The 60,948-nt window shown below is 39.8% G+C and overlaps 2 protein-coding genes across 5 annotated transcripts in view; one reads left to right on the forward strand and one right to left on the reverse strand.

Moving 5' to 3' along the window:
- Positions 1 to 14,503, reverse strand: part of pcnt (pericentrin) — a 68,453-nt gene extending 53,950 nt beyond the window's left edge. For 3 of the 4 annotated variants that reach the window (XM_034159469.1, XM_034159470.1, XM_034159472.1), the window contains exons 1-11: positions 14,314 to 14,503; positions 9,087 to 9,263; positions 8,391 to 8,520; positions 6,400 to 6,551; positions 5,192 to 6,099; positions 4,734 to 5,084; positions 3,652 to 4,045; positions 1,801 to 2,217; positions 1,501 to 1,719; positions 635 to 730; positions 152 to 295 (exon numbers count right to left, since the gene is read on the reverse strand). In XM_034159469.1, the coding sequence (XP_034015360.1) occupies positions 152 to 295; positions 635 to 730; positions 1,501 to 1,719; positions 1,801 to 2,217; positions 3,652 to 4,045; positions 4,734 to 5,084; positions 5,192 to 6,099; positions 6,400 to 6,551; positions 8,391 to 8,520; positions 9,087 to 9,263; positions 14,314 to 14,361 (3,036 nt within the window). In that variant the 5' untranslated portion in view covers positions 14,362 to 14,503. Of the gene's footprint in view, positions 1 to 151; positions 296 to 634; positions 731 to 1,500; positions 1,720 to 1,800; positions 2,218 to 3,651; positions 4,046 to 4,733; positions 5,085 to 5,191; positions 6,100 to 6,399; positions 6,552 to 8,388; positions 8,521 to 9,086; positions 9,264 to 14,313 lie in introns of all 4 variants that reach the window. The other variant, XM_034159471.1, reaches the window with a different exon arrangement.
- A 4,437-nt stretch (positions 14,504 to 18,940) lies between these two features.
- On the forward strand, positions 18,941 to 59,338 carry atg9a (ATG9 autophagy related 9 homolog A (S. cerevisiae)). The gene is given in 21 exon segments (XM_034195318.1): positions 18,941 to 19,089; positions 19,338 to 19,381; positions 22,192 to 22,343; positions 22,417 to 22,460; positions 22,653 to 22,717; positions 25,084 to 25,233; positions 29,504 to 29,645; positions 29,778 to 29,918; positions 30,015 to 30,135; positions 30,556 to 30,731; positions 30,809 to 30,931; positions 48,969 to 49,156; positions 52,135 to 52,288; positions 53,965 to 54,144; positions 55,654 to 55,686; positions 55,688 to 55,864; positions 56,000 to 56,232; positions 57,351 to 57,468; positions 57,557 to 57,824; positions 58,942 to 59,078; positions 59,169 to 59,338. Coding segments are annotated over 19 exon segments (2,562 nt in total). The 5' UTR covers positions 18,941 to 19,089; positions 19,338 to 19,381; positions 22,192 to 22,240; the 3' UTR covers positions 59,178 to 59,338.
- The last annotated feature ends 1,610 nt before the right edge of the window (positions 59,339 to 60,948 follow it).

Below are 60,948 nucleotides of genomic sequence, written 5' to 3' on the forward strand. Positions count from 1 at the left end.
ATAAGAGGGTATAAGCCAATATCTAAATCTCCAGGATTACTACACTAAGTAACAAATTAGAGTAATTGTGACAAATTTACAGTGACCACAAAACTGTTAGGTGGAAAAAATAAGAGACAATTAACTATTAGTGTGTACATCTACAGCATACTTGTATCTGCTGCAGTTCAGCCTGGTGGGCAACCTCCAAGCTCTCAATCAACTCGGAGGAGATCTTACTCCTCATTTGATTAATCTCCTCACTGTGTTTGGCAGTCAGCTCCAGCATCATTCTTTCATGCTCTCGTTCAGTGACCTGGAGAAGATCACAGAAAATGGCAGCCATGAGAAAATCAGGTCAGGTGTGGGAACATATGCCAGTGTTGTGTCTCCCAAAAGTGACAAACGAGCATGTCCTTGTCATTTTCCAGCAGCTGGGGTTCTCATGCTGATCATGCACAGGGAAGTACTTGGCTATCATGTCACAGCTGACATTCCTTCACACTACGAATAGTTTCACAAAAGATCCCAAAAATGTCAAATGTATACAAAACAGAATTCAACTTAAAAAAAAAAAAGATACAGGAAATAGAAAGGTCTAAACACCTTTGAGCATAAGGAGAAAAAAATAAATAAATCGCAATTTCTGGGATACCTGCTTGATTAAGAGAATCTGTTTCGTCTGCTGTTCTTCTGTACTATTTTTCTGATCCAACAGCTCCTTCTCCTGCTGAGTTTTCAACTCAGAAATCTATAAATCAGAAATTAAGAGTATTTACAACACTAGAAAGTACAGCGAAAGTGCATACTGGAACTGGAGCAGCTTAGAGAAGCAGACTTGTAACAGAGGGCCATAGGTTCAATTCCCTGATGAGACAGGGGGAAAAAAATCACTAAGGGGTACATTGAGCAAGATGCTCAATGTGCAGTTGAGCATCTTGCCAAACATGACTGACATCAGTGTACAAGTGAATGGGTGAATGTGAGGAATCATTGTAAAGTGTTTCAAGAGATGGAAAACCACTATATAAGTAACATTCAATTCACAAGGAAAAATGTTGTATTGTTTTGTTTTCGATTGCAATCACCAAAGCAGTCGCGAAAAGTGCAGTTTTTCAGTTCCCAGTGGAGAAGGGAAGACAAGGCAAATGTGAGAGGACGTGTCGGTAAGTGTTAGCTGACACAGCTAACCAGAGTAGCTCCATTCTCTCGTCTGCACAGTCGCCTCGACACGTTTGAGCTCTGGGTCATAAACAAACCGCAACGCATGTCCACTTTCCACCGCCTCGTCACTTTTAATTTGCATTTTCACTTTGTTTGCATGTAATTTGCCCAAAAACTGTGCAGTGTTTCTGTCTCCGGAAATAGAGAAATTACATCATATGCATCACATTTCACCTCTTTAGCGCCCACCCTCAAATGAGACTGTACTTACCCTACACTGTTACTCCAATCACTTACATGCATTATTTCAAGTTACTGAGGTTTCTGCATGTACTGTAAGTTTCTATGTAAACCCACCTCCTGTCGATGTTTCTCCAAAAGATCTTTTATCTCCTGCTGGTGAGAATCCCTGAGCCTGTCTGTAACCTCTGCGATAGCCAAGGCTTGCCTCTCCATGACAGCCTTCACCTCCACCTCCCTCTCCCTCTTCTCTGCCTCCAGAAGATGCCTGATATCAAGGAGCTCTTTCTGCTTTTCCTGCCGCTCCTCTTCCCATTTCTCCCTCTCTTCAGTCAACTGTAATTATTTTACGTATCACGGTAAGCAAACTCAAGTTTACATTTACACAAAATGAGTCAACAGTTGAGTGTGCCTGACCTCAACATCCTTGGCTTTTAGCAGTTCTTCAAACTGTTCAAGTTCCTCCTCAAGTACCTGTTCCATTTTTTTAATCCGTCCATCCATTTCTTCTTCCTTTTTTCTATGTTCTTCCCTCTCTTCTATTACCCGGGCCTGTGACTCTTCCAGGTTTGCCAGGTTTTGCTGCAGACAGAGAATCTGGAACTCTAGATTATGCTTCTCTTCCTCGGCCCTGGTGAGACTGCTCTGACTCTTCTCCAGTTTATCCAGAAGTCTGTCTACTTCCATTTGGACATCTAGGACCTTTGCATGTGATGTTTCAAGCTCCTTTATTGTTGAAATCAGCTCCACAGACTTCTGAGTTAGCAGATCTTCTGCACTTTTATGCCTCGCTTTAGTCTCCTCAAGTTCTGACATGACTCGGTCACAATGGTCCTTAAGCAAGGAGAAAGAGAAAACTCTTAGCTTTAAATGCAATCATTTTATCATCAGCCTTTTTTTTTTTTTTTTTTTTACTTCTGACTTCTCTTTGACACCTTTAAGTAAAACCTGTACAAATGCAACAAAACTTTAAAGCACCAAATCAGTTATATTTTATCTCAATGGCATTCTCCATATATTACATTCTTTTGATTAAGGTAGTTTACAGTACAGTGAGTAGATTCGATGTCTTTGGAAAACACAAAAAAATGGCTTCCAGACAGATTTCAGTTTTTAAACAAAATGAAATTGAGTTGTTGGCTTGTAATAGCTATCAGGAGAGGTGAATCTTGCAGGATAAGACAACCATTTTTAAAACTGTAATGCACCTGTGATGAGAGACTGGAAGAAACTTAAAGTGTGTGTCACTAGTAAATAAAATGTCAAATGAGCTGACTTTTCTAAATAACTAAAGAATTATGAAAATATTGTTGTGTTGCCTTTTATTTTTGGTGCCATATGCCCTGACAAATTAAGTCATAAACATGGGGAATTTAGTCTGATTTCACCTGCTGCTGATAAACGCCCAGAAACATGAAGCTGTGAGGAAAGTGGAGTTTGATGACATCATGTAGGGTAACGCACCATGAGGCCCTTTATTGAAATGAATGTGGATAAAGTGAATATTCTACAGTGTTTTTTGTGGACTCTGACAGAGATAACATTAAAATGATTAAAATGTGTGTTTTAGGAGGATGCAGTCACTTGACAAAAGCAACAGCAATAGTTTTTTTTTTTTTTTTTTTTTTTTTTTTTTTGAGTGCCTCTGGGACAGACTGCCGAAGTGAAGCCCAGCACAGCGTGAGAATGGTCTTCAAAACATGGATCTAACCACAGATTCTATTCTTTCCGTTCATGGACACAGGTAATAGTCAGTGCCTGATGTTACATCATGATTATCAAACAAAATGGCCGTCAATCTGTTGTGCATTTTTCAGACGCACTCTGTCTTATTAGACTTTTATCAGCTTTATCAGGACTCAAACAAGTTAAAGAGTTGGAAGCAATGATTTATAATCTGGTATATCCTTTTTTAAAAGATAGTGTTGACTAGAGTGAGACATGCCCTTTAATGCCTCTTGAGACAATATAAAAAAGTCAAAATTAGGCTGCTGAAGCAGCAACATTAGCAAATTTACTTAATACAGTATTTCCAACTTCTGCATACTATTTGCTTCATATTTGTTTTATAGGTTTCGCTTTCCAGCACTATCTAAAACAGTTTTCCTGAATACTGCAGCTAAATCTAATTTAAGACGCTAAACTATTATTTTCAACTTACAGTCTGTGGGGAAAGGGGAAAAACAAAATTAAATAAAGACAGGACCACACAGAGGCAAGAATTTCTACCATTTTAGCAAACAGCTAACACAACCAAACTGAACATACCTTTAGTTCTTGTAGCTGGTTATCATCAGTGAGTTCTGGGGTCATTTTATTATATTCTCCACCCTGCTTTATATCCAGTAGAGAGGAAGCCACCAGCTCCTGATGATTCTGAGGAGGTGGGTGCACAGTCTCCTCTGCATTTTGCTCCCCTACAAGTTTGTCTTCATCTCCTGAATTTGTAGCAAGGAAAAGCTGTGATGTTTCATCTTCCTTTCCCAACAAAAACACTGCTTTCACTGTTTGTCCTTCTTCGGATAAGGCATTGGATTTGTTCTTAAGGCTGTCTTGTTCGTGTGCTTTCATGTTCATCTCCCCCTCAATAAGTCTCCTCTTCTCTTTTTCCTCTTCGAGTTCCCACAGAGCCTGTCGGAGCTCTTCTGTTACTTGGGCCCACCTGACCAAACATATTTTTTTAAGTTGTTTATATATATATATATATATATATATATATATATATATATATATATGTTCTCCACTCAGACTGCAACGGCCAATCACAGATTAGCCTTTCTGTCCATCATTTACCTGTATTTTGGCATGCTTGGCACCATAAAGTTATGTTGGATCCAAAAAGGCCAGGAACAAAAGTTATATTGGATCGGTTCCCACTGACCAATAGCGTTAGAGCTTACTGCCAACAGCTAGCCAATCAGAGCGCGGCATACGAAGGTCAGGAACTAGCTGACAGACGCTGGTTAAAAAAATGGCAACAAACATGTCAACAACAGCAGAAAATTGTCTGCCAGCGAGGTTTGCTGAGTTCACAGAGGAGGAACGTGGAAATATTGAACTCCAAGGATGCCAAAAACACTAAGAAGGTAGACAAGCACGCTACTGACATTTTACAAGCATTCATATGCTGTTCACAACAAAATGAATTGATCTAATTTACTTGACTCCTTGTTGTTTGCTTAATTTGGGAGGGGGGTGGAGAACATAACAATTGATGGATGGCAAGTTGTCCAACATAGAGAAATATAGCTTTCTTCATCCAATATTTCTCTATGTTGTACACACACACACACACACACACACTTTTTAAATTCTAAAATGCGTACACACACCATAATAACTTCTATTACCTGTTTCTGGCCTCCTCCAGCTCTTCAGCACTCTTGACAACTTCTTCCTGTAACACATTCAAGTCCCTGTCTTTGAAAGCCAGCTCCTCATGGAGCTCCTTAAACTGCTGACTCAACAGTTCTTTCGCCAGGTCTACATCCTCACGCTGCTGCTCCGAATCCCTACTTTTCTCCAACTCATCCACATCTCCAACGCTATTAAGCCACTGAGACAGAGACTGAGGACTGGAACCACTGGCCAGAGGGGCGTCAGGGGAGTGCTGTAGGATATCGATGTTGTGCTCCTCGTTGAGACAGTGTGAAATTGATAACACAGGCCCATCACCTAGCACTTCACTATTCAGCTCAAAACTGTGAATACAGTTGAAAAGACAAATTAAATCATTTTGCTGAGACAGAGCAGAGAAGAGTGAACTATGTAAAACTGATTTAATAAGAGAAATTAGCAGTCCTCTCACCTGTAGTTTTCAGAGTTATCCAGCATGCTGCTTTGTTCCAAGCTTTCACTGATGGCTGAGGTCTCTGAATGTGCCGGATGAACCGAAGACAAGTAGCGCTCCATCAGAATGTATCCAGGCATCGATGCAGTTGTACTCTCTTGATCAGGCCAATTTTCTAGATTGGCCTCTTCTAAAATGATCTCTTCATCCAGATTAAGATCAGCTTTTACTTGATTCTGCATATTTTTAGAAGCTTTAAGTCCTGTTATCTCTTCCTCTCTTAACTTAAGTTCTTCTTCTCTTTCCTGCAACAGCTGCTTGACTGTCTCCACTTCCTCACCAAGCATCCTCATCTCCTCTTCTTGCCTCAGTTTTTCCTCCTGGAGCCTCTGCAGTCGACTGGCAGAGTTGGATACTTCTTGCCCAAATTTCTCTGCATTCTGCACCTCCTCCTGTAGCCTTTTCCGTAGCTCAAGCACTTCTTTGTTAAGTTTCTCCTTCTCATCTTTGTACTGTTGCACCTCAAGGCACAGAGTTTGGAGTTGTCCGAGTTCAGTCTGGAGGGACTTTAGCTGGACCTCTCTTTCTTCTCTCTCCACTTCCCAACTTCTCTTCTCATCCTCCAGTAAAGAAAGTGATTCTCTAGCATCTGCTAGTTTGGCACATATGTACTGGCTATTTTTCCTTTCCTCTTCGAGCTCACGCTTCAGCTTTTGCAGAACATCATCTGTGTCAGTATCACCGTCAGTACTGAAGTTTTCCACCATCGATGACTGTGAAATGGAATCTACACTTAAAGATTCCACTGATAGCAGCTCCTTATGACTGACATCTGTTGAGTCCTGCCCTGGCAGATTCTGCTGTCGGTGAGCATTAAAAACTTCAACACCTGAGTGAGATTTAATGCGCAGGAACCCCATGGTAGTCTGTGTGAAAGATAATTTGTCAGATATGAGTACATTTGCTTTGCATATATGATTGCTTGATTCTGGATATCTGTGTGATTATTCTACTAAAAAATATATATAATTCAGTGACTGGAAATTCTAATTAAAAAGGTAAAAAAAAAAAATTCAAAGTCTGGTTTTAAATAAAAATGCACTAGTAGGGAAGAAACTAACAAAGACATGTGGTTAGATCCTTATAGTTGATAGACATAGCCAAAAGCAGTGAGTATGCTAAAGGGAAGAAGGATGTGGCGTCATTTATCTGGCAGTCACAAATACCTGCTGGAGCTGTTTCTGCATGGCCTGAATCTGACCAGTCAGCGAATGGGCCTCTAGCTGTACCAGGTCTCTACTGGCCTTGGCCTCCTGCAGGTTGGCACTGAGCTTGGCAATGATCTCATCACGCTTCTCCACAGCCTGTTGCAACTGCTGCAAAGAGAACCAAGTGTGGGTCACTTGGTCCGTCTTACGTACTTTATTGTCTGGATTACAAGTCAAACTTTTTTTTTTTTTTTTACTCATTTGGCTGGTCCTGCAACTTAGATTTCAAAGTACCTTATATACAAAAAAAATATAGTGTATTATCTATGGCTAGAAGCTGGCACCCTCTACACACATGACAACCTAGTGAACTCATCCCATCTGCTCAAAATGATGTTAAACAGTGAAATCACCTGCTGGAATCATTGACTGCAAAGAACACCTGTACCCTCTTGTCCCTTTCTGGAATACTTTGGACATCACTGAGCTAGGAGACTAAAAGCCTTGCCCAATGGCATTTTGTGATTGTTTCAGTCTGGTGGGGGTTTGAAATGACGATCCACTAGACCATCACCTCTCCCATATGCATGCACACATTTAAGCCCTTTTCGCACTGGGCCAACATAGAGTTGCATCATGTGGCGTCATGACGACATCAGGTTTTGCAGCCTAACGCCACAATATGCTGAGGGATGCAACGGGCGACGTGAAACGGACGCAAAAAAATTTAACGTTTATTAATTTTTTTTGCAGCTTTTCGGCATAGAGCACTGGATGCAGAAAGGAAGTAGTTTTCACGCAAGTTGAGGCAAAGTAACAATACTTACACCGACTGGATGCCACACCCACACAAGATAACACTACCCGATGCCAACTTATGATTCCTGCTATGCTCCATTGTTGGCGAGCTATAAGTCACGCAGCCTGGCTGCAGCTCCTCAGCACTCTCACCTCCGTATGAATTCTCTCACGACTGTGTTAAATAAACTACATCAACTCTTGCTCACAGACCGATCACCACGTACAGGACATCTCCACGTCCCCTCACGGACAGATAGCATGCGCAAGCATTTATTGGTTGCAGCTCCACGGTCACATGAAGAAACTAGAAGAGAAATCAGAGCGTACACCTGCAGCGCTGCACAAGAAGAAAGATAAACAAGAAAAGAAATCAGAGCGCACACCTGCTCATTACAGTCTGGTTGCAGCTCTTTGGCGTTCTCACCTCCTCAAGCTTCTCCCCCCTGCTGCGCGAAACTGATGCAGACATTCCTGCGTTATTAGATACGCAGCATATAAAACTGTATGCAGGCCCGGTGTGAAAGGGACTTTAGCTCAGTGTTGTAATTTTTGTCAATTCAGTGGCGACAACAAGCAGTTTACTTTCGAGTTCTTTGTGCCTCATATAATAACATTAATTAGCCTGTTAACTTCTGCTTGCTCGTGCTACATTTGCATTATAAATAAATAATGTGCCAATTAAATTCATTTCGCTTCTTGTTGCATGAAGAAGTAGCACCACATTCGAACAGATGAGACCAACACCCTAGTGTGACATATACTGGTACATTACTCTCATAAAGTATACTATTGCACTTTTACTGAGTAATTTTGAAATTATAGCATGCATTTTTACCATAAGCAGTCCAAAGACAAATCAATTAATATAAATGGAAAATAAAAATGGAAAGATGGGAGTACGCAACCTTGTGTGACCAGTCTACCACACATGCAACATAGGACAAGAATATAATGTATATAACAATGGCATTAAGCCTATTTTGGCAGTATAGATAAGTCATACCCACAATTTAAATAACAAGAAATCACTCATTCCTCACTTTCAAATGCAATAGCAATACAACATGAAGTACATTTAAAACAAATGACTTGAAAGGAAAATTGTATTTTAGTTGGATGCATTGAAGTGCATGAGAGTATGTGGCATTTTCAATTCTCAAAGGAAAAAATATTTTCTAGGCAAATTGCAGGATTTATTGTGCATACTGTGAGCTGCTCTTTGCCGGTTAGTGCAGTCAGCTCCTCCTCTTGCAACTCTTCCACAGGGGACGGGCTTTGCTCCGCAGCAGGGGGTTGATCCTCTTGTTGGTCCTGCTGAATCCTTTGATTTTGGAGCTCCTACAGGATGAAGTCCAGATGTATTTACTTATTTTTACTTAGCTCGTTTTTTTTTGTTTGTTTTTTTTTGGGGGGGGGGGGGTTGCCTCCTTATACACAAGACATGTTTAGTGGGAATCCCCCCCCCCCCCCCCACAAAAAAAAATAAAATTACAATCCAGTTGTTAGAGGTGTACATCTGCCAATGTAGATAAAATTCTCCTTATAAAGGAAGTAAACACTAGCACAGTTAATCCTGTCCAGGTTGCTATGACAACATGCCCTCCAGGCAAGCTGATGGTTAGTGACCCATTTCTTTAACAAATGTCTACCGTGAGGAGACACAGACCACTTGTGCAAACATTCACTGAAATATCTAAATTAGACACACAGTGAGGGTCAGGAAGTGAGAAGCCCGGAACCATAATGTAACAATATAATTTGTAGTAAAAATGGCAAACTATTTATTAAAATCATTAGTTTTACAGCCAATACAAACCTAATCTCTGCAGCCTCCTCTGACCCCATTATTAATGAATGACTAATAGGCATTTCAGTATGAATAGTTGCGTCAGTATCTGATGTACCTCATAGCTGGGCTTGTTATTCAGCTTTATGACATTGGCTGATGAAAGGGCTGGTGCTACGTGGCAGTCTTGCGTCGAGCGGTTATTCTGTGCGACATTCTGGCCCTTCCTCTTCTGCGTCTTTTTCGCCGCCCCCGCACTGTCGCTTTTTGCCCGCTTCTGTCGGAAGCTAGCAAGCTACGCAGGAAAGACAGCGACAGATAGATAGACACATAAGTCAGGATTACTGAGCACCACACAATCAGCATGGTGAAGTGCACAGGAAAAGGTGAAGAGAGGAAAAGTATCGAGACATCATTTTCTCCGTGGAAAAAATGGGGAAAGTTAGAAGAATATATGTGTAAAAATATAAAAGAATCACAAAATACTGTATTTCTAAGTGTATGATTGGTCCACCAGAAGAAAAAAAGAACACGTGAAAATGCTTAGTGGAGTCAGAGTTGTAGAATAAAATATAGGAACCACTGCAGCAAAAATTAAACCTCTATATTTTATTTGATGACACAAATTTAAGAAGAGAACAATAAATATTCTCAAATCTCCACATAGCATTTCAAGCCTATGAGAAATTACGAATCGCACACAGTGGAACAAATCTCAGGAGTAAAGGAGACGAAAGAAAAAAGTTCAAATCCATCTCAGTTCCTTCGCATTTCACACCATGTGTGAAACTCAGCGAGAGCCAATGTGGGTGAGCCATTTTGTCCTGCTCTAATTATTATAAAAAATTGTAACATGACAAGCTCTGTCAAAACAAGCAGCATCCTTTTTCTTTGAATCCCACTGGGTACCAAACAGAAGTCCACCTGAAGACATCTCTCTTTTTCAGTAAGCTCACCCTCCCTCCACACCCATTTCTTTCTACTTAAAATCAGATCACTGCAATTCACACTGTTGTAGAAACCCTCTTGAAGCACGGCATCATCAATTTCTGACAGTCATCGACTTCTTGCTGATGGTCGAGCCGGTTAAATCCTCCTCATCAGTGCAGTTGCTGTACAGTACTATCCAAATTGTGATTGTCCTTTGGGTGTTGTGCTGTAGGGGACAGTACAACACACATAAATATCCCTGCTGTGTCCGGAGGACCTGGCAAAGAAATCCACAAATGCCAGATAGGAGGCAGCATGAGTCTGGAGTATAGAAAGAGGGGTGGAGACTAGGAGATGTATTCGCATGAAGAGGAAGAGGCAGAGATGTGTGTGCGTGTGTGTGGCATGCATTATCAGCGTGTCCATGCTCGATTGAATTAGAGATTACATGAGCCCAGGAGAGCAACTTGTTGCTCTGTGCGATGAGTCATACATGCATCTTATCATGTGTACCGTACATGTGGTCTTGTGTTTATTCTGACAACACATTATGTCTGGTCTTAAAAGCATGACAGCTGCTGCTTTGAACCACGCTATGCCTCAATGCTCCCCAGATATCCACTACCAGATTTAAAATATCCAGATCATTATCGGCCCACCCCAACTTCACCCTAACAGTTCCTCTTCCATTTCAGTCTGTTCCGTTATTCACTGCCCAGTGAAACCCCGCCTTTCCCATCTGTCCATCACCATGTTCACCACCTCCACTTGCCAAAAGACACACCGTGCCTCTAGGAGACACGTGAACCAGATAAGATGCGCTTAGCTCAAAACTGTTCGACACAACTGTGATTCTTAGTTTGCATACATTATATATACCACTGAAAAGGTTGATGCTGCTTTTGTACAACACATAAAGGGAGCTAGAGCCTGCTGCTGTATCAAACAGTGGTTTGTTTATGTGTTTATATGTGCTGTGCTTTCAGTGTAAAAGAGAATAGGGTTCTTTGACGAGCCAAACACAGCAAAAGCCACTGACAGCACTGGATTACCATAGCAACACCATCCATGTGAAATGCAAGTGCACATTTGTCACTCAACCTTGTGAGTCTCATGAGCTCACTGCACCACCTGATGGCCTCCAATCAGCATGACAGTGTTGGTAAAGTGTGCAGCCACACTATAATGAAATTACTACTGGCATAGTTTTAATTTCATCGCCATAGTTCTGACAGTCTCCACTGCAATCATGATTTTATGAATAGGTATACATAAAGGTAGCGGCAATCACAATGAAGAATAGCAGATGAATTTAAAGATTTAACACCCAACTGTAAAAACATAGAAAATGCAGAAATGTCCAAAAGCCCACAATGCGATGAGGACAGATTTTTATGCCAGTCACCAATTTCCATACTTACCAACTGGCTTTGTGGCTCATTGGAAGTTTTCTGTTATAAGGAACATTAGTGGTTATTTCAGTGTCAATCATCATATTAAACATTACTTTATTATGAGGTGGGGTTGAAATGAAAATAACCCCCTGCCATTTGAAAGAGTGAATATAGGTCACAAAATTTCACACTTTACTTTATTGGGGCATTTTCACTTTTCAGCAAAAACCATTAAAAGTTCTAAAGAATTTTTTTTTTTTTTTAATTATTACACAATGAGCATGCAACGTGGACTCATACCAGCTCTCATAAGGTTGTGGTATACTTCACTGGACAGCCTGTCTGTGATGTAGTGGGGCAGAAACGTCTCTCTGCGTACCATTTTAAACCAGGGCTGGGACAAAAGGATGTGTCCTCACGACTCGTGAGCATATCATATGGAGACAGAACCAGACAGTTTTGGCACTGTAGTCTCATTGCTATAACACCAATTTTTTTTTTTATTACTGCTGATAGCCTGTGTCTATCTGCAGAAGAAATAGTGTGATTAAAGCTCATCACAGGCCTACGTGCATTTTTTTAAAGGCTCTGACATACTGTCACCTCATACATATCAAAAGAATGGTGCAGCTATGAAGTAGAAGAATAGGCTTTAGGCCTCCTGACACGAGCATGACTGATTCACGCACTCCAGTACGACCTGCGTCGTGCTGGAGAGTAAACTTGTCTTTAACAGGTGCAGACCTGACGTGAGAGGGGCATTGGTGTGTGCTACTGCGCACAGAGAATTTTGAAATGTTCAAAAAAAAATCTTTCACGCATAAATGTCGTGCCACGTGGGACAATCTAATTGCCAACAGGACGTGCAGCTCGTCAAGTGGAGTAAAGAAGTGAACAGAGCGAGTAGTGATGTCAGCGGATGACATCAGAGCGCAGCTTGTCTGAACAATTATAACAAGAAGTTAAATCTCTCATAAACATATTTTAACAGCTGCACAGAAGGAGGAAAGAACACACAACTGTTTTACCAAGCCATGACAATGTAAGCATGACAAATAATTACCTTTTAAATGGCTCAAAATGCTTTCTGCAGCTTGTTAGGCATGCACGCTCGCAAACGGCTGAAGCGGTCCTCTGTGATTCAGGAAATGATTACAGCCATTTTTAACGGCCAATTTGCAGTGGAAATGATTAATCCGACACAAAATAATAACACAGCGTCCATCGCAGAGCGCGTGGCAGGTGGTAGAACAAAGAACGGCATCCAGCTGGGAACACAGCAGGTGGGATCATCACGACGACAGGCATGCAAGTGTGTGAATCAAAGTCATGCTCATGTCAGGGGGCCTTCATGGTTGTGGCATTTTGACAGTCTAAGATAGGACGTCTAGTAAGATATGCAACAGTGTTTAGTGCAACATAACCACCATGCAGAACTTAAAAAAATAGTTAATCAGCATAATGAGCTCACAAAATGACACAAGCCCCTCTGTTATTCTAATTACTTACATGTATGAGAGAGGCAGTCAATCTTTTGCAATGAAATTCCTGAATTAAAGTGATCAACCTCTCTACTGAAGAGCCCAACAAGTAACATGTAACTAACAAATATGATGTGTAATAACAGCCAAATAATGGCAATCAATCAATCATATATTCATATTACTGGAAATCAAACCTTTTTTTCCATTTAGACACACAAAAAAGTCATTCAAAGGTCATTCAAACTTTTGTTTAGTTATCTCTACCTAATTGGCTGGTTCTCTGTAGTTGCAAATTCCAATCTTCCATAGTAAGCATATTGGTGTTAGATTTACTGGTGAGGATGAGGGTGAACAAATTGGCTGGGACCTCAGTCTTTTCCTTATTGGACTATACAAGTTTGGATTCTCGAATTGACTTTCTTGGATTTACATTCTCCATGCACACCTAAAGACAATTTAAAGTTTCCAGTTCACCTAACCTGCATGCCTTTGGATGTGGGAGAAAGCCCGAGCACCCGGAGGGAACCCACACAAACACAGGAAGAACATGCAAACTCCACACTGAAAGGCCACAGTTGGGAATCAATCCTATAACCTTTCTGTTGTGAGGCAACATCGCTCACCACTAAGTCGCTGCCCACTTTAGAGATATTAAGCAGAAAAAAAAAAAACACTTGATAGTGGCACAAAATTTCAACACAAAAGCATCCAATGCGGAAGGCCATGATAATAATCCATTCCTTGACAGAGTTTGGCAGTGATTGGACGTGTTTCAACGGAGCTGATGGCAAATAACGCCAGGTGGCAACAAACACCTGTACCAACAATACAAATTATATGTAGGATATCAATGAATTTGTCCATTTTCTTTACTCAATGTTATTTAAAATATTTAGTTGGTAGTTGGTCAGCATTTGTCATGATACATGTTCAGTTTTCAATGGTAATAGGCCTTTTCCCCCCCCTGTTTTTTACTTGATTCCTTGCTTGTGATTCCTCCTTATTATTGATCTCTCATTGTCTGGTGTCTATAAACCGCCTTGCATTTTTTTCATGCTTTAATAATAATGATATTAATTGCATTTTTTCATGCTTTAATAATAATGATATTAATAATTTAACTGATCTTTTTCCTAAGTCTCTCCATCTCATATCACAGTAAAAAGAACAAGTCCCAAGTCAACAAGCTAAACGACACATTACACATACATACATATATATATATACATACATATATATATATATATATATATATATATTACTGTCGGTTTCAATGTGGAGAGTTTTTCCAAACCCAGCACAAAACGGCATAAAACGAAATGAATTAATCCAACCATGACATACAATTTACGAAAATAAACTCAAGATCGCATGTCCCCGCGCACGTCACGACAATGCAACTTAACTGCTAATTGGAAATTAAATACCAACAAATGACAGTTACTAATTTTGGAGTTGGGTGAAGTTTGTAATAGTCAAAATTATAACAAAGGAGTGTAGCTAAGTGCTAAGCTAGCTGCTGCTGTTAGCAACTAACCTTAGCTCTCCCAGCTTCTAGTTTTCTCTGCCGTTCATCTTCATCCATGTTTTGGTTAAAACAAAACTATTAAGAGTTGTGGACAAAGGGCCCAAATCAGACTAAAAATGAAGTACGTCTTCAGTTTTCGTATAAATTAGATAAAACAAAAATCCATAACTATTATCAACACATTCAATATGGCCGCCAAGTAACTTCAACTCCGCCCTTCTCGAGTTTCACGAAAGAATTCACCAATAAGAGACTAGATTTTGCAAGAATTGACGTCATGCGTAACTAACAAGCTCATCCTATCGCATGAGACGCTGACAACATAAACTCTAGTTGACCAATTATATCCCTGTATCAAGACCCAAACTTACATTGACAGATGTTGTCGCCAATCAGAAGGCCCTTAATACGATATAAACTTCCGCTTGACGTCTATGTTTTGAAATGATCTTTTTTTTTTTTGGTTGAAATATTCTATTTATTGTAATATTTATTTATTTTACAAAGTTGCTATATTTTATAATGCCGTTTTAGTGAAAATAATAATAATTATGTTTAAATCAACCACTGGTTGGCATGGTGTCTTTGCAGATCTATTAAGAATTCTTCTGTTTGATTGTATATGATAATAATAATATTAATAATAATAATAATAATAATAATAATAATAATAATAATAATAATAATAACAGTTACATAGCAATTTTTTTTATTCTTGTAATCTGTTCTTTACATTATAATTTTCTGCACTTGGAGAAAGTGTAAATCCAGAACATTCGAAAAAAAAATTTTTTAAGCAATCCATTTTACTAACACTAAGACTTCAAAACATTAAGGACAACATGGATGCTTAGTTGTCACGTTACAGGGTAACGTGTCACATGCCAGAGCATCCAATGTACGTCAACATTGTTTGGCATTTACTTTGCAAACCAAGCATTCAACACAGTCAAAACTATTCCATTTATTAATCCTATAAGTTGAACCAATAATTTGCACCACTTTTTGCCAAAATTGGAGCAACTTTAATTTTTGACCCCTGTACAAACTGAAACTGACCTTTGTCACCATTTTTGCTGTTTTTAACCCCATAACTCCATTCAGTCCATTCAACATTCAGTCATAGATAGTCCAAACTATGCCTTTTTGGAATATATATGATCAGAAAAATAATGTGTTATACTTTTCAATATGACTGAATCATTTTTAAATTTTGAACCCTGTGTAATTCTTCATTGACCCCTACCTGGCTGCCATATTGGATTTTCAAATGGGAAGCACTTTTTTCCTCAAACACTGATTTATGAAGAACATTCATGTTAAATCTGATGCTTGTATCACCAAGTGAAGATAGATAAGATAGACAGATAAATACTTTATTCATCCCCTGTAAAGGGAAATTCATCTGCCCGAGAGCATACATACATACACAATTCATCCATACAATAAAATACCAATAAATAAGACAAATATAAAAACACATGGAAGTAAAACTACATTAACAAGAAGCGTTAATCTCATGGTGGCCAGGACAAATGATCTGTGAAGGATTGTTTTAGTTATCTGCTGCACTAAAAAGCCTTCACAACACCCGAAGGCCATGTTTGATGGCCTCAGGTAAGAACAGTCTAATTCAACAGCTCTGTTTGTAATCAACTTGTGTAATGTAAATGTTTTACATTTTATAGATGCTTTAAATTAAATTTGTTGCTCTATGAGTTATGGGTTGAGAACCAATGTGAAGTTTCAAGCTTGAGAAAACACCTTCTGAATCTTTCTCAATGTAGTAGCAAGATACATTGAGCACCACACTTCGAGATGAGCACAGGTCAAGTCATCAATAACATCACCTGCAGAGGTGATCAGTTAGAACAGGAAAGATGTTGGCCCTTTATAGCCCCAGAGGGAGAAAATGGCCAAACACTCATTGCGCTTTTATAATAAAGATTTAGTGTTTTTACTTTAATCAATTCTAAATTATATCCTGTATTTCTCTTAAAGAGTGCTGTTGCTGTTTTAAAAACAGCTGAAATCTCTTAATTCAGTGCAAAAATAAAAATGACTAAAGTTACTCTTTAAGCGTTCCAACCTAATAACTTCATCACGTTTAGGAATTCACATATTACTTTTATCATCCACCGATTATATCTTTATGTTCTTTTTTTCAAATAAATTGCCGTCGTGTTTTCCTACAATTTCATGCTGTAGCGATTGGGGGCGAAAAAAATACGCCCAAACAGAGAATTGAACCCTGGGCCCTCAGAGTGAAAGTCTTGATGCTCTACCAACTGAGTTATTGGGGCTCTAAATAATTTGTGGCGGAATGTCATATTTGAAAATTACCGACAATCACAGCGATCGGCTTTTCACCACAAAAGTATCTATTGATTGGCTGATGATCCTGTCAATCCTTGACGACGTCTCGCTCGTGTTGTTTTGTTGGGTGCTGATGCTCACTTGTCTTACATTGTTTTGTCCGAATTTTGTTTCTAAATAAACTTTCTTAAATGAAGAAAAGATGTATCTCGCTACAAAGCTCTTCACTGGCTTCGTTTGTCTTTGTGCCAGGCGGAAACACTGCACCGCCCAATGCAATGACGCTATTCCGCCTGTAGGGGGAGTCATTTTACAACGTGATTTGCCTTTCCATTCACAGTACTGACAGGGTTGGGAGAAAATTAAAACGTGTAAAACCCCAAGGATTCACAAACCTTTGCATGCCACTGTATCTTTATTTATGGTAAAGAAATTAAGCTTCTTCCTATATGATTTCAGCTTCTTTAATTTTTTGCGTCGCAGGTGTGTGTGTTTTTAACTATGTCAGATAATTGAAGAGCAACACATTTTAAATTCCACAAATTTGTTTTATTAATTCTGATGAGATTTTATTTTATTTTATTTTACAAATATAGGCCATTTTAATCTTTCTTACAAACATCAAAAAGTAAAAAAAAAAAAAAAAAAAAATCACTTTTCGTAGTCCACCTGTTGTACTTTTTGTCCCACTCGGAGGCCATGATCCACTTGCAGCAACTTCCAGTAAGTCCAGGGGTCAGAATAGCAGACCACTGATCAGAGGATTCCTTGTCACGAGTCCCTTATATGCAGCAGATAGGTGAAATGATTGTGCATTTTGTGACTAAAGCATGAAATTTGGCACACATATTCTAAATTAACTAATACTTATTTTTAGATTTGGAGGTATACTGGAGCTGACCTTTTTATGACCTACAGGGGTCAATGAAGAATTACACAGGGGTCAAAATTTTAAAATGTTCCAATCATATTGAAAGGAACATCATATTATTTGTCTGATCATAACAATTCCAAAAAGGTATAGTTTAGATTATCCTTGACTAAATGTTGTGGAGTTACAGGGTAAAAACAGCAATAACAATGACAAAGGTCAATTTCAGTTTCTACAGGGGTCAAAAGTTAAAGCTGCACCAATTTTGGCAATAAAGTGATGCAAATTATTGGTTGAACTAATAGGATTAATAAATGGAATTGTTTTGTCTGTGTTGAATGACAAGGTTGATGTCCATTGGATTCTATGACATGTGACATATGCTACCCTGTGATAAGTAAGCATGACAAATGGTGCAGAGTATTCCTTTTTAAAACCCTATGAACTCAACCAATAATTTCCATCACTTTTTACCAAAATTGGAACAACTTTATCTTTTGACACCTGTACAAACTGAAATTGACCTTTGTCATATCATCTGAGGGAGTTTTTCCCTTATCATTGTCACCTGTGTGCTTGCTCTAGGGCAGAGGTCTGCAACTCATTCCAGAAAGGGCAGAGAGGGTGCAGGTTTTCTTTGCAACCAGCCACTCTACCAGGTGACTGTGGTAAAGAGAGGTAGATAAACTGGACAGAGGGAGGTGTTAAAGGTATCTGCCAGCTGATCTATGAACACTATTATCACCAAGCACATTTAATGAAACAGTTCAGAAATTACTCAAAATAACCAAAGCGAACGAGGACAAGCCTGCCATCCCACATTTGATCTCAAATCTCAAATATTTCATATAAGAGAAATTAAAATATTTATGTCATTACATAGCATATAGTATGCAACTTAATAAGTAGTCACCCAAAACCAAAATGTCATGTTTTTAATGTAAATGAGTGTAAATACTTAATAACAGACATTAAGTGGCGTACTGGTCTAATTACAATAATTAAAAAAAATAGGAAACAAGCAGCATCGGTATAGCCACGCCCACTTCTACCATTGACCTTTTATTTTTTAATTAATTATGTAAAATATACATTTACAACAAATATGGCGTAAATAACAGTTAGTTCTCAAGTTTAACATAGTGCCAAAACAGGCTATTTCAAAACAAAGAAGTAAAAATGAGGGAAAATAAGACAAAAAAAATAGAGAAAAAAGAAACTATCAACGAGGGGTGTTCATAAAGGTTCAGTTCGTTAATCATTAATTCATTTGATATAGTTCTACAGCTTGTTTTTTATCCATACATTTCATGCGTTTGTATTTTGCAAGTAATTACTTTGTTTGCAAATAAAGTTATTTAATAGCAATTAAAAAAAGAAACTCCGCTTCAATTGGCTCTTCGCTCCAGAGGTGTCCACTGATTGGCTGATGTTCCTGTCAAGCAGTCAGTCAGTCACCGCCCCCATACTGCTAGCTGTTTTGAAAATGAAACTAGTGCGTTTTATTTTGGAAAGCTGCGTGAAAACGAAACATACGTTTACTGAATAAAAGCTTGGTTGATATGAAACACCGCGCAAAGGAATGAACCAGCCAAATGGTAAAAGCTTCATGCGACAGAAATGAGAGTTATCTTGTATTTTTTGTGAGAGCGAGAGAGAGAGAGGCAGGCCTGTGCTGCCAAACCACGACAACAACAACAACCCATCACTTCCACCCTGTTGGTTGTGGTGCTGCTGCTTAAATTTACAATTATCCAACAGCTATTTATGAACTTTATATTGTACTTTGCCTGGAAATTCGGGACTCTTTTTAATCCTACATGAGGCAACAATCTCGTTATTTCAGATGGGAATGCTGTACTGGACGGGACGTGCTGAGATTATATTGAGGTAAGTTTGATTCTGTAGCTTACCAGTCTGTGATACAGTGACAAATAAAATAAATCTGTTTGCAGATAACCTAAAATAATAACTTGGAAACTGGTGTTGTGTGTTTCAAGAGTGTTAAACTCACGGCCCGTGGGCCACATATGTCATATGCAGCCTGAACTTCAGATTGGACCCCAAATTAACTGAGAGATTTAATAGAGTTTGTAGATATCATGACTGTAACTATGTGCTGGTAGGTTGTTATTATTACGGCATTGATGTGACATTCTCAATATGTGGCTTGGGAATATTCTAACGTCCTGTCCAGGGTGTACCCCACCTCATGCCCTATGACTGCTGTGGCGTCCTCCCCCGACCCTTAATTGGAGTAAGGGTATAGAAAATGGATGGATGATGCGACACCCTAACATTAGCCTTAATGGCCCAAATAACCCAAATCTTGCAGATATACATAAACCCAAAGAATAAATGTAACAAGAAATGTTGGTTGATATAAAGGGAGTTAAATAAACAAAAAAAAATCTTCCATTAAAGAATCGAGCCCCTGTCTCTCACATGGCAGGTGAAGATACTTGCTACTATTAGTTCCGTTGATTTGGCGAATCCGAAGGTGAGAACTTGTACTTCTGCAACTGGCTGCTCGGTGAAAATTGGCTTGGGCTGTATGGTTTGGTTTTGTCTCTAGCTTGCTTCAGTCAGCCAGCTGATGGCTGCCATTGCCTGGAATGATGATGTTTATACACCAATCTGACCTCAAATGAATCATTGTACATTCCATTGACTTTAGTGATGAGTCGAACCCCTTTGAAAAGTAACCAAATTACATGTATTTGTGCCGAGTTCGGCAACGTTTTCACCGACCAAAAATGGGTAACAGAGGGTACTGAGTCACAGACCATCAATTACAGTGGCTGTTTGAGAATAGCCCCAAGATTTAGAGTTACGGCTGTCAAAACTAACCACTTTGAGTAATATAACCTTTATTATTGTTGCCCGTGGGAATGCTCTAGATGGGCTCTAGATTGGACAGCGTTTATAAAATAGGTAGCTCTCATTTTTCAAGGGTGGTAATAAAATAAACAAATCTTGTATAATAAGTTGGAATGGCATGTGAGTACAGAATGTTTTAGAACAGTTTTTACAAGAATTCAACCCCCCTTTTCCCCCGTTAATTATGTAATTTTTAAAAATGTATTTAGGTTCTTATCACATACAGACTATTGTAGTCATTATTAATATTGTTATTTTTACTTCTATTTTGTCATTTGATTTTTAAATGGACCACAGTGGAAATAAGGGTTTTCATTTTCTTGTCGTCCATGTATTTTTAACATATTTAGAATTATATTATGCACTTACATTGAACGTACTAAATAAAATCACGTACGCATGTACTCATGCTTTTAATATGAAGATGATTTATTGCCCCCTGTTGGAAGTGGTGTGTTAGTCCAGAATGTAATAGCAACGCTAGCTAATATCTGTAGTTTCTCCAGAAATATTAGTCATATCAATGTTCTATTTTGGCAGCATTCATCCTTGACCCAAAATAAATAAGCATACCAAACAGCAATTGTCAGCTCTCCCTGGTTTCTCTGTGATCAAAGGGATACACACGCACACAGAGGCCACATGGCTGTTATAATATAGATAATTTGCCAAGCATGGCTTGCTTTGGTTGTAGGGGTTGATTGTGGCCATTCTAGACCACTGTTATTGTGGTTGGTGTATGTTCCTCACAGTTTGTGAACTGGGTCAAAGTCAGCACGGTGGCTTAGTGGCTAGAACTGTTGCCTTACAGCAAGAAGGTCATGGGATCGATTCCCACCTGTGGCCTTTCTGTGTGAAGTTTGCATGTTCTTCCCATGTTTGTGTGGGTTTCCTCCCGGTGCTCTGGGTTTCCTCCCACATTTAAAGATGTGCAGGTTAGGTGGAATTGCCCAGGTCTCCCTTGCAAAAGAGATCTTGATCTCAAAAGGGCTAATGTGCTTAAATTAAAAATCAAAGTTTTTTTTTTTGTGACCCCCAAATTTGACCATCAAGCACATTTGGTGTCAGTTTGATACTCTAAACCTGTCTCAGCTGCCTAGCAACTTTGTGAATTATTTTGTCTTAATTGGGTGAGAGTTTGTGAGTTCACCAGTTGCACCTTTCAGGCATGTGCCAGAACCGGCTTTACACATTGCAGACAATATGTGCTGTTATTTCTAATGGAGCATATGCATCTGTTCTGTGCATATATCTGCACAGAACAGATGAACCAGACAGGAAATTAACACTCAAAATAAGACATCCCATTTAGACTCCAATTCCCATTATTAATTCAACTTTTCATTATACTCAGTGGGAATAAGAATATTAAAAATGAATAAAATATCTAAAAATAGAAACAATGTAACTACAGAGACTACTTGTCTGTGGTTGAAGCACAACAGTCGGGGGTCCTGTTCAACAAGTACAAAAATGCTCCTCTCCTGAAAAGCTGGAGGGGGATGTTAGGCCATTTTTTTTGACAGAACAAAACGATTGCACAGCTGTGCCTGGTTAAATAAAGTGTAATACCAGGCTGTATCATGTACAAGCTTTTCTGGTACTGCAGATTCAAGATCTTTGTTGTCATTGTGCAAGTACAGCAAATTAGAGCTGTGGTATTCTCAAATGTTTTGGACACACATGCACAATGCAGTGCCTAAAAGGAATAGAATGAGAGTAATAATACCCAAACTTTGACCTGCTGCTGACCCTACTCTGTGCCATAAAGATGTGCTTCCAGTTTTGATCATCTCTCCCTGAAACCCTGTGTTTTTCAGCATGTAGCAGTAGGCTTGTCGACTTAGTGAGCTCAAAGCTTCCATCAGTATGGCACAATTCAGCACAGAATACCAGCGTCTGGAGGCGTCCTACAGCGATTCTCCCCCTGGAGAGGAGAATCTGCTCATGCATGTACCTGAAGGAGCCAAATGTATGGCATGTACACACATTTGCTTTTCCATGTAGTTGTCTAATTTTACTAAATTGTAATGCCTCTTTTGCAGCCCAGTGGCACCACATAGAAAACCTGGACCTGTTTTTCCAGAGAATATCCTTTTGTGTATTTTTGGTTTATAAATGCAATATTGTCAATGACCTTGTGAATTGTGTTTTTGACTTTTGAATGTTGGAAGTTTCATTTAAAAAATACAATTTTAAAATAAAAGAATGAATGTTGAAGTTAACTTCCATAAAGTGAATAATTTCAACTACATTCATAATAATCCTGAACATGTTTTACGTGTATAATCTGCATCAGAAGAATGGATTCACTTGTATGCTGCTGGGCAAGATGTTTGAACTAGTGTAAGTGTCCCACCCATCATAAATGTTTGTTTATCAAGGAATATGATCTAGTGGCATGCTATGGTTTGAGAAACCTGGGGGTTTACCACACATAATTTTTTTATGACATTAAAAAAAAAGTCAGGCTCTCTATGTTAAACTTTGTAAAATTACACCATTTAAAATCACAGGGTAATCAAATCTCTATAACATATTTCCTAAAGGAAACTATCAAAGGCAAAATAATGGGATGCGTAAGTATGGACACCCGATAGTGAAATAACTACTCACTAATCACTTTTATAGCCATTTGTTTTTAAACAAGTTAAGGGGATCGATGCATGAACTTCCAAGTCTTGGAATTAATTTATGTCACTTGTTATTAACTGGGGAACTGTGTTGATTTCTATGATAAACTTGTTTTGAGGAGGGAGTTGTCAAAAATGGAGTGATTATTCAAGGATATTTGTGAGGGAAGCGCCCCATGACATGGTCTTTTGTGGCTGTGTTTGGAAAGATTTTGCATAGTGTAATAGTCAGATGTCTCACCAGTAATAGCTTCATGGTTTATTGAAACTGAGAAGGATTTTCTTGAAAAAAAAAAAGACATACAATTTCAACTACAGAAGGCCAAGAGGCACATGGAAAACTCAAGCTGAGATTTGATCTGTTACTTTTTATCAAATCTTCTCTGTTCCACTCTTACCATGAAATGGTATAACAGAAGTTGGATCATGCACACTTTCTTCAGTCACAGGTGTCTTGGTGTCTTCTCCTCACTGGCTTGCTCAACAGTCACATTTGGCATCTTGAAAATAGATAGATAGAACTTGATTGATCCCTTGGGCAAAGTCCTTCAGGGAAATTAAGGTTCCACTGCAGCACAGCACTAATAAGAACAATAACAGTAAAAAATAATTAAAAATTACAATGCTTATGCATCAGTCTTTTCACTTGTCCAAAGAAAAGCGACAAGGGTAGTGACGCTTTTTTTATATTAAAACAAAGTGCCCATAATTGTGCATTCCATGATTTTGACACATTTATTTAACCTCTAAAACAGGGCAAGTCCCCAAATTTGGGGACTTGCCCTGTTTTGGAACATTTGAACACTCATAACTAACCAATGCTGACACCAACATGCACCTATTATACATCAAAATGTCAAGCGAAGTCTCCTCTACGAAAGTATCCACTTCAATCACATATCAACTAACCACAGCTGAAACACCAAGCAAATAAATACATAAATTGGAATTCAGTTTTTGGGAAAAAACCTCATTTACTCCTACCAGGTATTATTTTACTTTCAATTTTTTGCATCCACAACATCCCCTAGGACCTGTCTTTTAGCTGATCCAAACTTTTGCATTTTTGACCTTGTACAAGCTGAGAAATAAATCATAATGTATGGGTATGTGATTTTGGTGAAATAGGCTTAAGAGGTTAATTTGCACTAGTATGTTGCCTGTGGGAATCCACAGGCTCTAGATTGGGTAATGTTTATGAAATGGGTAGCTGACATTTTTCAAGGGTGGTAATAAATTATGCAAAGTTTCCATAATGAGTTGGGATGGCATGTGAGTCCAGAAGGTTTTTCAAACCTTAGACCTCAACAGTTTTTAGAAGAAGAACTCAGCCCTTTTATTTCCTGTTAATTACATAATTATTGAATGTTAATTTACAGTCTTAATGTGTTTATAAATTGTTTAGGTTCTTATTATCATATACACACTATTATTATCATTATTATTTTATTATATTATTGTTTGTGTTATGGCAATTGCTTTTTAAATGGACCACAATGGAAATAAGTGTTTTCACTTTCTTGTATCATCCTTGTGTTTTTAATATATTAATAATTATATTATGTACTTACATTGAACTTACTGAATAAAATCACGCGCGCACGTACACAGACGGCACTTCGCTTTTAATATATAGATGATTTACCACCCCCTGCTGCAATGGTGTGTGACTCCAGAATGTAATTATCAACGTCCATTGTTCAGTGTTGTTAGCTAATATCTGTAGTTTCTCCAAATCTTTAGTCCTATCAACGTTCCGTTTTGCGTTTACGCACGCACGCACACAGAGGCCACTTGGCTATTAATATGTAGAATATGCCATGTTGTAGAGATTTGTTTTCACTGTGACTTTAAAAGAATAATTTTAGGAAATGTCACATGAAAAAGCCTGAATAATGTTTCATAAATTTGATGTGACTGAAATGAAAGGAAAACCCCAAATGTTTCTAAATATTTGCATCCCACTGTATCTGATTGCATACATTTGATTTCCGTATGTTGTTGCACTGGTGTACTTTAAATATTTTTTCTTTTTTACTTCTTTCTTCCTTGGCTGTCCCGCTTTCTCTCTCTGTGCAGTCAGTTGCTGTTTGTGGTTGGCTTTACAGTGTTCCTCGCTAACTGTGTGGACTATGACATCCTCTTTGCCAATAAGTTTGTCAACCACACCGACTCCTCCAAAGTCACATTACCTGACGCCTTCCTCCCCATCAATGTCTGCAGTGCCCGGTCAGTGTGACGCTTTATTTACTCTGTCATATTTCTTTGTTTGTTTGTAGAGATGCTTAATGTTTAATTTTTGCAGTATGGATTAGCGTGTGTGTAGAGGAGACAGTTAAACGTGTGGTTGTGGGCTGCAACAAAAACACATTGACTTGTATGTCTTAGAAAAAATATTGAAAATCTTGTAGAGTTCCCAATCATATATTGTTGTACAAGAGTGTTCAGAAAGATGTTTTTAATCATCACTGCATTTTTTTCCTTTTTTTTTCTTTGAATAAAATTTTAATTCATGTTATGGTTTGCTGAGCTCAAAGTATATCTTCTTTATGAGACTCGGGAGAAATGGTCAGTTCACAGAAATACCAAAACAGGTAACACAAGAAAAAAAGTCACAGTAGAGAGAACTTTTGTAAGGCTTAGCTTAATATTGTAGATGTGATATCTCAATTATGTCATCAAACAACATTGAATCTGACTTTTTTTTCTTTACATTGTGGAGCATCCTTCTGGCACCTCTAGATTCAGATTCAGAAATGTGTTTTTTGGATCCGATACTGTCACATGAAGTACAGTCAGCACGATGCTGCGTACAAATCAGCATCTGACAAACTGCTGATTGATATACGGGTGATTCTTTAACTACGGGCACTATTGGCCTTGTAAATGTAATTTCCACCACACCATTGCCTTACAATATAAAGCGCCTTGTGGCAACTGTTTGTTGTGATTTGGCACTATATACATGTGCTCTGATGTCACTGTTTATCTCCATAGAAACTACCCAAACAATCTTTCATACAAACTGTTTAAAGGGACATTACAGTGTTGTGGTGGAAATTACGGCAATAGTGTGGGACAACTACATTTTGTTTAAAAAAAATCACAGCAGTTGTATGACATTGAATACCCCAATTATGTTTTGATTATTTTACTGATATTTTATTCAGAGATATTTTAAAACATTAGAAAAAATGTTTCTTTACCATTCATTTTTATCATTGAAGATCAAGTCTGGGTGTGGGACAAGCACAAAACGGCAATATTTGCATATAATGATGCTGAGAAAAGGTGAAAAAGTCAACATAGACTACTAGAACAACTTTCTTAACACACTTTCATTGTAAAGATAACTATAAAAGTGTGAAATTTCCCTTTTTTTTTGTTTTTCATACAATATGATCAAAGGGCATAAAGTGCCCGTAGTCTAAGAATCACCCATACATTTGAAATCATTTTGAAATCTCTCAAGCTCCGTTAGGTTTGTTCAGATCTCTCCAGAGATATTCAAGTCTGGGCTCTGGCTGGGCCACTCGAGGACATTCACAAAGTTGTTCTGAAGGCACTCTTTTGATATCTTGGCTGTGTGCTTAGGGTCATTGTCCTGCTGACAGATGAACCATCACCCCAGTCTGAGGTCAAGAGCGCTCTCGAGCAGGTTTTCCTCCAGTATGTCTCTGTGCATTGCTATAAACCATTTTTCCATCATTCCTGACTTGTCTCCCAGTTCCTGCTGCTGAAAAACATCCCTACAGCATGATGCTGCCACCACCATGCTTCACTGTAGGAATGGTGCCGGGTTTCCTTCAAACATGACACTTGGCGTTAACACCAAAGAGTTCAAACTTTCTCTCATCAGACCAGAGAGAGTTGGGCAGCACGGTGGATTAGTGGTTAGCACTGTTGCCTCACAGCGAGAAGGTCGTGGGTTCAATTCCCGTGGCCTTTCTGTGTGGAGTTTGCATGTTCTCCCCGTGTTTGCGTGGGTTTCCTCCGGGTGCTCCGGTTTCGTCCCACATCTAAAGACATGCGGGTTAGGTGGATTGGACTCTTTAAAATTGTCCGTAGGTGTGTGTGTGGGTGTTTGTCTATTTGTGGCCCTGCGACAGACTGGCGTCCTGTCCTGGGTGTACCCCGCCTCGCGCTCTATGACTGCTGGGATAGGTTCCAGCCCCCCGCGACCCTTAATTGGACTAAGCGGTAGAAGATGAATGAATGAATAGTCTGAGAGTCCTTCAGGTGCTTTTTGGCAAACTCCAGGCAGGCTGCCATGTGCCTTTTACTAAGGAGTGGCTTCCGACTGGCCACTCTACCGTACAGGCCTGATTGGTGGATTGCTGCAGAGATGGTTCTCCTTCTGAAAAGTTTTCCTCTTTCCACAGAGGAATGCTGGACCTGTGACAGAGTGACCATCAGGTTATTGGTCACTTCCGTGACTAAGGCCGTTCTTCCTCAGTCATTCAGTTTAGACGGCCGACCAGCTCTAGGAGGAGTCCTGGTGGATCTGAACTTCCATTTACAGATGATGGAGGCCACTGTGTTCATTGGGAGAAATGTTTCTGTACCCTTCCTCAAATTTGTACCTTGAGACAATCCTATCTCAGAGGTTTACAGACAGGTTTAATTCCTTTGACTTCTGGGATCTTACACTCAACAAAAATATAAACGCAACACTTTTGGTTTTGCTCCCATTTTGTATGAGATGAACTCAAAGATCTAAAACTTTTTCCACATACACAATATCACCATTTCCCTCAAATATTGTTCACAAACCAGTCCAAATCTGTGATAGTGAGCACTTCTCCTTTGCTGAGATAATCCATCCCACCTCACAGGTGTGCCATATCAAGATGCTGATTAGACACCATGATTAGTGCACAGGTGTGCCTTAGACTGCCCACAATAAAAGGCCACTCTGAAAGGTGCAGTTTTGTTTTATTGGGGGGGGGGGATACCAGTCAGTATCTGGTGTGACCACCATTTGCCTCATGCAGTGCAACACATCTCCTTCGCATAGAGTTGATCAGGTTGTCAATAGTGGCCTGTGGAATGTTGGTCCACTCCTCTTCAATGGCTGTGCAAAGTTGCTGGATATTGGCAGGAACTGGTACACGCTGTCGTATATGCCGGTCCAGAGCATCCCAAACATGCTCAATGGGTGACATGTCCGGTGAGTATGCCGGCCGTGCAAGAACTGGGACATTTTCAGCTTCCAAGAATTGTGTACAGATCCTTGCAACATGGGGCCGTGCATTATCCTGCTGCAACATGAGGTGATGTTCTTGGATGTATGGCACAACGATGGGCCTCAAGATCTCGTCACGGTATCTCTGTGCATTCAAAATGCCATCAGTAAAATGCACCTGTGTTCTTTGTCCATAACAGACGCCTGCCCATACCATAACCCCACCGCCACCATGGGCCACTCGATCCACAACATTGACATCAGAAAACCGCTCACCCACACGACGCCACACACGCTGTCTGCCATCTGCCCTGGACAGTGTGAACCGGGATTCATCCGTGAAGAGAACACCTCTCCAACGTGCCAAACGCCAGCGAATGTGAGCATTTGCCCACTCAAGTCGGTTACGACGACGAACTGGAGTCAGGTCGAGACCCCGATGAGGACGACGAGCATGCAGATGAGCTTCCCTGAGACGGTTTTTGACATTTTGTGCAGAAATTCTTTGGTTATGCAAACCGATTGTTTCAGCAGCTGTCCGAGTGGCTGGTCTCAGACGATCTTGGAGGTGAACATGCTGGATGTGGAGGTCCTGGGCCGGTGTGGTTACACGTGGTCTACGGTTGTGAGGCTGGTTGGATGTACTGCCAAATTCTCTGAAACGCCTTTGGAGATGGCTTATGGTAGAGAAATGAACATTCAATACACGAGCAACAGCTCTGGTTGACATTCCTACTGTCAGCATGCCAATTGCACGCTCCCTCAAATCTTGCGACATCTGTGGCATTGTGCTGTGTGATAAAACTGCACCATTCAGAGTGGTCTTTTATTGTGGGCAGTCTAAGGCACACCTGTGCACTAATCATGGTGTCTAATCAGCATCTTGATATGGCACACCTGTGAGGTGGGATGGATTTTTTATTTTTTAATAAATTTTCAAAAATCTCAGCCATAAAAAATCTCCAGTTTTTCCACATTGTCATTATGCCGTATTGTGTGTAGAAGTTTGAGGGGGAAAATAAATAATTTCATCCATTTTTGAATAAGGCTGTAACATAAAAAAATGTTAAAGTGCAGTGCTGTGAATACTTTGTGGATGCAGAGTATATTGCCAGATTTTACTCATTCATCATTCCTTTTGTGTTAAACTACTCTCATTTCAGCTTTATCATATCTCTAGTAACAGTGAGTTGGAAGTCTGGAAGTATTTGCAGGTGCTGTGTGTCGCTGTATTCACCCAGTTATGGAACTGCTTTTTTTTTTTTTTTTTTTTTGGTAACTGTAAACTGAAGTATTTAAAATATTCTCTCCAAGAATCCGAGACAATGCATTTGTCATGTTTGTGCTGATGATTTCTGGAGTGTTTTGGCTGCATCGCCTGGTTAAATTCATCTACAATGTCTGCTGCTACTGGGAGATCAGATCCTTCTACATCAGCGCACTCAAGATGACCATGGTGAGAGGACCATCATTTTGTCGGGATTTTTTTTTTTTTTTTAGGGAGACTTTAGATATAGTTTGTGATAAAAAGGAATCAATTACTATGAATCCACTTATCTTTTTTTTTCTTCTTCTTTTTATTCCCCAGTCAGAGTTGCCTTATGCATCATGGCAGGAAGTTCAAGCTAGGATAGTGGAGATCCAGAAGGAGCATCAGATCTGTATCCACAAAAAGGAATTAACAGAACTTGACATTTATCATCGCATCCTACGCTTTAAAAACTACATGGTTTGTGATAAAATTTCTGTTACACAGCTTTTAATTATGATTTGTTGGTGTCTTCATGAAACAAACCTCAAAAGCCTGCTTCCTGTACGTTTTTAGGTTGCCATGGTGAATAAGTCACTCCTTCCTGTGCGATTTCGTCTTCCTTTACTTGGAGAGTACGTCTTCTATACTCGTGGTCTGAAGTACAACTTTGAACTAATTTTCTTTTGGGGCCCAGGTGTGTTTGAGGTCTTATTTTATATATGTATGTATATTACATACATGCCGCTAGATTTGATTGTTTTACTGTTCAAGTAAACTTAGACTGATCAGCCATAACATTTTGATCACTGACAGATGAAGTGAAAGCGAATTGTCTGTTACAGTGGCACCTGTCAGAGGGTGGGGTATATCAGGCAGCAAGTTAACATTTTGTTCTTGAAATTGATGGGTTGGAAGCAGGAAAACTGGAGCCTCACAGAGATTTGAGTGACTTTGACAAGTACCTAATTGTGATTGCTCAAGAAATAGGCCAGTACCAAAGTGGGGCCTCCATCATATTAAGCAGGTGGTCACAGTGTTATAGCTGTTTGGTGTAGGTCTGAGTGCACTATATTTTCATGTCACTGTGTTCATGTCTAGCCTGTGTCTCCTGCAGGTTCTCTATTTGAGAATGAGTGGAGCCTGAAATCGGAGTATAAACGAGGAGGAAATAGGCTTGAACTGGCAGACAGGTTAGCCTCTCGTATCCTCTGGATTGGCATTGCCAATCTGCTGCTCTGTCCAGTCATTCTGGTGTGGCAGATTCTCTACGCCTTCTTTAGTTACACAGAGGTAATTGATTCACAAATGTGTCCGAAGTATGGAAAACCTTCTATCAAAAATACAAACAGGTTTGCTTTTATGTCTAGGTGATTAAGAGGGAGCCTGGTTCTCTAGGAGCAAGATGCTGGTCTCTCTATGGTCGTTGTTACCTCCGCCACTTCAATGAGTTGGACCATGAACTCATGTCACGCCTTAGCAAGGGCTACAAGGTGAGAGTGAAATGTTATTCTGGTTTTATGTACACACTTATTTATTATCCCCAATTTTATTTTGTCATTGTACGAGGTCTGTTAGAAAAGTATCCGACCTTTTTATTTTTTTCAAAAACCATATGGATTTGAATCACGTGTGATTGCATCAGACAAGCTTGAACCTTTGTGCGCATGTGTGAGTTTTTTCATGCCTGTCGGTTGCGTCATTCGCCTGTGAGCAGGCTTTGTGTGAGCACTGGTCCACCCCCTCGTCGTTTTTTTATTGCGAATAAATGTCTGAACGATTTGGAGCTTTGCTGCATCAATTTTTTTCCAGAAACTGAGAGACCTCCAGGTGGACACCGTTCGGAAAATTAATATGGCTTTCAGGGACGATTTTATGGGGATTATACAGATTAAGGAGTGTTACTGCCGCTTTAAGGACAGCCCACAACTGCTGAGAGCGCGCCGATCGACATGCTCAGACCCCCGCTGAAACAACAGATAATTTCCAACGTGAAGGCTTTGTTGATCCGGGACGTCGTCAGAGAGAAAGAGACCCACCTTATGTCAAAAGTGATTTATGGCCCTGTCAGCCAATCAGAATCGACTATGTCACTAAGCCCCGCCCCCCGTTATGACATCACAGCCAATCAGAATCGATGATGTCACTATGTCCTGCCCCTAAGCCCCTCCCCTAGTCCCGCCTCCAAGCCCCGCCCCCTATGACGTCAAAGCCAATCAGAATCAATGACATCACTATGCCCCGCCCCTGACCCCGCCCCAGCTCCTCCCCTAGCCCCACCCCAAGCTCCTCCCCTAACCCCGCCCCAAGCACCGCCTCTAAGCCCTACCTCTCCTCCCACCCGGGTCTAATATTTTAATGTCATTTTATTTCATGAATTAAAGAACGATTAAAAATACCTAGATCTTTTTAATGTATTAAAGAATTAACTAATTCTGAAATAATTAAACATAAATCAGTGTCTATTATTTAATATCCCTTTAATATTTTTAATTCTTAAATTAAAGCGCGTCCTTTTATGGTTTTTAATGCCTCAATTAAAGAAGGAATAAAAAATACCGTATCTTATGCATAATTATGGGAGGTTTTCTTCAATTTAGTGATTAAACACGAATATTTTAATACGCCTTTAATATTTCTTAATTCTTAAATTGTCGCGTTTCCTTTTCTGTTTTTTTTATTCGTAAATTAAAGAAGGGAAACAAATAGCCGTCTCTCACGGCTGTAAGTCTTTGCAGCAAGACGGTCAAATACCCACGCATAGAGCTGCTCGCGGAAACATGACCCCATGGCTGTAATACCTGTTGCAGACGCTAGCTGTGTCTGTGTGTGTGTGCGTGCGTGCGTGTGTGTGTGTGTGTTTCGGAGGCGTGTGTGTGTGTGTGTGTGTGTGCGCGTGTGTGTGTGTCAGGCCAGATGGTCTTTTATAACATAGTAGAGAAGCGTTCGTCGCGCTTGTTTGAAGGCTGAAAAAACAAAGCTCCTTCTCACTCACGCCAAATGGTGTTTTTAGAGCAAAAGGTGCCAGTAAGTGTTTTTCACAATAACCTCGTTTGAAAAACAATTTACCCTTTTCAACAATATTATAGGAAAGAACACAGGCTGTATAAGGTTTGGAATATGTGCTTTATTACATTCATTAAAGTCACACACAGAGAAAAAAGCAATTGTTCATGTTTATTAAACACAGCATACGTTAAGAAAAAAGGTATTTGTTCCAGTTACCTGAAGAAAAAAAGCATATACGTTCATGTTTATTAAACACAACATACATGAAAGAAAACATTAAGAAAAAGTACTTGTTCCAGTTACCTGAAGAAAAAAGCATATGTTCATGGTTATTAAACACAAATTTGGTCCACTTACATGAAGAAAAAAGCATACGTTCATGTTTATTAAAGGGTAACCATCAGGCTGTCGCGGTAAATTAGCTGATAGATTATTATGTCTCCAGCTGCGTATAATAAACTCAAGTCTGCTCAAAGCCACTTTTTTAAGGCAACAAGTTTGCATATTTTTTTTGTAAAGTCAACTTATTATATTTTACACATTTTGGGATTCAAACATCAAATCCTTATCTCAACACTTCACGGTAACGTTCACATGCCAGCAGCTTGGATGTTAAGTCCTAAATCTAAACATTTTCTTTGCTCACTTGTATCGCTGCAAGTTCCTGCTTTACCACCTCATTCTGACCAAGAAACATCTGAAGTGGGTCAAAAAATAACTGAAACTGTTCTTGAAAGCAGCTTTCTCCTGGTTAGTTTTTAATACACCCTGAAGACATCAAGATTCTCTGATCAGATTTCTTGGGAGACTTTCCAAAAGGGAAACATCTATTGTTTTAATATGAAAATCAGCCGTGAGCATTTTATGTCAAGTGTTCCCTGAAAATCACAGATAACTGAATGACGGAGAACTGAAGCAACAACTTTGAAGTTTCAAATAAAACAGGGTTCATCAGCATTTTCTGGTTTATCAGAATCTGAATCAGAACAGCTTTTAATGGCCAAGTATCCACAGAATACATGGAATTTGACTTTGGTTTGAGCCGCACTCTCTCTGTACACTGTAAATGCATGCTAACATACAAACGAATTAAGTTAACCAGACTCAGTTTTCAAGCTGTAGCTTCAAGAAAATTAAGTTGACCTGAATATGATGAATGAACAAAACTATTTTGAGAATTAAGCCGTCACTTGCTGGATGCTCACAGTAAATACATTACTGTAATTTAATTTTTTCAGTACAGCAAAATAAACAAGTTACTGTAATCTAGATTTTAAGTGTATTTGAGTACTGCACACTCGCAATAATTAAGGTAATCAAATCTGCTTCAAGACAACATAAATTACTTTGTAAGGGAGCAAGTTTGCATTTTTGGATTATTTTCATTTTTTAGTAAAGTCAACTTATTATATTTTACAGTGTAAGGCATGTAGAAATACCCTAAACAGCGAATAATCCGCAGTAAAATTTGTACGTGTTTTTAAAAACCGCTTGTAATTATGAAGAAACTAGGTTAGCTAACAACTGCTACAGAAAGGTGAACATTTATTAAAATGAATCTGAAATACACGAGTTGACCAACATCACGAGGGTAAGAGTTCTAATGTTAAAACTCACTGTTGTTACTCCGCTGTTTTATGATTTGTAAAAGGCTGCACCAGGCACTTGAAAATTGCACATTTCCGACCAATTCTGTCAAAAAAACATTAACAGCCTGGGAGCCGACACACTGCTGTCAGTGTGACAAGAGGAAAGTGTGTCATGTAGAATCTTTGCATTTGTTCAGAGCGTATAATTATAAATCTCAAGTCGTTTTAACGGATAAAGATTTAAATGCGGTTGTTTTGCAGAAGTTCCATTGAAAACACACAGAAGCTGTAATTTTTACAATTCACACGCCGTATCTTTGATTGAAACAGTCGGTGGTCATTTATTGAGAAATCTAACTGGCGGAGGGTTTTACGCTTTAAACGCTTATTTGGTTGTGAAAAGCTCCACAAAAACCTATACTTTTCGAGCTGATGCTGACTGCATAAAGTTTTGGCTGAGTGGGGAAACGTCTGACATTATTCTTCTTCTTCTTCTCGTTAAACCAGATTAAACTTTTTATGCATCGCAATTATTCTCTCTCAAAAACATTCATTAATACCAGTCCAAAATATCCTCGAATCTCCGGGCATCTTGCAGGAGCGACGGTCACGTCTCGCCACAAACTGAAAGAAAAGATGCGACTTATTAAATATTTAGCCTACACTTTAAAAAAAACGTCATGATGTGATTTTTTTTCTTCTTACCGTGTAACACGAGTCCGTCCCCGCGGCGCCCTGTTGACGGTTCGACAGACCTCCGTCGGTTATAATCAATCAATCAATCAATTTTTTTTTATATAGCGCCAAATCACAACAAACAGTTGCCCCAAGGCGCTTTATATTGTAAGGCAAGGCCATACAATAATTATGTAAAACCCCAACGGTCAAAACGACCCCCTGTGAGCAAGCACTTGGCTACAGTGGGAAGGAAAAACTCCCTTTTAACAGGAAGAAACCTCCAGCCGAACCAGGCTCAGGGAGGGGCAGTCTTCTGCTGGGACTGGTTGGGGCTGAGGGAGAGAACCAGGAAAAAGACATGCTGTGGAGGGAAGCAGAGATCGATCACTAATGATTAAATGCAGAGTGGTGCATACAGAGCAAAAAGAGAAAGAAACAGTGCATCATGGGAACCCCCCAGCAGTCTACGTCTATAGCAGCATAACTAAGGGATGGTTCAGGGTCACCTGATCCAGCCCTAACTATAAGCTTTAGCAAAAAGGAAAGTTTTAAGCCTAATCTTAAAAGTAGAGAGGGTGTCTGTCTCCCTGATCTGAATTGGAAGCTGGTTCCACAGGAGAGGAGCCTGAAAGCTGAAGGCTCTGCCTCCCATTCTACTCTTACAAACCCTAGGAACTACAAGTAAGCCTGCAGTCTGAGAGTGAAGCGCTCTATTGGGGTGATATGGTACTACGAGGTCCCTAAGATAAGATGGGACCTGATTATTCAAAACCTTATAAGTAAGAAGAAGAATTTTAAATTCTATTCTAGAATTAACAGGAAGCCAATGAAGAGAGGCCAATATGGGTGAGATATGCTCTCTCCTTCTAGTCCCCGTCAGTACTCTAGCTGCAGCATTTTGAATTAACTGAAGGCTTTTTAGGGAACTTTTAGGACAACCTGATAATAATGAATTACAATAGTCCAGCCTAGAGGAAATAAATGCATGAATTAGTTTTTCAGCATCACTCTGAGACAAGACCTTTCTGATTTTAGAGGTATTGCGTAAATGCAAAAAAGCAGTCCTACATATTTGTTTAATATGCGCTTTGAATGACATATCCTGATCAAAAATGACTCCAAGATTTCTCACAGTATTACTAGAGGTCAGGGTAATGCCATCCAGAGTAAGGATCTGGTTAGACACCATGTTTCTAAGATTTGTGGGGCCAAGTACAATAACTTCAGTTTTATCTGAGTTTAAAAGCAGGAAAATTAGAGGTCATCCATGTCTTTATGTCTGTAAGACAATCCTGCAGTTTAGCTAATTGGTGTGTGTCCTCTGGCTTCATGGATAGATAAAGCTGGGTATCATCTGCGTAACAATGAAAATTTAAGCAATACCGTCTAATAATACTGCCTAAGGGAAGCATATATAAGTGAATAAAATTGGTCCTAGCACAGAACCTTGTGGAACTCCATAATTAACTTTAGTCTGTGAAGAAGATTCCCCATTTACATGAACAAATTGTAATCTATTAGACAAATATGATTCAAACCACCGCAGCGCAGTGCCTTTAATACCTATGGCATGCTCTAATCTCTGTAATAAAATTTTATGGTCAACAGTATCAAAAGCAGCACTGAGGTCTAACAGAACAAGCACAGAGATGAGTCCACTGTCCAAGGCCATAAGAAGATCATTTGTAACCTTCACTAATGCTGTTTCTGTACTATGATGAATTCTAAAACCTGACTGAAACTCTTCAAATAGACCATTCCTCTGCAGATGATCAGTTAGCTGTTTTACAACTACCCTTTCAAGAATTTTTGAGAGAAAAGGAAGGTTGGAGATTGGCCTATAATTAGCTAAGATAGCTGGGTCAAGTGATGGCTTTTTAAGTAATGGTTTAATTACTGCCACCTTAAAAAACATAACACACCAGCTCCGCGTTATTAACCTGTATTTTTAATATAAATGAGATTTCAGAGGGTTTACTACATCTCTGCTGCTGTGTCTGGGGGAAAAAACTTGATTAAACAGTGTTAAATAAACTCCTAACAGAATATCCACAAACTGTAACACAGACCATACTTATTAATGAAATATTTACACTTTACAAAGTTATGAGCTGATTTTCTTACGTCATAAAGGAGAGTCTGTCCCTGATGCGTCGTGTCGTCTAAATGATCCTCTGGGGTTAATTTGTCAGGCCGAATTCTTCTGCTCCATCAGAATAAACTTTTCTCACCGTGGGGCTCTATATCTAACAAAAAAACATCATTTAAAAAATGTTTTTACCGCCGAGGATCTTTTTAAAAAAAAAAAAACAGAAGCATTTCTATCAAAAGATTACTTAATTCACTTGCCGTGAAAGACTTTCGCACTCTGAAGAAAAAGAAAACTTCATCCCGAGAGAATGAATGTCTGCTCCGGTCAGCGGTCAGCGGCTGGAATGAAGGAAAAACACTGCAGCAGGAGGCGGGACAGGAAAACTGGACCAGCCTCCGGATTTAGCCTGACACCTTGGACCGAGGGACACAGCAGGACCTCATAGAAATATTGCTTCAAACGGGATCTGTGACGCTGGCCCGGTTTGTCAAAAGAGGTGCGACCTTTTGCACTAAACACCCCAAATACACACAGGCACACACTTTTAAGACGCAAATATCCCCAGCCCCGCGCGTGTAGTGGTCCCATATTATGAACAAAAGTGGATGGATTGCAAAGTCATGACGGATAATACAGAAATAGTGGACCTTTTAATAGTTGCACTAAAAGAATAAAACGCTACTCACAGGAGAATTAGTTTTCCCAGCTTCAGCCTGTCTTATTCCAGACATGTCAGAAACCACATGAACAAAACATCTACTTATCTTTAACACCAAAGAGATTTAAATATATCCGTACATACATATGTACATACTCATATTTTTTCCCATTTCTATTTCCATGTTTCCTTTTTGTGAATATTTACAAATAAAATAAAGGTCACTGCGTGTATTAAATATATATCAGCGCCACCGGGGTGTCGTACCAAGATGTGCTGTCTTTATACACCGAAAATACTATCGCAAACGATGATCTGGTTTCTGATTTTGTGAAAAGATATCGTAATTGCCTTAAGAAAAGGGGCAATACCTCCTGTATCCAGCTACAAGGACCTTCGCACACTTTTAAATGCTGTGACAGCTTGTGTTAACCTTTGATCCTAATTTTTTTTTTAATGTTTTTTCACGTGAAAATGTAACCCCTGTCTTAGGACAACCTCCCGATCATACCTTTTAAAGTTTTATCGCGTTTGCACGCTTTAAAACATTGTTATTAAGTACAGAAAGAAGTGTTAATCTTTGATCCTAAATTTTTTTAATGTTTTTTTTTCACCTGAAAATGGGTTGGATGTGTGAGAGCGGCCTTCCGATCATACCTTTAAAGTTTATACCCGCGTTTGGATAATTTAAAACGTCGTTATTAAGCGCAGAAAGAAGCGTTGACCTTTGACCTTGAATTTTTTATGTGCGTTTTTTTGTGAAAAAATGCTTCTGGTGTGTTTGAGAACGCTCTCCCGATCATACCTTTAAAGTTTACCGCGTTTGGACGCGTTTAAAAATTGTCACGGCTCGTGTTAATCTTTGATCCTAAAATTTTTTAATGTTGTTTTTTGGCTGAAAACGGACTGGATGTGTTGAGAGCGGCCTCCCGATCATACCTTTAAAGTTTTATCGCGTATGCACGCGTTTAAATATTGTCCCTCACATAAAACATGTTCAAGCTAAAATATCTAAAAATATTTCTAGTACCCTCAACAAAGCAAAAATATTTATTGAATTACATAGCTCTACATATTATATATCATTCACTTGTTTCGCCATATCTGAATTACTGCGTGGACGTTTGAGGCAACATTTACAAATCCTCACTTTGACCATTACCTTTATGATACCTTGTCAGTATTCATGACAGCCAATTAAGCAGTGTCTTTACTATAACCTTGATTAGCAATTTTAATGTGTATTCTTTATTCTATACAACATATAGCCTATTGAAATGATGTAGTTAACTAAGGTGCAGCAATACAAATTCTATGGAAAAGAAGAGACTTACATGATTAATTATAACATTTATTAAAATAAGGGATTACTTTCATCAATCAGCAACTCCGTCACTACATAAACGGAAAGTTCACCCCTTAAAAGTTAAAATTCAGCCAAAAGAGGGGCACCTATTCTCGTTTTGAGCTTCTCACAAACCTTCATGCGCTGCGTCTCCTGGAACTCACCGTGGAAGATATGAAGAGCTATTGTGGAATACTTTCGAGCAAAACTGCCGACAAAGATGTTCAGATGGTTCTCGCAGGATTCTAAGGTGACACTCCATGTGGTCCGGCTGCTGATGGTCTATTTCAGAGAGCCCACGGATGGGCTTGTCCTTCTTGCAGACGTAAGTTTGTTCCTCTTCTTTCTTAAATTTTTATTGCATTGAATAATATTCTCACAACATGTATATATTTTCTGTACCCTATAGTCATCTTCCATAGGCTGACATCGAGAAGACCCTCACCCTGCCCGTGATCTAATAACACTGCTTGGTATTTGGTGAATTCGCGCATTCGCATCAGATAAACCGAAGTTATAGTCATCCCAGCAAAGCATGAATGTTAACCCGATTAGAGATATTTTCAAGATGCTTTCTGAAATAACTCCAATTTCATATTTCAGATGGGACAGAGCGTGTAACTGTGACGCTGTAATTTCAGTGTACTACAGTACCAAGAGGAGGCTGCCAGCACACTTGAATTCATTCAAAAGTAAGCCTCTTCTTCTCCAATTGACCTATTCACAGCAGTCATTTTGACATTAAATTGTATGGTCAACTCTATCGTGGTGCTGTAATGACATAAATTGAAATGAAATTAACGATAGAAGGTTCACTTCTTCTATAAACAACAACCCTCTTTTGGAGTGACAAGATTAGGAATGAACATATCAGAGGGACGGCTCAGGTGGGACGGTTTGGAGACAGAGTCAGAGAGGCGAGATTGTGATGGTTTGGACGTGCAGAGGAGGGACCCATAGGGAGAAGGATGCTGAGGATGGAGCCACCAGGCAGGAGGAAACGAGGGAGGGCAGAGAGGAGGTTCATGGATGTGCTGAAGGAGGACATGCGGGTGGTTGGTGTGACAGAGGACAGGGTGAGAAGGAAACGATTGATCTGCTGTGGCGACCCCTAACGGGAACGGCTGAAAGACAAAGAAGATGCTGAAGATCCTGTCCAAATTACTAGTGATTGTTTATCAACAATCCTGTATGTCCATATGTTTGGAATGCGCCAATAGCCATTTCATCAATGTATCTGGTTAAACATAGTTCTGATTTTATTACCCAGCCGTGCTCTATATTGGAGATTTTATTTATGTCCAACCTCCGAGATCGGAGGTTGGACATAAATAAAATCTCCAAAGTGAGTGGTCAAAGTGAGGATTTGTAAATGTTGCCAAATATTTTTGCTTTGTTGAGGGTACTAGAAATATTTTTAGATATTTTAGCTTGAACATGTTTTATGTGAGGGACAATATTGAAACGCGTGCATACGCGATAAAACTTTAAAGGTATGATCGGGAGGCTGCTCTCAACACATCCGGTCCGTTTTCAGGCAAAAAAAAAAACATTAAAAAATTTAGGATCAAAGATTAACATGAGCCATGACAATTTTAAACGCGTCCAAATGCGGTAAAACTTTAAAGGTATGATCGGGAGAGCGTTCTCAACACACCAGAAGCATTTTTTCACAAAAACGCACATAAAAAATTCAAGGTCAAAGGTCAACGCTTCTTTCTGCGCTTAATAACGACGTTTTAAATTATCCAAACGCAGTAAAACTTTAAAGGTATGATCGGAAGGCCGCTCTCACACATCCAACCCATTTTCAGGTGAAAAAAAAACATTAAAAAAATTTAGGATCAAAGATTAACACTTCTTTCTGTACTTAATAACAATGTTTTAAAGCGTGCAAACGCGATAAAACTTTAAAAGGTATGATCGGGAGGTTGTCCTAAGACGGGTTACATTTTCACGTGAAAAAACATAAAAAAAAAAAATTAGGATCAAAGGTTAACACAAGCTGTCACAGCATTTAAAAGTGTGCGAAGGTCCTTGTAGCTGGATACAGGAGGTATTGCCTCTTTTCTTAAGGCAATTACGATATCTTTTCACAAAATCAGAAACCAGATCATCGTTTGCGATAGTATTTTCGGTGTATAAAGACAGCACATCTTGGTACGACACCCCGGTGGCGCTGATATATATTTAATACACGCAGTGACCTTTATTTTATTTGTAAATATTCACAAAAAGGAAACATGGAAATAGAAATGGGAAAAAATATGAGTATGTACATATGTATGTATGGATATATTTAAATCTCTTTGGTGTTAAAGATATGTAGATGTTTTGTTCATGTGGTTTCTGACATGTCTGGAATAAGACAGGCTGAAGCTGGGAAAACTAATTCTCCTGTGAGTAGTGTTTTATTCTTTTAGTGCAACTATTAAAAGGTCCACTATTTCTGTATTATCCGTCATGACTTTGCTATCCATCCACTTTTGTTCATAATATGGGACCACTACACGCGCGGGGCTGGGGATATTTGCGTCTTAAAAGTGTGTGCCTGTGTGTATTTGGGGTGTTTAGCGCAAAAGGTCGCACCTCTTTTGACAAACCGGGCCAGCGTCACAGATCCCGTTTGAAGCAATATTTCTATGAGGTCCTGCTGTGTCCCTCGGTCCGAGGTGTCAGGCTAAATCCGGAGGCTGGTCCAGTTTTCCTGTCCCGCCTCCTGCTGCAGTGTTTTTCCTTCATTCCAGCCGCTGACCGCTGACCGGAGCAGACATTCATTCTCTCGGGATGAAGTTTTCTTTTTCTTCAGAGTGCGAAAGTCTTTCACGGCAAGTGAATTAAGTAATCTTTTGATAGAAATGCTTCTGTTTTTTTTTTTTAAAAAAAGATCCTCGGCGGTAAAAACATTTTTTAAATGATGTTTTTTTGTTAGATATAGAGCCCCACGGTGAGAAAAGTTTGTTCTGATGGAGCAGAAGAATTCGGCCTGACAAATTAACCCCAGAGGATCATTTAGACGACACGACGCACCAGGGACAGACTCTCCTTTATGACGTAAGAAAATCAGCTCATAACTTTGTAAAGTGTAAATATTTCATTAATAAGTATGATCTGTGTTACAGTTTGTGGATATTCTGTTAGGAGTTTATTTAACGCTGTTTAATCAAGTTTTTTCCCCCAGACACAGTAGCAGAGATGTAGTAAACCCTCTGAAATCTCATTTATATTAAAAATACAGGTTAATAACGCGGAGCTGGTGTGTTATAACCGACGGAGGTCTGTCGAACCGTCAACAGGGCGCCGCGGGGACGGACTCGTGTTACACGGTAAGAAGAAAAAAATCACATCATGACGTTTTTTTTTTTTTAAAAGTGTAGGCTAAATATTTAATAAGTCGCATCTTTTCTTTCAGTTTGTGGCGAGACGTGACCGTCGCTCCTGCAAGATGCCCGGAGGTTCAAGGATATTTTGGACTGGTATTAATGAATGTTTTTGAGAGAGAATAATTGCAATGCATAAAAAGTTTATTCTGGTTTAACGAGAAGAAGAAGAAGAAGAAGAATTCAGGCCGACAAATTAAGCCCAGAGGGTTATTAGACGCCACGGGGAGCTGGAGAGAGAGTCGCCTTCATGAGGTAAGAAAAAAGAAAAACAATGATTTAGTAATATGACTAAAGTTTTTAAAGGTCCATAAAGTAAGAAAAAAAACATATTGGCTATATAATGTCAGACGTTTCCCCACTCAGCCAAAATTTATGCAAACAGTCAGCATCAGCTCGAAAAGTATAAGTTTTTGTGGAGCTTTTCACAACCAAATAAGCGTTTAAAGCGTAAAACCCTCCGCCAGTTAGATTTCTCAATAAATGACCACCGACTGTTTCTATCAAAGATACGGCGTGTGAATTGTAAAAATTACAGCTTCTGTGTGTTTTCAGTGGAACTTCTGCAAAACAACCGCATTTAAATCTTTATCCATGTTAAAACGACTTGAGATTTATAGTTATACGCTCTGAACAAATGCAAAGATTCTACATGGCACACTTTCCTCTTGTCACACTGACAGCAGTGTGTCGGCTCCCAGGCTGTTAATGTTTTTTGACAGAATTGGTCGGAAATGTGCAATTTTCAAGTGCCTGGTGCAGCCTTTTACAAATCATAAAACAGCGGAGTAACAACAGTGAGTTTTAACATTAGAACTCTTACCCTCGTGATGTTGGTCAACTCGTGTATTTCAGATTCATTTTAATAAATGTTCACCTTTCTGTAGCAGTTGTTAGCTAAACTAGTTTCTTCATAATTACAAGCGGTTTTTAAAAACACGTTGTACAAATTTTACTGCGGATTATTCGCTGTTTAGGGTATTTCTACATGCCTTACACTGTAAAATATAATAAGTTGACTTTACTAAAAAATGAAAATAATCCAAAAATGCAAACTTGCTCCCTTACAAAGTAATTTATGTTGTCTTGAAGCAGATTTGATTACCCTTAATTATTGCGAGTGTGCAGTACTCAAATACACTTAAAATCTAGATTACAGTAACTTGTTTATTTTGCTGTACTGAAAAAATTAAATTACAGTAATGTATTTACTGTGAGCATCCAGCAAGTGACGGCTTAATTCTCAAAATAGTTTTGTTCATTCATCATATTCAGGTCAACTTAATTTTCTTGAAGCTACAGCTTGAAAACTGAGTCTGGTTAACTTAATTCGTTTGTATGTTAGCATGCATTTACAGTGTACAGAGAGAGTGCGGCTCAAACCAAAGTCAAATTCCATGTATTCTGTGGATACTTGGCCATTAAAAGCTGTTCTGATTCAGATTCTGATAAACCAGAAAATGCTGATGAACCCTGTTTTATTTGAAACTTCAAAGTTGTTTCTTCAGTTCTCCGTCATTCAGTTATCTGTGATTTTCAGGGAACACTTGACATAAAATGCTCACGGCTGATTTTCATATTAAAACAATAGATGTCTCCCTTTTGGAAAGTCTCCCAAGAAATCTGATCAGAGAATCTTGATGTCTTCAGGGTGTATTAAAAACTAACCAGGAGAAAGCTGCTTTCAAGAACAGTTTCAGTTATTTTTTGACCCACTTCAGATGTTTCTTGGTCAGAATGAGGTGGTAAAGCGGGAACTTGCAGCGATACAAGTGAGCAAAGAAAATGTTTAGATTTAGGACTTAACATCCAAGCTGCTGGCATGTGAACGTTACCGTGAGTGTTGAGATAAGGATTTGATGTTTGAATCCCAAAATGTGTAAAATATAATAAGTTGACTTTACAAAAAAAATATGCAAACTTGTTTGCCTTAAAAAGTGGCTTTGAGCAGACTTGAGTTTATTATACGCAGCTGGAGACATATAATCTATCAGCTAATTTACCGCGACAGCCTGATGGTTACCCTTTAATAAACATGAACGTATGCTTTTTCTTCATGTAAGTGGACCAAATTTGTGTTTAATAACCATGAACATATGCTTTTTTCTTCAGGTAACTGGAACAAGTACTTTTTCTTAATGTTTTCCTTCATGTATGTTGTGTTTAATAAACATGAACGTATATGCTTTTTTTCTTCAGGTAACTGGAACAAATACCTTTTTTCTTAACGTATGCTGTGTTTAATAAACATGAACAATTGCTTTTTTCTCTGTGTGTGACTTTAATGAATGTAATAAAGCACATATTCCAAACCTTATACAGCCTGTGTTCTTTCCTATAATATTGTTGAAAAGGGTAAATTGTTTTTCAAACGAGGTTTTTGTGAAAAACACTTACTGGCACCTTTTGCTCTAAAAACACCATTTGGCGTGAGTGAGAAGGAGCTTTGTTTTTTCAGCCTTCAAACAAGCGCGACGAACGCTTCTCTACTATGTTATAAAAGACCATCTGGCCTGACACACACACACACACACACACATGCCTCCGAAACACGCATACACGCACGCACGCACACACACACACACAGACACAGTTAGCGTCTGCAACAGGTATTACAGCCATGGGGTCATGTTTCCGCGAGCAGCTCTATGCATGGGTATTTGACCGTCTTGCTGCAAAGACTTACAGCCGTGAGAGACGGCTATTCGTTTCCCTTCTTTAATTTACGAATTAAAAAAAACAGAAAAGGAAACGCGATAATTTAAGAATTAAGAAATATTAAAGGCGTATTAAAATATTCGTGTTTAATCACTAAATTGAAGAAAACCTCCCATAATTATGCATAAGATACGGTATTTTTTATTCCTTCTTTAATTGAGGCATTAAAAACCATAAAAGGACGCGCTTTAAGAATTAAAAATATTAAAGGGATATTAAATAATAGACACTGATTTATGTTTAATTATTTCAGAATTAGTTAATTCTTTAATACATTAAAATGATCTAGGTATTTTTAATCGTTCTTTAATTCATGAAATAAAATGACATTAAAATATTAGACCCGGGTGGGAGGGGAGGTAGGGCTTGGAGGCGGTGCTTGGGGTGGGGTTAGGGGAGGAGCTTGGGGGGTGGGGCTAGGGGAGGAGCCAGGGGCGGGACTAGGGGAGGAGTCGGGGCAGGGGGGTTAGGGGTGGGACATAGTGACATCATCAATTCTGATTGGCTGTGATGTCATAGGGGCGGGGCTTGGAGGTGGGACTAGGGGAGGGGCTTAGGGGCAGGACATAGTGGCGTCATCGATTCTGATTGGCTGTGACGTCATAACGGGGGCGGGGCTTAGTGACGTAGTCGATTCTGATTGGCTGACAGGGCCATAAATCACTTTTGAGATAAGGTGGGTCATCTTTCTCTCTCTCGTCTGACTTTTACAAAAAGGCAGAAGTTGTGGACATCAGCACTTTTTCGGCACATTCCACTGTTACAGGAGTTTTTTTTTCATGGAAAGAAAAGCGGAGGGACGCGCCACAGAGCTGTTCATTACGCGGGACAAAACCACCTCGGTGTTGGTCTCACAGGACGGCTTTCAGGTGGATTTCAGATGGATTCCGGTTGCTTTTCAGTCATGTGATTATCCGATTGTGATTGTGCATGAGCTGGACATGCCCCAACATGTCCTGGAAGGCTTCATCACGTCGTTGCTTTGCGCCGTTGGGGCATGTCCGGCTCATGCACAATCACAATCGGATAATCACACTACTGAAAAGCAACCGGAATCCATCTGAAAGCCATCTCAAAGCCATCCTGTGAGACCAACACCAAGGTGGATTTGTCCCGCGTAATGCACGGCTCCGTGGCACGTCCCTCCGCTTTTCTTTCCATGAAAAAAAAACTCCTGTAACAGTGGAATGTGCCGAAAAAGTGCTAATGTCCTCGACTTCTGCCTTTTTGTGAAAGTCAGACGAGGTCCCGGATCAACAAAGCCTTCACGTTGGAAATGATCTGGTTGTTTCAGCGGGGTCTGAGCATGTCGATCGGCGCTGGGAGCGCACCAGTTGTGGGTCATCCTTAAAGCGACAGTAACACTCCTTAATCTGTATAATCCCCATAAAATCGTCCCTGAAAGCCATATTAATTTTCCGAACAGTGTCCACCTGGAGGTCTCTCACAGTTTCTGGAAAAAAATTGATGCAGCAAAGCTCCAAATCGTTCAGACATTTATTTGCAATAAAAAAAAAACGACGAGAGGGTGGACCAGTGCTCACACAAAGCCTGCTCAGAGGCGAATGACGCAACTGACAGGTGTGAAAAAACTCACGCATGCGCACGAAGGTTCAAGCTTGTCTGATGCAATCACACGTGATTCAAATCCATATGGTTTTTGAATAAAAATAAAAAGGTCGGATACTTTTCTAACAGACCTCGTATATTGTCCTGAAGTGTCTGTTTTTAGTTTTACTGGAAAGCACTTTGGTCACTTTTGGGCTGTGTAAAGGGCACAAATAAAATACATTGATTGATTTAAGATTGAGAGAAGAGTAGTTCAGTACAATAACTATATATTAGTCATTCAAAACGTAAAACCGATCAGTCTTCACTCTGAATTTGAATGAATCAGCGGAATCAGGCTTTTATCTCAGCAGAACAAGTGCATGATAAGAAAGAGATCTGTGGACTGTTGACTTCTTTTTAACCTTTGGAACACATTAATTCTGCCTCCTGAGAATGCAAAGTAGAGGCTGGTACACAAGGTTTCATTAGATCAGCCAGATATGGAGGTGCTAGTCCATGAGGTTTAATACAACACCATGGAGCTAACTTGTGTTCCAGATGGCAAGTACCCAGGCAGACAACCAGTCAATCTCTCCCTCTCAAAATTAACTATATATACCTACATGGGCTTTCCTTTGGTCATCTCTAGCCACTGGGGTCCTCAGCACTCAGGCACCTATGTGTTGGATGATGCACAGACAAAATATTTACACGGCTAAAATATTCAAGCTGACACTCCCTTACAAAAGTGAAAAATCTGACAAAAGCAAGAGCAAATTTTATTTCAAAGTGATTGTTTTAGTATTCAAAAAAGCATTTTGACATTGCATTCCTGAAATCCACAACACAGCAAACATTGCTTTAAAACTTTACATTGAGAGATTTACAGCTATGGAATTTCATGTCGCATTTCCAGCACCTTAAGCCGTGGTCACAACCCGCCGTACTTGCACGTGCGTGCACTCTGCTTGCAAAAACGGCTAAATTTGGAGATCCGTACGTCGTAAGTACTGCCTCAGTACGAATTTAGGAGCACGCAGACACGCCGTAGAGGTTTTAGTGCATGCAGAACTTTCGCTGCGGTCAGGCTGCGGATTCACCAGCAGTACGGATGATGCACGTTGTGAGTACTGCCTCAGTACGGATTCAAAGCAGCACATTTTCATTCAATTACTATTGAATTAACCAAATCCGTACAGAGGCAGTAGGCCACTCACCACATACTATGGAATTAAATTGTAGGTATCAGATCTTGAAGATTGTGATACACATATATAAATTAGAATTAAGTTGAAATTTAAAAAGCTGGTAATCAAGTGTGTAGTGAATATATTCCTCTATCAGTGTTTCACACCTTGTGTGACTTTTCACTAACTCTGATGTGGGGAGGCCGACAGACTTGCATGCACGACACAGCTTCTTACTTGAACTTGGACTTTATTTCCAAACTTCAGCAACACAGACACTCCACAGCTTCAGTCTAATAACTAGCTGTAACTTTTGGAGGCAAGTAAACACTCGTACAACTGACCGCTGCAGGCTGGACATGCTCATGCATCACCGACGCCGAAAAACACCTGCCGCTCCGGTCCCGCTCGTTAACACATACATCAAAAGAAAAGCCGAACACACACACACACACACACACTGCTTTATTGTCAACTCTCTTTATCGTTACACTCCTAGAGACGTGCGTTGAACGTACTCCCTCCCTCCTCTTGCTACTGCCTCCGTACGTTTTCACAAAAACGTAGTGGCCGTGGCATCCGCAGAAAACATACGGCAAAAAAAACACGGTGGGTTGTGACCGGCACTTTAATCATGCTTTGAAGATTTTGTTCTCGGCAGCATTGTTGGGGCAAGCAAAATGAGCAGGTTGTGCCCAAATGTGGGAGTCTTTTATTCAGATTGACACACTATCTTGTATATTGAGCCCACAGTGTGACAGATTTACAGACGTGTTAATTTAAATTATTTCACCTTTGGCCATTTTGTTTAAACACATTAAATATAGCCTTTTAATGGATGTGTAAGAGCTGCAGTGGTCCTGGTCGTGCTCCCTGGCTGTGTTCTTGGACGAGACACTTCACCTCCATTGTCTGTGTCCACCCAGCTGTAAATTGATAAACTAGTAACCTAAAGAGACAACTGGATGTTTTTGATCCGAGGTCTCATTGCAGGATCCATAGCTGACGCCACAATGACTTTGTCAAATTAGCAGCTATTTAGGGAGACTCAGATGAGCGATATCGACTGCATTGTGAGGGAGCATCAGCTTTTGGACACATGGTGCATTTCTCTGTGCATGAAGTCCAAAGTCATGTGCACCTTTCACCTGCCTGTGGTAGATTTATGACTACTTTTGAGAGGTGGGAATAGACCGGCTGTCTGTCCTCTGTTTTTGCTGTCCAGCACCCAGGACAGTTCTGTGGTGATGATGGGGAAGCATCAGTGCATGCTCCCAGGCTTGACTTGACTCCTTTTTTCCTCTCTCTCTCTGTCTCATTTAGGCTGCATCCAAGTACATGAACTGTTTCCTTTCCCCTCTGCTGACTGTGGTGGCTAAAAATGTCGCATTTTTCGCTGGGTCCCTTCTGGCTGTCCTGATCACCCTGACCATCTATGATGAGGACGTGCTCGCAGTGGAACATGTCCTGTCATCAATCACACTGCTTGGAGTGTGTATCACAATCTGCAGGTAGAGTCACATTAGAATCACCCAATTAGTGTGTCTGTGTTTACCATCTTCTAAACACATGCACATGCTTCAGTGAAAGAAAAAAAAAAAAAAAAAAAAAAAATAATATATATATATATATATATATATATATATATATATATATATATATATAAAACCCCTGGCAATAATTATGGAATCATCGGCCTCGGAGGATGTTCATTCAGTTGTTTAATTTTGTAGAAAAAAAGCAGATCACAGACATGACACAAAACTAAAGTCATTTCAAATGGCAACTTTCTGGCTTTAAGAAACACTATAAGAAATCAGGAAAAAAAAAAATTGTGGCAGTCAGTAACGGTTACTTTTTTAGACCAAGCAGAGGGAAAAAAAACTATGGAATCACTCAATTGTGAGGAAGAAATTATGGAATCACCCTGTAAATTTTCATCCCCAAAACTAACACCTGCATCAATCAGATCTGCTCATTAGTCTGCATCTAAAAAGGAAGTGATCACACCTGGAGAGCTGTTGCACCAAGTGGACATGAATCATGGCTCCAACACAAGAGATGTCAATTGAAACAAAGGAGAGGATTATCAAATTCTTAAAAGAGGGTAAATCATCACGCAATGTTGCAAAAGATGTTGGTTGTTCACAGTCAGCTGTGTCTAAACTCTGGACCAAATACAACAACATGGGAAGGTTGTTAAAGGCAAACATACTGGTAGACCAAGGAAGACATCAAAGCGTCAAGACAGAAAACTTAAAGCAGTATGTCTCAAAAATTGAAATGCACAACAAAACAAATGAGGAACGAATGGGAGGAAACTGGAGTCAACGTCTGTGACCGAACTGTAAGAAACCGCCCTAAAGGAAATGGGATTTACATACAGAAAAGCTAAACGAAAGCCATCATTAACACCTAAACAGAAAAAAAACAGGTTACAATGGGCTAAGAAAAGCAATCGTGGACTGTGGATGACTGGATGAAAGTCATATTCAGTGATGAATCTCGAATCTGCATTGGGCAAGGTTGATGATGCTGGAACTTTTGTTGGTGCCGTTCCAATGAGATTTATAAAGATGACTGCCTGAAGAGAACATGTAAATTCCACAGTCATTGATGATATGGGGCTGCATGTCAGGTAAAGGCACTGGGAGATGGCTGTCATTACATCATCAATAAATGCACAAGTTTACGTTGATATTTGGACACTTTTCTTATCCCATCAATTGAAAGGATGTTTGGGGATGATGAAATCATTTTTCAAGATGATAATGCATCTTGCCATAGAGCAAAAAACTGTGAAAACATTCCCTGCAAAAGACACATAGGGTCAGTGTCATGGCCTGCAATAGTCCGGATCTTAATCCAATTGAAAATCTTTGGTGGAAGTTGAAGAAAATGGTCCCTGACAAGGCTCCAACCTGCAAGCTGATCTGGCAACAGTAATCAGAGAAAGTTGGAGCCAGATTGATGAAGAGTACTGTTTGTCACTCATTAAGTCCCATGCCTCAGACGACTGCAAGCTGTTATAAAAGCCAGAGGTGGTGCACAAAATACTAGTGATGTGTTGGAGCGTTCTTTTGTTTTCATGATTCCGTAATTTTTTCCTCAAAACTTGAGTGATTCCATATTTTTCCCTCTGCTTGGTCTAAAAAAGTAACTGTTACTGACTGCCACAATTTTTTTTTTCCTGATTTCTTATAGTGTTTCTTAAAGCCAGAAAGTGGCCATTTGAAATGACTTTGTTTTGTGTCATGTCTGTGATCTGCTTTTTTTTTTCTACAAAATTAAACAACTGAATGAACATCCTCCGAGGCCGGTGATTCCACTAATTGTTTGCCAGGGGTTTTGTGTGTGTATGTGTGTATATATATATATATATATATATATATATATATATATATATATATTTGTGTGTGTGTGTTATTTATAAAGGTCAAAATCACAAAATGTCACTGGATTTCATTTTGTTCCCAACATACAACACACTGTCTCTGGAACCTCTCATAGGATGAGCAAAATTCTAAATATATAGTCTGTAGTTGCAGAGAAAACAAATACCAGTTGTTGAAAAATAAAACAAATGGCAGGGGCGGTGGCCAACTGGTTAGTGCACTTAGTTTCAGTGTGGAAGGTTCCTGGTCCAAACCCCACCCCTGCCGCATTTTTCCATGTAATGTGGAGTTGCGCCAGGAGGGCATCTGGCATAAAACTTGTCCCAGTTCAACATGCAGATCCACCTCGGATTTGCTGTGAAAATCAAAGGAGCAGTCGAAGGGACTTACTAGAAATAAAATATAAAACAAATGTTTGAGCATATAAGTATGTCATTTTATGAAAATGCTGATAGATTTGTCAGTGATACTGTGGATATTAACGCGTAAAACCCCAGTGTGTTTTCCATTGCGGTCCATCATGACATGGTTTGCAATTTTTTTTTTTTTTTTTTTTTTGGGCTGTGATTGTCATGTCATATCAACATGGCTCATGAAATGATGCCAGTATCAATGTATGCCGTTACATTTCAAAAGCTTATTCCAATGTGTCTCTGGGTTTAACCATATTTGCTTCATTAAGGCTTTCTTGATCCCTCGGGGTTTGCAGTCTTTGAACTTGTCTTGTGCTTTGTAATTGTTAAATATTTGGTCACACTCTCATGAGCCTTCCTGCCAGAAATGTGAGAATGGGAATAGCATGGTATAACCTGTAACTTAAGCTGCTCACTACTGCAGAGGTGGAGACTGCTTTTAAACAACTAAGGTAACATTGAGTAGGATATTTAATGTGCAGCTTCCCAAAAATCCTGTCTTTGTTTGAGATGAGCAACCATCAGTATTGATTCTTTGCTGTGTACACTCATGTTAGTCATTTAATCTTCATACATACAATACTTTGTCAGCTATTACGCACATCTTGAACTAAAATGCTTATCATTTAGCTGAAACCTTAATTCAGCTTTGTTTCTTAACTTTGCCTTTTCTCCCCCCAGATCATTTATTCCTGATAAACACATGGTATTTTGTCCTGAGCAGCTGTTGCGGGTCATCCTGGCTCATATCCACTATATGCCTGACCACTGGCAAGGCAATGCACATAGATATGAGACCCGTGACCAGTTCTCTCAGCTCTTCCAGTACAAGGCTGTGAGTACCAATATTGAATTGTATCTTTAATAATAAAGAAGCAGGTGAATTTAATGGAAAGCTTTACATGTGCATTTGTTGACTACTTAAAGAATTTGAAAGTATTGCATACAACTCAGAATGGTTGAATTCTTAATTAGGGTAACCTGAACCAGAGCCATTATAATATCTTGCGATATCATAGAAATTCTGTGGGAGGCTAATGGACAAAGAAAGAACTAGTTTACAAGTTTAAAAAAAAAAGATTCTCCTGACAGAAATTAATGCAAACCTGGGTGGCAAGATAGCCAGTGTACCTAGTGAGCAACTGGTAAAACGCTTATTACCATGTACAGTCCATCCGGAATGTATTCACAGCGCTTCACTTTTTCCACGTTGTTAAGTTGCAGCCTTATTACAAAAATGGATGAAATTATTTTTTTGCCTCAAAATTCTACACACTCCGTAATACCCCATAATGACAATGGAAAACGACTTTGAGATTTTTTGCAAATGTATTAAAAATTAAAAAAAAAACCTAAGAAATCACACAAGTATTCACAGTTTTTGCCATGAAGCTCAAAATTGAGCTCAAGTGCATCCTGTTTCCACTGATCCTTGAGATGTTTTACAGCTTAATTGCAGACCACCGGGGTAAATAGTTGATTGTACATGATTTAAATGCACACTCCTGTCTACATGTAAGGCCCACAGTTGGCAGTGCATGTCAGAGCACAAACCAAGCATGAAGTCTAAGGAATTTTCTGTAGACCTCCAAAACAGGATTGTATGGAGGCCCAAATCCAGAAAATTGTACAGAAATATGTCTGCTACTTGTATGTTCCAAATGAGCACAGTAGCCTCCATCATCCGTAAATGGAAAAAGTTCAGAGCAGAAGGTTCCCAGTTCAAAACCCACCCCTGCACATTTCTCCATGTAATGTTGGAGTTGCATCAAGAATGGTATCCAACATAAAACTCATGTCAGATATGCAAATCCATCTCTGATCTGCTATGGCAACCCTGAGTGAAAAAGGGAGAAGCCAAAGGAACTTACTTAGTCATACATAGTCAAAACACCATTACAGACATGTATATTTACTTGTATATTGATATTGTGTTGTGTATAGCTTGCAGGGTATACATCAGCCCCCTGATGGCTTTCATTTATGTTTGTATTTTGTTTTATGTATAAAAAAATTACACACACACACTGTTTTATGCCCTGCTCAACAAAGTTTGGGGGCAGTTATGCTTTCACTCTGTCCGTCCGGTTGTTCATCTATAGATTTTATTGTTTTCACACATAACTAAGAACACTGATATATCCATTTCTTTGTGGGGAATTGGGGCAGCTAGAGGAAGGTTCCTTTAAAAAAAAAATGAGGGTCTACAGTCATCCATTGTGGTCTCCATGGGTGCCATCTTGATTTTTTTTTTTTTTTTTTTTTTTCTTTTCTGCACAATAGCTCAAGAACTCTTTGTCTCATTGAAAGCATTTCTTGGTGGTGAATTTGAGAAGGTTAGAGGAAGTATCATTTTTAAAAATGGGGGTCAATAAATACACCACAGTGTAAAGTGACAATATTTTGTAATACAGATACACCATGTTCTGTCTTTAAATCACCACAGTTTTGTTCATATTGTTTTCACACAAAGACTTCTTTGTAATAACCCTCCCCTCCTTTTGAATCCAGGTGTTTATTCTCGAGGAGCTGCTGAGTCCAGTTGTGACGCCCATCATCCTGATTTTCTGTTTGAGGAGAAAGTCTCTGGAGATTATTGACTTCTTCAGAAACTTCACTGTGGAGGTGGTCGGTGTGGGAGATACTTGCTCCTTTGCACAGATGGACATCAGGCAGCACGGACACCCTGCGGTGAGGAAGTGCCACAAACAGCCACGTTGATGTCAGTTTGGTCACGACAACATTTGACTCAATAAAATTTGAAATTCTCCATCCAGTAAAAGCAGCTAAACTTGTCTCTATGTCCACTGGTACACAGTTAGAATGGAAATTAAACAGGCTTTGATGCTGTTATAAATCTGAGTGATAATGTTTTCATCTTAAAATGAATTAATTTGATTCATAATCTAATTTAATTAATTTTTCAATGGAGATTAATACATTGTGAGGTTTGGAAATGTATATTCACTGCAGATGGCCCTTGTTGAGAGTGGATCTGCTTGAGGTTTCTTCTCTCCTGTGCTTGCTCTTGGGGGGAAGTGTTTTGTCTCTGCAAACTCTGTAGTGCAGAATATGTTCTAACTTGGGTGATTTTGTTCATCAGGAAAGCCATAATCTTTGGTTAATCAATACTCTTTATGCTACACTTAGAAAGAGGAGTGAAGAATAGGAATGTCTGGGTTTGCAATTGTCGTGGATCAATATCCAGGCTTTCTGGATCTCAGAACTGCCTGGATCCAGTCATCAGAAGTGTATTGGTTTGTCTTGAACTTATAGAGGGATTCATGTTCCTCAACACTGACGTTCACATCTCTGGTCTTCTGTCTTTGAAATTAAGAGATACCTCGGAATAGCTTATGGAGTAATGAGGTGTCTGAACAGAGGTATTACAGAGGTGGTGTAGACCTGGGATTGAATCCCACTCATGCTACCTGTCTGTGTCTGTGCTGTCTCAGTCCACCTGGCTGTAAAAATGGTATGCACTTTCAGGATGTGGTTATGGACTGGTTCTCTGCCAGGATGGTGTCTGTTCAGGTCCCAAAGCTGTTTTGGAGTGTGGTGGATAAAACAACATCGGTCACCAATGAATGCTAAGTGCCGTCGCATTCAACATCCGCATCTCACTCACTCATCACTCATCTTCAACCCCTTATCCGAGATTGGGTCGCGGGGGGAACAACTCTAGCAGGGGACCGCAGACTTCCCTCTGCCGTGCCACATTGACCACCTCTGACTGGGGGATCCCGAGGCATTGCCAGGCCAGTGTGGAGATACAATCTCTCCACCTAGTCCTGGGTCTTCCCCAGGGTCTCCTCCCATTTAGACGTGCCTGAACACCTCCCTAGGCAGGCGCCCAGGAGCCATCCTTACCAGATGCCCAAACCACCTCAGCTGGCTTCTTTCAGCGTGAAGGAGCAGTGGCTCTACCCGAGCCTCCCCACGGATGACCGTACTTCTCACCTTATCTCTAAGAGCAGAGACACAGTCACCCTCCTAAGGAAGCCCATTTCAGCCGCTTGTACCGCGATCTAGTTCTTCGGTCATGACCCAACGTTCATGACCCTAGGTGAGAGTAGAAATGAAGATTGACCAGTAGATTGAGAGCTTCGGCTTTTGGCTCAGCTCCCTTTTCGTCACAACAGTATGGTAGAGCAAATGCAACATCTGCAAGATGTGCTTAAATTTCTGTTTCATTTGTAGTGGATGTCGGAGGGGAAAACCGAGGCATCTGTTTTACCAGCAGGCTGAAGATGGAAAGACTGAGTTATCTCTGGCACTTTGCATCACCAACCCTCAGTGGCAGCCTCCCCAAGAAACCACACACTTCATCAGCCAGCTGAAAGAAAGAGTTCACAGAGAGGCCACCGGAGTTCCTGCAGACCTGCATCCACTCTCACTGTCAGAGTCTGAGGTATAAATTCCAATGCTTCATTCCTGATTATCACCCCGCTGTGGTGATTGTAAGTTCAAAGGCAGGGGATCCTCAGAAGTAAAATGGATGTTTTTTTTCCCCCTCCCTCTCTTTCTCTGTCTCTACCTCTTGTAGCCAAGAAGTCTCATTGCAAACCTTCTGGCTGGTCCGCCCATGGTGGCCTCTGGTCATTTCAGCCGGTACGGCTGTTCGACAAGCCACGCAGCAGCTGGTGGAAGCGATGGGGCTTCTGCCTTGCGCTCTCTTTCGCCAGTCAGCGGAAGTTTTCACCTGAGAGGTAGCTTGAGTGCCACTCACAAAACTGCCGTCCACACTTCAGCCATGAGCAGGACAATGATGGGCTCCGGGTGAGGAAATTTTCTTAGAAATATACAGTGGTGGCCACAGTTCTGCTAACCGCTAATTAGCGAAGCTAACTTTTTCATTAGTGAATTAACTTTTCAGCTAACTTTGAAAACCATCAGCGGACCAAAAGGCTTCCGTTAAATTAGTTCTGCTAACTTGTCAGTCTGCTAACATTTTTTTGCCAGTAAAGTGAGTAAAGTTTAATAGGTTAGCATTAGGGTCAAAATGTTTGTAAACCCTAAAGTCATACATGTTAGTTCCTGTCTGTCTGTCTGCAAGTCAGTCCACTGTGAGGTGCTCAGCCCTCCCCCTTCTGAGCACTCTCACTGCCTTCACTGCGCAGCGTGCTGAGTCCCTGACATCGGTGTTCTGTCAGGATGAGCTCCCGTAGCATAAATCGACAGTTAGTGTGTCTGCTTCAAAGACAGCATGTACATGCAAATCTTTACTTTTTTAAAGTGAAAAGACACTTATTGCTGTATTTTATGTAAAAACAAAACTAAAGTGGGTTTTCTTTGGTGGGGAAGCTCGATGCGACAGGTCTGATGTAGATTTTACCAGTTGCGTTGGACGCAACACGGGTGAGCCGTTCATGTGTTTAAAATGATAATACAGAGATAAACTGTGCCTATTAATACTGCAATTTATTGCTTTTTATAAAGACGATGAGCGTGTTTGGGATTTTATTTTGTATTGATTTAGTTTTCATGCATTTGTTTTGTGTTTGTGAACGCAGCTCCATTAATGGTTTATAAATATATAATATAGAGATAAACTGTAACTTCTAATACTGCGATTTACTGGCTTTTGATAAAGATGATGACCGTGTTTGGCTTTTATTTATTTATTTTTGTGCATTTGTTTGTGATCCTGCAACCTCTGCGGCGCTTAAACTCGAAACTAGCTTATCAGTAACCGACAAATGTGGCTGCGACTGAGTCAGTGCTAAAAGTTAGCGCTAACTTCCGCAAATTTTTTTTTTTAGTGGTATATCGGTTTAACGTTTATAAAAGTTAACGGATTAATGGTTATCGAAGCTAACTTTTAGGTTAGCTAAACTGGAGATATACCACAAGAAATTTCATTTCCAAGTTACTGTCATTGTTTGTTCTTCCTGCAGGACGGATGCCCGAACTGTGAGTTCCAGCAGCAGTGCTTGGGAAGGTCAGCTCACCAGTTTGGTCCTGTCAGAGTATGCTTCCACTGAGATGAGCATCCATGCATTGTACATGCATGAAGTAAGTGTGTGTGTGCAGATCTGAAGAAGTCTTACTTTAAATAACCTGCAGCTCATGTTGGTAAAACTAAAATATCAACATTTTGTAGATGCATAAGCAGCAGTCGCGTGGTGACCTATCCCGCCACACGTGGCACAGGCAGGAGAGTGACGAGAGCAGTGACAGCATTCCAGAAGAAGTGAGGAGCGAACCCAGCCCTCGCTCCAGAAATTTCCCGCGCTCGCACACTTTTCCTACATCCGTTCCCAGCCCCAGTGCCATTCCCACATCAGCTTCAGCTTCAGCCGCCAGCAACGCCACACTTGGTCAGGAGGGGGCTCAACCACAGAGCAGCAGCCAGCGGGGGCCTGTCGCAGGTAGACTGTCAATATTTTAAAAAGTTAAAGGACTTGCAAAGCAAGCTCCAAGGACAACATCAGCGCTATGCAGACTAATACCCCTGTTCCACAGAGCGCCGTTCTTTCACATTTCATCCTGAATAGCAAAGTGGGGCATGTTTTGAAGCATCACAGGAACATCTTGATCTTTTGTCAATCTTGAACAAACTTGGTATACAGTTGTAACGGCCATCATCGACACCCGTTTTGAAATCAGGGTGAAAGTTCAAACTGTTCAAAAATTTCATCCCAATTCACCAAATCGGCATCATTACACAGTCACTTCCAGTATTCATAGTTTAACAGCTTTAGTCATGTTCACATATCTTTAAATGCGGTAGTCCTAGTAAGTACAGCTTGAAACTTGTTTGACTGTGTTCCATCAGGGTAAAAATTTGAAGTAAAAGCAGCGTTTCTTGTGGTTCTGGCTGAGAACGCAGCCGGGTGCAGCTTTACTTTCATTTTTGAGCGGGTTGCCAGGTATGCCCTTTATAAGACATCCAGTTGTCAGGTCTGCACTTTATACGCCAGCATGATAGGAAGCAAACTGGAGTAAGCACTTTTATCCCATTTTTGCACTTTTTCTGGACTGTTGGGGGTAGTAATAGAACAGAGCCCTGCGCAATAGGGGAATTACTGGAGCTAAATTATAAGGTTGATATAACCTGGCATATTAAAAAACATATATACCTCAGTGGCCAGTGGAAGTGGGTAGATATGATGGTGCAAGTGATGGTCTAGTGGTTAAGCAGTGGGCTTGAGACCAGAGGATCCTCGGTCCAAACCCCTATCTGGCCAGGAAATCACTAAGGGCCCTTGGGTAAAGTCCTTAATCTTCAAGTTGTCAAGTTTCTCCCAAGCACATTGCTGGCAGCACTCTGACATCTGTGTGTATGGGAGAATGTGAGGCATCATTGGAAAGCATTTTAGCTTCTGATTTATTCAATCTAGTAATGCCTTTCAAAGTACTTCATTATTTTATCATAAACAACATGCAATATTTTTGTACATGGCACAGCTCAGTAGTTGTTCCTGACATTTCATAGTTCCAAATATAACTGCACAGCTCATCCTTTCCCTATTTCCAACTCTTTAGGTGCAAGGGGAAGGGTGGTGCGATCAGTCCGTGTGCCAATGGGAGGGTGGGCGGAGGACGTCCAGACAGCGCCGCGACAACATGATCCGGTCCCAGAGGAGAGCTCAGAGGATGAAATGCCTCCTCACATACACAAAGTCAGTGTTTGTATGAGTGGGAGAAGTGAATTACACTGTTTCCTCACCTGTGTGCCTTTTGAATAAAATGACATTTTTCTTGTTTTTTAGGTGACGTAACACTGATGAGAATAAACACCAGCCTCCCTCCTTCCACAACCAAACACACGCATGTAATTTCTACTCTAGGAGGAATTTTTTTCTTTCTTGGTGTAGATGAAGATGTACACACAGGACAGCAGTGTGCCCTGCAAATGCACAATTACTACAACAATCCAGACAACCTTATTCATCTGGTTAGTGCTACAGTGGGACGTGTGTGTGTGTGTGTGTGTGTGTGTGTGTGTGTGTGTGTGTGTGTGTGTGTGTGTGTGTGTGTGTGTGTGTGTGTGTGTGTGTGTGTGTGTGTGTGTGTGTGTGTGTGTGTGTGTGTGTGTGTGTGTGTGTGTGTGTGTGTGTGTAATCTCCAACATGCCAAAGGAAGCTGATGTAAGAAATGTCTGTATCCAGACATCAAGATTATGGCTTACCGACAGGTTCAACGTACTTCTTATAGCCATACCATGTATTAGATTACACTGCGGTCTTTTCTATGATCAAATGATTAGTCATGAAAGTGCATGTGTTGCTGCCGTGTAAAGAAAAACTGCACACTGAGCACTGCTGGAGGTGTTCTTGCTATTTTGCTGCGCTTGTATCGCTTGTTGCGAAATATGAAACACAGGTTGGAATTAATGTGGTGACAAAATATGTAAATTGAGAAAATATATTTCTGTCAGCCCTGTGATAGACTGTCATCCTGTCCAGGGTGTACCCCGCCTCACACCCTATGTCTGCTGGGATAGGCTCCAGCCCCCTTCGGTGACCCTTAGTAGGAGTCAGCGGGTATAGAAAATGGATGGATGGAAATTTCTGTCGATGATGAGGGGAAAATTTAGAAATGTATTACTGTGTAAAAGCTTTAGGCACCCTACAGATTATAAAAAAAATGTCCTGTCCTCCCACAGAAGGTCTAATATGAAATTTCCAAACACTTTTAGTCAACAAAACCAACCAAAAAATGGTTGCCATTTTTGTTTTTTCCTTTAACTATAATATTTCTTTGGAGTGTACTAATGATGATCACTTAATTCAAAAAGCAAATTGTTCAAATGCAAACATTTTCCCCCTTCAGAAATTAGCACCCAAAACAAATGTAATTTTATCACCAAAAATAAATAAATTAGGCATTTTAAAGGTGAAAACTATATGGATATTTTTTTCTTATATATATGTATTTCTAATTACTACTTCTTGTGCACCCTTTCCTTTTTAAAATAAAGTTTTAGGCAATTTAAGTGTCCCTGAAACCTTTTGCACAGTACTTCACATGATCTCGTAAATAAGGGGATGAATATTTTTATAAATGTTCTGTTCACACTGTTCCACAAGGTGGCACTGTTCTCTGCATTTTAACTTGCAGGTTGCTTTCTGTGTTAAGAGATAAGGGTTTCAAATGGTTGTAAACAGTCCACTTGACATTTTAAATAACATTGTTCACTTTCAGGAACTCTGCTTCTGTTATTTCTTCAATTTCAAAATTCAAGTTAATTTTCTGAATCATTTTTATAAGTTCCCTCATATCTGTTTGCACAGATGCAGTTTTGTTTAAAAGATAACATGTACTTTAGGCAGATTATCAAGTTATTTCACTGCAACCATTCCAAGTATTGCATTCATGCATTTACACAGTTGTACAGCCAGCAACTGACGACGCATTACCAGACATGCACAGGTACAGGACCATTATCAACTTATTCCAGGTCATCCCACAGCAGGTAAAGCAGCCCAGCATCTTCTTCATATCCAGCTTATAATGTTCACACACAATCACAGTGTGATTGACATCCAG

This window comes from Thalassophryne amazonica, chromosome 19 (assembly GCF_902500255.1).
Source record: "Thalassophryne amazonica chromosome 19, fThaAma1.1, whole genome shotgun sequence".
Classification (NCBI taxonomy): Eukaryota; Metazoa; Chordata; class Actinopteri; order Batrachoidiformes; family Batrachoididae; genus Thalassophryne; species Thalassophryne amazonica.